General features: G+C 35.3%; 3 protein-coding genes across 3 annotated transcripts; all 3 read right to left on the bottom strand.

The window, feature by feature from the left end:
* Window positions 1–23160: 23160 nt before the first annotated feature.
* On the bottom strand, window positions 23161–29950 carry LOC107188473 (sodium- and chloride-dependent GABA transporter 1-like). Its single transcript, XM_015576767.1, is given in 11 exon segments — window positions 23161–23298; window positions 23787–23957; window positions 24494–24697; window positions 25143–25295; window positions 26126–26342; window positions 27011–27177; window positions 27180–27294; window positions 27895–28030; window positions 28444–28572; window positions 28746–28880; window positions 29650–29950. Coding segments are annotated over 11 exon segments (1866 nt in total).
* A 6307-nt stretch (window positions 29951–36257) lies between these two features.
* Window positions 36258–39828, bottom strand: LOC107188347. The gene is made up of 4 exons (XM_015576623.1): window positions 39586–39828; window positions 38402–38497; window positions 37396–37646; window positions 36258–36624 (listed from the first exon to the last, which is right to left on the bottom strand). The coding sequence occupies exons 1-4, from the start codon at window positions 39826–39828 to the stop codon at window positions 36258–36260; spliced, it is 957 nt and encodes a 318-aa protein (XP_015432109.1).
* An 856-nt stretch (window positions 39829–40684) lies between these two features.
* LOC107188453 (laccase-4-like) lies at window positions 40685–51461 on the bottom strand. Its single transcript, XM_015576748.1, has 9 exons — window positions 51338–51461; window positions 49903–50002; window positions 48504–48624; window positions 46414–46624; window positions 45210–45605; window positions 44293–44658; window positions 43151–43426; window positions 41391–41606; window positions 40685–40836 (listed from the first exon to the last, which is right to left on the bottom strand). Exons 1-9 carry the CDS (start codon window positions 51459–51461, stop codon window positions 40685–40687), a joined length of 1962 nt encoding a protein of 653 aa, XP_015432234.1.
* Between the last annotated feature and the right edge of the window lie 16835 nt (window positions 51462–68296).

Raw genomic sequence — 68296 nt, forward strand, 5'->3', positions numbered from 1 at the left:
TTGTATGCATTGCCTGGAACAATTTAAGAGGTACGTCGCGGTGGGCTGCGTCGATGTCGCGGAGTCGTGGTACAAAAGATTCTTCCTTGAGATCAGAAAAATAATACGTCTGCTGTCGGACTGATGAGGGCAAAAGAAGGTTTTTCTGTATCACGCGGCCGACCATTGTTCCGGTCGTTTTTTGTTCCCGTTGTGCACTGAATTGAACGTCCGAGCGAAACGAATGTTCGGAGGCACAACGTGTATTTTAAGTGAGAACAGGCCTGGTTTACTTCGAGTATCGAGACGATTCGATAAAACGAAACGGATTTCGAAGATCTATATACGCAAAAGATCGTCTCTGGGCGAACTATTGTCTGGAATAATCCGTCACGAGCTGAAATTAATTTACATGATCCCTGCGAAGCTGATGCTTTTAGGCATGATCGCTTCTATTTGGAATTTAGCTCCGTGATTCTTATTTGAAAGAATTTGTAAATTTAACTATTTATCCCTTCATTATATTAATTTTTTACCACTGTGTCAATTTACCAACAAGGGATAAATTAAGTTGGAAAAATGAGGGACGGATGTGGGTTAAAGGCGTACGTTCATGGACCATATTAGGATCGTAATCGTACGTCAGTATCGAGAGATCTTAATGCATCAATATAAAAAGAATTTCAATCCACGTTAAATCTATTTCTCATTCTCTACAAATTTTTGCATTCTCCAGAAGTCGTCTCATGTCCACTATCATGTCAGGCTTACTTATTTCAGGAAAGAAAGGGAAGACTGGTTTAGTATCTATCGTTAATGTAGCCCAAGAGGGTCTTACCCTAAAAGGTATGAATAATCTTTATCGCCTTATCCGTGGCAGTACTTTATCTGCTTACTTCCTGCGAAGATTATGCAAAACTTTTATACATCGAATGATAACTAGACCTTTCGGATTAGCCAGAGCAGCGTGCCTTTCTTAAATCGACGAAATATCACCGTCCGAGTGATCCGTTCAGGACTGTCTCGTTTATTCGCATCGCTATCCTCTAAGGGAACGTTGTTTTCAACGACGATAAGGTTGACAGTTATTTTCTTCCAACGTTCACAAGTTTTTCACGTAATGTAGGAGCTTTCAACGAGATTAACTTAATTTCGCGAGGAAGGGGTTGCTCCTACGATGGCCGCGATAGCAAAGCAGAGATGCAGCCACAAAGATAATATTTAACCTCGTGCTGCTTACGTTGTTGATCGTTGCAGCTTTTCACGGTGGAGCAGCTCAATCTAGAACGATGTATTCTCAGACAGTCCAGACAATTTCATTTCACCGGGTCGCAAATTTAATGAATTCCAAACTCGACTTCCACGATCGAATAATTGGAAGTAACGTCACATCCTATTCTGAACACTGAACACCGAAATAGTCGAACTAGGTGGACAAAAATACGTCATGGTACGAAGCAGTTATTAAGCGATTCATTGTGCAGAGAAGTTGCTATGTCCAAGTACGCTTTTAATCCGTTTAGGTGTAAATATAGCATATTTATAGTACATTTAGTAAATATAGTACATTTGCAAATTAACTTTGGCAAAGATTCATGTTTCACATAATTAAAGTTGAAATTAACAATTGTTTTGCCCTATTTCTGTATTAATACTTAATGTAACCTACATTTCTTTGATTGAAAATGTAAAAACAGATACGATGGAACAATAAAATTGGTGGTATTTTGAAAACATCTATGAAACTGAAGATGACTTTATACAAATGTCGACTAATGTGTTTTCAAAGTATGTACCACCAATTTTATCCCTCCGTCATATCTGTTTTTGTATTTTCATTTTAAAAAATGGAGGTTACACTAAATATAGCATAACGAATTCGACCACAGAAGATCACATGGAAAGCACGGAGTCGTTCATGAAGTCGTAAAATCCTCTCACCTTAGAAGGCTTTGTTGTTAATTACAATCAGAAAATCTGCCAGCGCCCTAAGAGACATGCTTGTCTGGCTTGATAAGGCTCGGATAAAAAACGGACTTGCACGGGACGTTTTTTTTAATGATCGGTACGATACAACGATGCACAAACTAGTGCGGGCTTTCTTGCGTGCGACACGAATGTCTCGAGTGATCTCGGATTTATACGTGGAATATGCATAAAATTCGCGTTCGAAAAGTCCCGTAAAGCCACGTGTAAAACTTTCCTAATTGATCGAGATCCTGGATTTTATTTCCACGTTGCTTCACGTGAATCCCGAGCCGAATGCAGGGTTTTCACGTTATTACTACCTGACGTTTTGTTGCAAATGATAAGTATTAGAAACAAATGAAATAGAAAAAATTTTTGCAGCTTTCTATGGTCAACATAATAACGTTTATCAATTTTTTACGTTTACAATATTTTTAGAGAAACAAAGGCGAGCTTTAATTTTTTAAACGAAATACTGGATATTTTTTATGTCGTACGAAAGTATGCGTCAAGTGAATTCATCAATCTGTTATAGAATGACCTTCAAGGTCTTACAAGTTCAGAAATGAAAGAAACATTTTGAATATTTTGTACCTATGCGTATACGAGTATTCTTTATTGACAAGGCGACATAAATGTTCAATATTACTTCCTTGTGTACGAATGCACATTTCTGCTCTATGAATTACATGTTTGGTAGCTTTTTCTAATGCTCCATCTCGTGTCCCCTCCTTAAACCATGCGACTTTACCTTAATCCATTTTTCTCTACAGACAATAATATTGACATAAATCAAGATGATAATATGCATAAGCTACCCTGTGTATACATATATATAGAGTATAAAAAAATAGGAAAGAATAAACAAGTGTGCATCGTACGGGAGCCACGGTCCAAAATTTTTTTTAATTGCGCGTCCAGGGAATGTAATTACACGTAGAATAATATTTTGCATATTCAGCCGGGCCGCGTGACAAACGATCATCATAAATATTTATACTTATATTTTCCAACTTTCTGTTGGTCGCTCGGTACCTGTCCTGTGCTGGATTTTCTCGCGGAATAATGTATGCGTTTCTTCTGCGACTCCCGTTGATTTACTATGTTTGCGTTGCATCAAAATTTTAATGCGCGTGCCGAAAGCGGCTCCGGCTGTTAAAAAAAACCCGCGGAAAAATGTTTCGGACGAATTTTTAATTCGTTTACGCAGCCGCGGAACTGGAAAATATTTGCTTTATACGAGATAAGTGAATTACTTCGAATAATAGAGTTTCGTAGTTACGAAATAGTTTTAGCACGATCGAGGTGAAAGAACTGACACTAGTTTCTTTCTTAGTTTTCTGCTTTAAATGAACTCTTGGGGTGACAGACCACATTAGCATACGGTAATATGCAGTTTTAAGTACAAATACTACTTTGGAAAGGAAACTTTTCTTTAGTTTTGAAGAAAAGTCTGTGACTATAAGACAACCTTGAGCGGAAAAATATGACACACATAAGTACGTATAATGGTACCAAAGGTATTTAAACTATTCTACCACCTGTGTGCGTTGGGTTGAGTCAAATATAACTTCCGTTGCAAATAGCGACCATTCAATAAATAATAATTAATGAATTGTAATAATAAATTCACTCAATCATAACAACAGTGAATAAATTGAATAATAATGAAAGACACGCGGTACATAGATCAAATTTTCATTGGACACACCCTTATACATATGTGTAAACAAGAAACCTAAATTTTCTAACAAGGATAAATTTAATTGAAATTTGGGCACAAAGTGGAACAATTGATTCCTCGCACTATAATTGTAATCAATTGAAATTTACGGCTCTAGCAGGAAGATTTTAAAATTCCGGCTGAAGTACATAAAACTGAAATTTTCAAATGACATTAGAATAAATTTTCTCACAATTGCATGTGCAGCCTTCACAGAAACTGCTGTGCACTGCTTTTCAATATTCAATATCCAAGGAACGGCCAACAAAGGTGCATAATGCGGTTATGAATCGTAATGTGTACCCTTAAACGAACCCTTAAAGGAAAACGCACTTCTCCGAAACCATGAAAAGTTCATGAAACCCGTAATGGATGCTGCAATGCATTTAATAACAGGCCAATGACGTCAGAACAAGCGTGGAGCTTTTAAGGGGGAATTCTAGTCTACGCCTGTAACAAAAAAAAACGATTTTTTATTGTGCTTTTTTGAATGTATGAATTTTTTGAAAGTATGTTTGCAGAAGGATTTGGCAGAATTTGTAAATTTCACAAAATTATAGATGTTTTAAAGATGACGACAAACAGCCAGCAACATACATAGTTAAAAACGTGTTTCTCTCGAAACCGTACTTTTTTTACACAATATTCCAGTATCAAAAAGTCATGATTTGTTTGTAAAAAAAAATCCCAAACGAAACCTGAAAAATGACACACTAGACTAGAATATCCCCTTAATGCAGAAAAGCTTTGACACAAATTTTTCACACGTGGTGGCTGCGTGAAATGAACTATATGTATGGTAACGAAAGGCATAAAAAATCGCGGGGGAAATGTTTCGAATAAAGAGCGAGTGTTCATACATTCATGGCAGAAACTTTATACATATACACGGACCAAAGGACAAAAATATTCTTATAGGAAAAATATGGAAATAAAAGAACCGTCATGTGTACTTAAGTATACACTGGGTAGTCTTTGGAAGAGACAGTTTTTTAAACCATTTAATGACGGTATTTATAAATATTGTTATTGTCATTATTTTGTCCATATTACGTGTTTCACAAAATATACGTGGGTACATTTAACAGAATAAAATGTATTAATGGAATAAACTGGGATAAATCCGTAAGCCTACGAATAAAATTTCATAACTCTGGAATTACTAGATTGAGAAGGAAACTGAAACAGTGTTTTATTAAAAGAATCTCTGTACCATACAATAGCTTGCATCTAACTACTTAGGAAAAAGAAGAATGCAAAAAAGAATTTAAATCCGCAGTGATAAACATTCGTTACATACTTTCAAAATAACAATTGAGTGAAAATATTTTTTTACAGTTTCTATTTATCTGTTCTCATTACCTTTAATTTTTATCATTCATTTGTGATAGACTTCCATTTTTCTCAAAACAATCAAGGGTCCAGGCACTTATGAACAGCAGTGTGCATTTACATTTTTTTTCTTTAAAAAGAAAAAGAAACAAAATGCGCTACCTTTCTTATCCCAGACTATACTACATTCCCGGGTGAACATGACGACGAAACTCAAGTACATGATCCACGATTTCTTCTCCCTCCTTAACGGACATTACACGACAATATACTCGAGCCACGCGATATCACCGCGTCCCACGTCTTGAAGTTTTAATGCAATAAAAGAAAAGTTTCTCGGTGGCGAAGTTAAGGCCCGGCCCCGTAAAACTCAAGCAAGAGCCCGCGGCGGCACGTTTGCCACCATTTTCCCCGTTAACTTTCCATTTTAATCACACGGGTAATTAGCGCCAACGCCACGGTGTTCCGGTGAACGTTTATATTTTCATCTGAACAAATATTTTCTCGATATTTAATGCGAGTGTTTCGCGAAATCGAAACTCTCGACTTACGAAATTTCTTTCTTCGCTTTCCACTTCTCTGGACATCGTCACTTGCTTCGAAACATTTAAAGAAAAAAGAAGGACCGTGGGCTTAAGGAGGTCCCGTAAGAGAAGTTGGACGAGTTTTCAACCGATTGAAAAACTTACCACGGCTTATACATGTCAAATAGTTTGTCAATTATCGAGCTTTATGAAAAGTCAGGCAAACTCGATAACTGCTGGTGTCATCGAGTAAAGTCCAGTACTTCGTTTATTGGTTAGTCGGTAAAGTTTCGTTAACACTTAAACGTCCGGCAATTTTTGCGTAAAAACTTAGCTCTGTCTTGACGTATAGTGGCGGGAAAGGATTTCTAAATATCCAAATGTGTAATAACATCAGACTGGCACTTTATACATATGCTATAATACATGGAACTCGGAAAAATTACAGAGTGTTATGCATTTAAAAAATTTGTTGGAATATTCTAAATAAGCTTCATCGATTTACAAATGTTATAGAAATTATCAACAACAGATTAATCCTTCAATACTACATTAAACCTTATGTGTTCTCAGTTCTCGGGAAAAATGTTTTAATGTCTCATTGCAATAGCAACTCTACGAAACATTCTAAATTCTACAGATAATCGCCGATTAATTTAAAAAATATAGGGAACTGAATATTTCACAATGCAATTTAAAAGCTAGTAGGACCTTGAAAATTTTCGAAGAATCTCAATGTGAATCGAACTCATAATTTTTCTAGAATTGTTTTACTTTTTCGATAGAGTTCAGAAAAATTTGTAAGTTTCAGTTATTTTACTAATTCATTCAAAATATTATAATGTTGGAAACTTTCCTTGTCCGGTAAATGTAGTCTTAACCGGGCTGTAAGCAAGGCAGCCTTTGATTTTATCGAATTTCCTCTTTCTCTGACTCTTATTGAACACTCAAACAAAGGCGGACATTTTCCAAGGAAATTTTCTTTCCGAGACAAGTTAAGATCCCATTCTTCATTCCACGGTTTTTGCTGCTTTCGTTGCGTACCATATAAAACTCGGCCCGTAATTGCAAAGCCTTCGAGTGTTTTTCTTTGACCTGGCTTAGCATATCCGTTGTAGGCTGCTTTTCTTTCCGGGTGAAACGGGTACGAGTTCAGCACGGTCAGTCGCATTAGCGTCGTTAGCCTGTCTTTCGTTCACTGGGAACTATACTATCGACCTCTGACTTGTGCACTATTAATAACATTCTCGAAGCGTGACCTCAAATGACATTTCAGTCTTCTCACGTTCATCGTATCGTTCTCGACACACAACAGGGCTTTCTTTTTCTTAAAGTGTTCATGAAGCAATAATTTTAATAGTTAATTAATTACGCTAATAATATATTTATTATTACTAATTCATTAATTCAACACATTTTCTCTTTTATAATTATTTTATGTATCACAAGAATAAATAAATTTTTAATGAATACATAAATTTTTCTACCCTGTCATCCTATATCCTTCTTCGTTATAAAGTACATGGTCAAAGTATTAACTGGATTTTTTGTAATTACATAAGATAAGTTTAATTTTATTTGCGCATTTTGAGTGGATAATTGTTAATCAAAATTATAGAGGAGAAAAATCTTGATATTATTTCTACAAAAATAGATCTTGTTAAAGACCCTTCAGTAATACTTTTATTTTATCGTTTTCAAAATTTTGAACTCCTTAAAATAACGTATCAAATAATACAAAATGAATTATTCCTTAATACTCAAACTTTATAAAATGAAACTTTCTAAAACATTTACAAATGTTCTTAATCCTTTTTAACGCAATACAATTCTCACAATAAGAAACAAATTTCTTTTTAACACTTATCTTTGTATATTACTCTACGAAATGTGATTTATATTAATTATTCATTCCAGTTTAAACTTCCCTTTCGAAGAAACAATAAAAGCTTATTTGAAATGTTCGACGAAACAAACCTTTTCGACTTTCTATCATTCTTATAGACTCTTTTTGTTTATTTCTATCGTTTTAACAATACATATTCTGATAGACCATTCATAGAATGAATTTCGATTTTACGTACGGAAAGTCGTGAACGACCGTAAAAGACGATTAATGCATTTCACAAAATATTTAATGTTCTGCTACCACCCTGTTTCCTGCAAGTTTATCTCGTGCAACACTTCGACGATCATTCTCGCCGCCTTCGTCATAGCACCACCGTCTCCTATCGTGATGTGTAAGCTCCTAGAATATTTATCGGCGCAGCTTCATTTACTTCATCGTCGCAGCTTCTGCATAATTCATTAGACTCGCAATTATTTCTGTTCGCCCGACCACGGTTGCTCCACTGACATGTCGGTAGCGGCGTAAACTTGTTAAAATGGCTATGGAACTTAATGGAAAAACTGTGAGTCCAACCAATATAAGTTAACATTCTTGTACTAGATTAATTACAGACTTTATATTCTTATTCGAACTTATAAACAGGGATACCGACTGGAATATCATAATAAATTTCTGTCGTGGAAATAACAAGTAATTAATAATTTACTAAAATAAAAACTGACGCGATTAAATGTGTTCTATCGGTTAGAGTACAATTGAAAATGTGTTCTCGGAAGAAATTTGAAAATGAGGAAGACAGATATACCAAATACCATAAAAAAAACATTTGTGTTCTCTTTAGAGAAATATTACGTCCATCCGACTCTGCGATAAATTCAAATATTATTAATAGACTTTAGTTCTTTTAGAAAGAAAGTCGTTATATAAATTCAATAATAATAATAGTACAACAGTTTGTTACAGAATACAAATTTCTACTGAAATTGTAAAAGAATCGTTATGTGTTTCATTAAGTTATTGTCAAATTATAATTGAAATTATCACATGTCTATTCTTTTCGAGCAGAACCCAACGGAACTTTCGCAGTGAGCTAATACTTTCCAAAAATGACGAGAATTTATCACCCCCTTGATATGTCTCTCGAATATTGTGTCCCAGTACTGTGTTCGGGACAGGCTTCTTATGCGGGCCATCAGCTATGTGTATGTCTAGCCAGCAACAGGCTACCAAGCGACGCCGGAACAATGAAATGTTTTACAATGAATTTCCAGTGAAAGTAGTCCACGCTATCCGCGCCAGACCCATCGCTTTCATTGAATGCACATACACGTACCGTCTAAGATTGTATTGATCACTGTCCCTAGATATATTCGATGGCAGGTTTATTTACCCTGTGACTCAAACTTCAAATCGACTCTAGCAAAATTCTTATTTAAGGAATTAATTTTGTTTCTTTTTGTTTATTATTCTATATTTACCTACACACAGTTCCGAAAATAACTGTTTCAAACTGTTACATAAAGGTTCCGAGTGAAACAGGTGTGAAGAACCTTTATTCTGAACAACTGTTCTGAAAAACCTAAATTTCAAACTAATTCAGTTCCAGTTAAGGTTCTTATATCGGCTCCTATGTCAGTTCTATAACTGTTATTTTAGAGGTTCTATATAACTTCCAAAATGATTATAGAACCTATTTTGGAATTATTGGGACCATCTTGGACCTTATATAGAACCTCCAAAATAACAGTTATAGAACTAGCATAAAAGCTGATATAAGAAGCTTAACTAAAACTGAATTAGTCTGAAATTTAGGTTTTTCAGAACAGTTATTCCGAATAAAGGTTCTTCATAACTGTTTCGGGAACTTAAATCGATATCATAACAGTTTTCAAGCCCTGGTTATAACACGTTGAATGGAATGGAAATTTATCGTGCAATCACAGACGGCGTTGGAACGCTCGAAACAGTAATTGCTGCGCCGAGGTTCTTCAAGATATATCGTCCTCTATCTACGGCAAAAAGGGTTGCTGAATATTTGAAATTCGCCCCCTCGAAGCGGTCCCTTGTGCTGCTGCATTACAGAACAAATGCGGCCCCGGCGGAGGGCAGAGAACGTAAAATATTGGACAAATCTAAAAAGTGCATAACTAAAACCACTTTCGCCGCGTAACTTCCGGCAGCCATAATCTTCGAGATTCATGTCGGTGGCAACGCGGTCGGGAAACTTGAAGCGAGTTGAAATAGAAAAATCTAACGCATGGCCGACACTGATTTATCCGGACACACCTGTCTTCGTGCATCGTTTCCGTGACGACTCGACCGGGAGAAATGGTTCCGTTAAAAAGTGAAAATATTGCTGCCGGAAATCGTCCGTTATACGTTCCGACTGTTTGACTGCTTCAACAAGGGTCTAAACCACCTGCGTGTTGTCGAAGAATAACGCACTTGAGGAAATTTATGTCTAACACGGAAACAGCGCGAACATTGACTCGCTGATTGAAATGAAACTTTGTGGGTTTATAGAGTGATCCAGGATAAGAATAACGGTAGGGTAAAGTAGTTTAATTTAGGTAAGTGGCCTTTCTTAATATGAGACCCTAACTTATCTCTGTTACGAAGAAGTCTTGAACGTCGCAAACAATTTAAAAAAATGCACTACAAGGAAACGAGTAATCAGTTCAACTGATGAGTCTGAAGAAGACATTGTTCTGAATGATGAAAGTGATGGAGAAAATTATAATGCAGAATGCTTGTTTCGTACAGGATTTTATTCTTCAGATGTACAAGTGGGAGTGCTATTTGATTTTGAGGTTTGATTTCACACCTTGAAAGGGCAATTGGGCATGAATGGAACCTACCGTTGTTATTGTCTTGAATCACTCTATAAACCCACAAAAATTCATTCCAATCTGTGAGTGAGCCTTCGCGGTGTTCCCTTATAAGTGACACATACGATTTCTTCGATCAAAATTTTTCATCAAAGGCAAAAACATGTATGAATAATATACAGGGTGTTAATGAAAATGTGAGGCAGTTTCGCATATTGAATTCTACATGCAAAACTATGGGCTTCATTTCCAAGATACTAATTGTTCGAAAATACTGGAAAAAAGTACTCGTAAAATCCTACATCAGGCATGATGGGTTACCTATACTACTTACAACAGTCGATTTCCAGCTGATACACGGGATCGATCGATGACTTTATGAACGACATAAAATTAGATGAATGAAACCAACTCGTGAAACGTTCGAAGACGTATTTTACGCGCATTTCGGTGAAATTGCAATCATTAATATCTCTAAAACGAAACCTGGAACACAATTTCATCATTCTTGATTTTCGTCTCAGTTTGGCATGTAGAATCCACCCTATGAAAGTGTGCCACATTTTTATTAACAACCTGCATAATCTTCTTGACAAAAAACGACTGATTTTAAGTTCTGGGCAATGAAAACTGCAAGAAATAAGATAAAACGCGTAACTTTCATCAACTGTCATTCATTGAGTCTGCATTAGGTATATCCCTGTGTTCTCACGTGAATGCCGAATCAGTTTAATAAAACAATTATCTTACGATTTTTTTTACACTGTTATTTTTTCATTAAATTTCAACACTGACGTAATTCAAATATATCTACGCATGATGGATAACGAGAACGGTAATTTATACCCCGTACAAATAACAATTATTTTACTACGGAAGCTGATACAGAGTATCCAATTCCACGTTGCACATTTTATTTCCCTTGCCTTTGTAAACCTCGAAACTTGTTTTGCGCAAAGAGTCAATCCACACCGGAATATAAACAAGCACAAACAAGGTGATAATAGCGAAACAAGTAAAATTCTATTCATTTCAGAATTCTGTAATACATCCAACGTAAATAATACTTTATTATAATTTATATTCTCTCTTATAAATTTTATAGTCTACTCATAATTTGACTCTGGATTTTTATGTATGTTAATTCACATTTCTGTGGGATAATTTCTGAAAATATAAATGAAACTGGAACATATTTTCTCAATGATTGATTTTATTAGAAGAAGATATAAATAAAGTCTACGTCACCGTAAACTGCCAATTTTATTTTATTGTACTCTGTTGCATCTATTATAAATCGATGATATAGGTAGATTACTGATAACGTTAAAGTTGCATAAATTGTCGAATGGTGTGAATTGAAAGCCGAGAATCGTAATAGAAACCAACAAGACAAATACCGTTTGACAGTCTAACTTCATCTCGGCGCAAAATTCGATGAGAAACTACGTTTGACAAACGTCCGAGGCAATGATAGGAAAGCCATTGCCCCAGTTGTACTTCGATCCATTAATCTATAGTTGGTGGACCACTTAGCCTACTGTCCCGTGCAATTCCATTGTTCCGTTTGCGTTCACGGGGACAAACTGAAAGATGGACCTTCTAATTAAATCGGGTGGCCAACAATTTTTAATAATGATAGTAATGGTGCACTGCTATCGATCTATCGCTGTCGCGAACGTCTAACACGATCGTAGCGTCCATCGAAAAAAAATTGATGCTGAAACTAAATAAATAAATTTTCAACTGACGTTAGGAGCATTTTTTTTTAAATAACAAGTATTATTAATATTAAATATTATTGTATTATATTATGTCAAATTTAGTACTTGAAATATTAAATTTAGATATTTATGAAAGCAAATTTAGGTATTGCCTATAAATAATTAAACATATATATAATATATACACACCATCATAAATAGAATACAAATGTAAAAATCTTTGACATGAAAGATCAGTATAACTTAACAATAGCATTTTGAATATTTAACTTAATCTCGGCGCAAATATCGATGAGAACTTCAATGAAAATAATACAAATATTTGGATTTTTCCGAAATACTATTGTTTAAAGCATAGTAAAATGGAATTTATACTTTAAGATTTCAACCTCTATCGATGTCCAAAACATTATTAAAGCGTTTCACATATGTTCAACAAGCTACCCCTTCTACAAACATGATAGAAATGAGAAGCACGATTATCTTCGGTAGTTCCAGTGTTAAAGATCTAATCGAACATCTTACGTCAACTTCCATGGGGCTACGATTTTCGTTTCAGAGTTTCATGCTCCAGGGACCCGTACCGTCAACTTTTATGATACATTGTCGATAGCATGTTTCACGTTCCTAGGGATAAAACCGTCTCCTCGTTCGCATTCGCGTTGTCGCTTCTAGGGTTTGAAGTGTCAACTTTCGCGACACAAGCATCGATTCTCCTCAATTCAAAGCTCGGGGGATCTTGTCGCCATTTTATGATTCTAGCGACGAAGTATCAACTACTGATGACCAGAAATAATTATTTACACTGTTGGTGTTCGACAGAAGTTGTCAAGGAAACTGGGACAAATCGAAATATTGTTTTTTATATGCTATTCGTAATGCCATGTACCAAGTATTTGGTAAGAGATTCTGATAAGTATGTATATAACAAAAGAAAATCACTATCATTTCTGTGGAATTAGTTTAAAATAATATATTTATTAAACAAGTGACTAAAATTCTTTGACATAGAACTATGATTATACTAAATTAATAGCAATTAAAATAGATACAAGTATGACCATAAGTAACAATAAATTATTACTCTAACAACTCTGTGTTCAGAATCCATGACAACAAACCTGCCCATGACTCAGTTTTTAAACGGGTTAAAAATGCACCACTTTCTTGGGAAGAAAGTATTAAACCAATCTCTTTGAAACTTTGAGAGTACTTTATCGTACAACGAAACTGAATAGAATAATTTGTATTTTCACGACAAATCCATAAATATTATAGTTATAAGGACTTATGTGCAACCCGTGAGCAGAAAATGTGTTTCTCGCCAGGGTATGTAACTAAAAGAATATTCAAGCAACTGACTCAGCCTTGTATATACATATTCATTAACATCTCCTTCGCAGCGTAAACCTGTTTTGAAGCTAAAGAATGCAAAATTGAGATAATGATGAAATTTTTTACAAAATTAATAATTTAAACTACTTCGAACAGGATACTTAAATGGAAAAAAATTTACAAATAAGTGGAAGAAACAAAATTACTTTCCTTATTATAAAAAAATTGAAAATTTCGTGGAACAAATCAAAGGAAAACTCAATCAAGTTTTCTCCGTGACATCATAGCCCTGTAAAAAAATTTTTAGCTATATAATTTTTTATGAAAATGTCATATGTGTAACTAACAAATGTAAGAAGTGATTACCTTCTTACATAGTATCAACTAGTTCCATTAGGCTCGTATTAAAAGGAAATTCGTATAACGTTTCTTTTTCAATAATGTCATCGTTGACGTTGCAATTTTTTGGTAGCAATCGAAAGTTGAAGCTTTTCAGAATGTTCTGTTAAATTTTCAACTCAATTTATAATTATTAAAAATCTGCGGGTGTCACCTTAAATACGGGATACATACATTTTGGTTTACATTCCATTTAGAAAAAAATATGAAATATTACCCAGTTTTCATTTCGTGATAAGAGACCACCCCCGAAATTGGAGCAATGAACGATGAATCATACTGCTCAAGGCGAATGGCAATTCATTGAGGGGGTCGAACACTCTCGCTTTCGTGACAGTACAGAGAAACTGCTTTCTCTGGTTTAATAGTTCGGTGTTATGGATCGTGCTATGCACGCTGGTCGAAATTACACGGATAAATTCATTCGATTAAAGTTTAATAACTTATTTGATGGCCAAAGTGAATCTGGCATGTCACGGAAGTTGCACTTGAATTAACTTGTCAGTTAAGAGTAAGGTAAGGAAAGTTCAGCCGCAGTACATGGCATAAAATGAAAGTAAACAAGAATATTCACAGTACTTTATACGTACATATGTCTTTTATCCAGAGACGTTAACAATGTCAGAGTATTCTTTTACTGACCTGAAAGAGAACAAAAATTGTCAAGTAATATAACTGTACTTAAGTAAGAATAACTGTACTTAACAGCTACACTTGAGAGGTTAAATACAAGAGTAAGTTAATCAAAAGTGGTGTACATCATAGTATACCTACGATCATAGTACATGAAGCAATTTCGCCACGTAGTTATAAATTAATGGAAAATAACTACACACCAAGAGGTGCCAGAATGGCCAAATTTTGTTGCATGGCTACCTCTTGCACTGGACCTTTCAATTGTCCGAATTATACTGACGGGTGAACTTCCAAAGAGCACCCACGCCCCATGACCCTGACCTTGACATATTTTAACAAGCTCACCCTCCCGAGTAACCTGCAAAAGGTTTTAACCACCGATCATTGGTTAGTAAAATGTTATTAACAGAGAAAGATTGAAAAACGTACGGTAGTTTTCTCTGAAATCTAAACTTTTTCGTACCTTGTATGGAAGTATTCAAGAAGAAAAAATTGGAGACTATTGGAGACAGAGTTAATTGGAGACAGTTCAAGAAAAAATGTCATTCAGAGTTGATTGGAGACAGGGGATGCTTTTCGGAAGTTTATCCATACTTAATACCGTAAGGCAAGATTAATATTCGATCACGTTACAATTTTCAACTCTAGAAACGTGTGAATCGCACGAAAATGAGGAGAATTAACAACGACACGGTGGGCATGAAGTGGTTGAAACGCAATTCCCGAACGGAACCGAATAATCGCGAGGGCGAGGTTGAGTCACGCGATGCACGGCGTAATCGATGATTTGTCCGGGCGTGAAAGAGAAATTAGAAATCACCTGTGGATACGTCGTGTGTCAAACTCGCCGCCAATGGTGTAGACAGGCTTCTGGCGTTCGACGCACGACGAGCACCAATCAAGCATACGGTTCCCTGTAGCGTTTACATCGTACTTGAAAATCCGATTCTTATTACCTATAAATTGACTTTATCGTCGGACAGGACAGGAAACATCGTTCACGTGTAAGCAGAGCGGTGAAAATTGAGACGCTAAGCGCGTTTAAATAAAAGTAAACGATCAAAATTGGATATTATCTAGATAATACAGTATTTATATAATAATTCGAATAAAAGATATTTTGCATTTATTCGTTATTCGGACGCACCGAATGTGTAAATCTTTCAATAAAGAAGAGATACAAATGAAAACTTAATTTCATGCTACGAATAAATACGTATTTACAACAATCAAACGTAATTCTGTCATTCTTGATTTGCGTCCTAGTTTTGCATCTAGAATTCACCGTTTAAAATTGTCCCACGTTTTTATTCACACCCTGTATACAGATTGTTTTCGCTTGAAGCTCATACGAATTTATTCCTACCATTTTAAAATGTATTTCTTTTCTTTTTTTCATTAATTTACTATTCCTTTTTAGGGTGGTACATGCTTAGTTCTAAGATTTTTAAAAATTTCGTAATACTGTGATTTTAGTAATAAATAAAAAAAACTCGATTATATACAGTTTCGAAAACACTGTAATTTTTGAAAAATTACAAATCTTACATAAAATAAAGATATTAAACACGCTCTCTTACAGTATTGGACAAATGTTTTCGGACAACCATCTTTTCCTGTAATATTTGAATTAGGGATACCACTGATGTTATATTAAGTAATCAACGTCTGACTTGCCTAATTGCTGTTTTCTTAGGTCGACCTCACTTCGACATATTTTCTAAGTGAGCTCGTTGTACAAATTGTTTTATTATTGAATGTACCGTCTACTTCGGGATGTCCACACATCGAGAAACTATGCATTTTGACACTCCATTTAAACCGTCTATGATTTTTTGTTTGAAAACGTTTATCAAACGTTTGCCTTCTACCATCTTAGAATATAAAAAGTGAAGATGTATGATGTTTTCATGAAATTCATACTTCACATTACAATTGTTCATATAAATGAAACGTCCAAATTCCTTTATCTAGCTAAGTACAGTAAATCATCGATGAGTGTTCAAAACCTCCTCGACACTGAGTGTTCAGACGTTATCCCCACCACAGATCTGGCTTAGGTATAAAGATTCGATAACTGAAACTTTCCGAAGGTCACTCCGGAAAGTGACCTTGACAACGTATGCCAAGGTCAAGCTCAACAGAGCTGCATCCCTTAACTTCTACCGAAAAACGTCTGTGCCCAAATTCATTCGTCCGACATTGTGTATTAATGCAACTTAAAGGCTATAATGTGTGTTATAATTCTTTCAAATTTCTATATTTTAAATCGTACCAAAGTTGAACATTTTCCATCGTTGTAGGATCGTTTTGTCCCATCGGTGGCGACGTACGATAGTCGAGGGCTAATCAGTGAAGTTCGTATGCTTTGTGGTCAGCGTCCAACGAGCCACAGTCATCGAACACGACCTCTGCATTTTCAGGCCACCGTTTCCCGAAGCGGAATCCTCGAAGACCCTTTGGGCAACGTGACGCTAGTTTAGGGCGTGATCCTGTACCTTACGGCGTCGCCATGACAACACCCTTTGCACTCGCTTCTGTTTCAAATAATGTAGTTCGCAGGCCGAAGAATGCAGTTAAGGTGAACCCCTCCGGTTCCCCATCCCCAAAAAACCGGCATCCCTTGTGCGTGCGTGGTTGGGATTCGAGTCGGCGGAATAAAGGGCCCCGGGAATCCCAGAAGAACCCTCTTCAATTAATCGTAGTTAGCGCCGGAGCCTCCGCGAACATAAACGGACCCGGCTATCCCGAAGATTGTACACGCCTTTTGACGGGAAAATCCAGAGCAAACATTTCACTCTGTCGACGAGAATGATGAAGTAATATTTATTGAATTAAAGGATTTCAATTCTGAAGAATGGGGATTAATTAACGCTAGAATTACCAAAGCAGTGAAAATTACTGGTTCGCAAATTCTTACAGGAATTATTAAAATGTTACAATAGTGTGCTGTCTGAGATTCTTTACAATTTTTCCTGCGATATACAGGGTGTAACAAAAATTTTTGAGGACCCTGAAATAGCTTTTCCTTAGCATAAATGTTATACGAGGCTTTGTTAACGAGATATTAACGAAAAACCTCGACCAATCAGGTCAGGGTCATCGAATGTGGCTGCTTTTCGGAAGTTTATTCCGAAACGATAACGAAAAATAACGTTCAGCTGGTTATTAAAAGTGTTACAAAGTTAGTCATTGTCGGATTATTCATCTCTCACACTGCTAATTTTTGAGAGGATCATAGATATGAAACAGAGTGTAGCATTGAATGGTTATGTTTATATTAGGTTTATATTTTATTAAGATTGTAATATTTTTCAGCACTTACGTTGTTCGTTCGTCAACGATCGATTGTCATTTTTGTTAGTGGAATTTTCGTTTAGAATGTCCCCTTGCATCGTGAACTTACAGTTTCGAGCATATTTCAATTTTTTTAGAATAAAACGACAGCCAATTTCATTTGATTTCTACAGGGAGTATCCTTGGGCTGTTTATTATTTCACCTACGTACCACAGACCATCATTCATTTGGGACACACTTCCCTCGATGGGCACTGTTCGAGTTTCGTGATATCGCTACAAAATCTGTCGCACGCACCCTAACAGTGACGCATCGGACAAAATCAAGACGTATTCTTAATCTTTGCCCTCTATGAAAAATGGTTTCGAAATAATCTTCTAAGTTATCGACAATCCTACGATTTTGTAAATGGAATGTTACTGATAGATATACATTCTACAGAGTCCATACTTTCGGAAAATGCACAAAAAATCGTTAGAAGAAAAATGACCTAATGAGTTGCCACAATATACTAGGAAAAGAACAATTAAAAATATCTTCGAAAAATTTTAACTCGGAGTTATGGAATTTATTAAAAAAAAAATTGTAGCTTTTTATGATAAGTTTATAAATACTTTTATGTTTCGTTTGGAAACATCTATAGAAACTATTTACAATTATTTTAATCTAAAGTATCTGTTTAATGTAATATCAAGTAGTATTAGGAAGCGTTCATATCAGTAATAGTTTATAGTATATGTATACTATCGTAGTATATAGCATCACCTTCTCTTCGCTTGCTGAATTCCGCTTTTACTGCATTAACAACATAGAGTTTCGTTAAAAGTTTAAAAACCGAAACATGGTAATGTAGAGAAAACCGTTCCGATAAAAGAAACAATGTAGCCTGGGAAAAGGAAGGGCGAGAACTAAAACCGTAGTTCGAAACGACGAGATAAAAGAATATTTAGAAACTAAATTCAGAGAGAAAGTCAACGTTTAGGTTAGTTTGGTTCACCAGTTGTTTGAGGCATTCACAAATCCAGTCTGCCCTGTATTTTAACCGTATGCAAACTTTAGAAATATTTTAAATACTTTTACAGAATAGTTAAACACATTTGTGACGTTAATTCTACGATACTTTACTTAAACTTATATTTTTGTTGCACTCAACTGTTATCTAAAATTTCGATCAATTTTATAGAAATCGTGAGCTTGGTTAAAACAGTGTATATTACCACGAAAAAGGACGTTAAAGTGTATAACATCTTGTAAAAAATATTGATTTGTCGAAGTCAACGATTCAGGATAATACGAACACTTCTGTGACTCAACTTTTTTCCATTTATTTTATTTACTTTACAAGTACATTCACCTGTTCCTCCGTTGTACTACTAATGTCAGTACACTTTCTAAATTGGTCGATAAAAGACTAATTCAAATAGAGATAAATTTTTTTATTAAAGGTTCTATGTAGGTTCAAAATGAAATAGAAGCTTTATTAGTTTTCGTGAAAGTTTTTGCTGTATTATGTTTCGCACATTCATCTTTGCCATAGATGTATAATTAAAATTTTTTAACCGAACTAAGAAACGTAAAAAAGTTAACGGTCTTATTCTTACCGTTAGTACAAAAATACGATAATTGAAACACTTATTGTGAGTTTAGTTCATCAAAATTACCTTCGATAAATTAAAATTTCATTGTAGAAACTATTATTAACATAAATTACCCTCAATTCTGTATGATAAAATAATTTCAATGAAATTATGTTCAATTGCTTCTAATTCTTTCAAATTTCTGTGTACAGCACAGTACTATAAAGTTTAAGGAATTAAATAATCTTCCATTTAATGTAAATCAAATGGAATTTCATTTCACGTAAAGGTCGACAGTACTTATCTCGTGAATTCACAGCAGGCGCGACTGTTGGAAGTACTTGCGCCATAACAATGGGACAGTAAAATATAAACAAACGTCGTATAAAGCTTTCAGACAATTCTTAATATCGTACAACATCAACAATCGTTTTAAAACTCGGTAAATAGTATACACCAGTCGCTTGTAGCTTATATACGATTAAATTATAAATTAAAACGCTCGAACGTATTTAGGCCCGCTTTAATATTTGCTCCTTGAATCACGAGAAACTTGGTTTTCCTTATTTCATTTTTACGATTAATTTCGTGTGTCATAATTATTGTGCACAGTGCTCCAATGATTTATTTCATTAGTGCCATATGGTACTCTGCTAGGACCGGCAAAGATCATTGAAGCATCTCGTACAACCAAGTGCATTAACTTTAGGCCAGAATAAAAGAAATAAACAATTTCGCGTGTTCTCATGAGCCACGTGTACCTCATCTATATTTACTACAGGCGTGAAAACTAACTGTGCATCCGGGTAATAAATACAAATCAAGAATAAACGGTTTATGCTACGTGTCCACATCAAGACAACCGTCGAATATAACATTTTCAAGTCCACACCTCAGATAGACGCCTTGAAAAATAAACAAATGACCAACCGTATTTAATACATTTTGCGATAATGTTGCTAAAATAAACGTTGAATAGTTGAGTTTTCAATAAATTTCCAAAGAAACACAAGAATGTCTCGTTTCATAGCAATACGACGTTCGCCATTAGTCTCGAATTAAAAAGATTAGAGGGATCGTTAGTTTAAGGAAGTCTAGTTTTCACCACAGTGATCGACACAGCTGAGATGGAACCTTCTCGCGTCACGTGTCCAAATACTCACGATGATCAATCTCTCCAGTGAAAACGATAGAATATAGTATTCCTCTCTAGCGACACAAATCCCTAAATTCGAACTGAATGTTTCGTCTTTTTTTAAATAAATCCCACCAAACGTGGTCGAACTTTCTTTTTCCGATCGGATAAACTTTCCTTTTGTTTGTTGAACAATATTAATTGGTCGTTAGAATTTCACTTGTACGAAATACTGACAGAGAGGTCTCGAATAATGAATACTGAATAGTCCCTTCGTAACACATCGCAACGTTACGCTTACATAACAATTTCCCGACGAGGCTAACTACTGCATCGTCTTATTCCTCTATAAACTTACATCGACATGGGATTTACAAATCTTCGGTGAACGTCTACGCTCGAAACCAGCTTTTTTTTTAGGAACCCTCAGAGGGTCGAGGCTCATGTAACAAAGAGTGAAATTAGTATCTCGACCTGCTAATCTCTAGTAAGTGCTGTGTAATCGTAAGTTTCTGTGAGGCTACAACTGAACATTTTCCTTAACCCCATCGCTATGAAACGTTTAACATCGATTAATTCGAAAAATAAAACATTAGGTGTACCAGGGCATTGTACAGTGATCCACTGTTTTTTCGAAACTGTGTTTTATCCATATTTCGATTTCCATTAGCTGTTTGGCAGGTGGCGAACCTCCTTCTAGCCTTTCAGTTAGACGAACTAATTGTAAGATCGGAATATATGTGCTAATAATTCAATGCATAGAGTTACAATAAAACAGAGACTGCTGTAATTCACGTTACAATTATCTTATCACTGTATCTTACACATTTGCATATATCATGAACGCATAAATTCCACTGTTAATCATAATCCACTATTTTTCTTTCGACAAAAAAACACATTTGAAATTTTTATTATCACGTTTTTTTTTTCGATAATGTGGTGCAAATTGTTGAAGAACCTGACGAATAATTTTCTTCGAAATAAATATTGATCTTGTTAAAAAAAAAGAACAATGGATTATTTATTGGTACACCTAATAGTATAAAATTTGGTAAAAATAATGTGTTGCTATTTTCATTGCTTTCAGTTTTGGTTAGAAATCGAGCGACAGCGATTCCATTGAGACACGATATTTTATTAGCAATTTAACATATTTCTCATCAAATTAGAAAAATCTGTCGAATGAATCGTTAAAAGAATTTTTCTCTGGATATAAAAATTGCTAATTCTGAGCAAAGTGAATTTTGTAAATTGAATTTATCGCAAAATTTTGTTCATTGAGCAGTACATTCAAACAATAAGAAAAGTTGTACGAAATTTTGCTACTTCAGAAAATTCAAAGGAATATTTCTTTTTCGAATTGTTCGTTTTTTCCTTTAATGTTCGAACGATTCATGCAGCGATCGAAGCGTTACACTTCTCAATATATTTCTGAATTATATTCTTTGTCATCAGATACAGTGATAGATGAGAAAGATGACAATTTCTGTAGTGACTATTCTGATGACAGTAATATAGCTCGAATAAGAAAGAAAATTAGACAATTGATTACATCTAGTGACAGTGATACGCAAGATCGTAACGAAAGTAGACGGACATGTCGCTCCGCTTGTTACAATGCGTTACGACCAGCACTTCCACTTCTGCCGAAAAGTCTCCGACCGCTAAGAGTTAATTACAAATCTTTTGAAAAATTTCTAGAAATTTCAGTTTTAGTTTCCTTCAAACAAAAACGCTTTAAAACCGCTAAAGTAGAAAAATCCCTTAATTTTAATCCAAGACCGCAAACAATACGCAGTGAATACGTCCCTTAACTTGTCGGTGCTTTTTTGCTCTAAGAATATGTTCTTTCTCGCATAAAACCAGCCAAGCTGTCAACTAAACTATGTTCCCTTTCAATAACCTGTTGTACGAGCATCGCGAGCCATATCACGATGAAAAAATAGACATCTTCGACTCGTCCTCGTAAAAGGTCATCTGAAAACTAGCGCCTGTAGTTCGCTATCGTGGCACTTAAGTTCGACGTTGTCGACTAACTTCTTTCCGCCATCAGCCTTGTTTCCTGTCTAAGCATGTTTTACATGGTACCAGTATTTAATATAAGAGGAACGAGGTCGGTGTTTTGGTTACAGCGGTCGTTATTGTTTCGTTGCCAACGGACACCTTCGCGTGTCGATATCTCACCATTTCTATTTTTTCTTTTTTACGTGAATCCATTTTAATCCTTAACTATAGACCACTCGTGTCAGAGACGGAATTTTAATATTTCTTTCACTGGCACAATCTAACGGAGAATTGTGGAAGCTCTAGCGTTTGAGTACCTTCAATTTACAGTAAGCAAAGTAATGGAAGAAGAAGTTATGAAAAATAATATTCAGTTGATTGTTAAAAGTATTACGATGTAGTCACCGTCGGAGTATCCATTTATGAGAGTCAAGGGAAGAATAAGATTTGGAGGTAACGCACTACGAACTTCGATTTGAATGAAATTGATTTACAGTGAATTATTGACTGGGGTTTATGTATTGCTGCTAGTCTCTCTTACACCTTGAAACATCAGTTCAGTGCAAAAGTTTTGATGGATTTTTTGCAGATGATATAGTAGGCAGATTTATTATCGAAATTGAAAGAAATTTGTATCCTTAATGTCACTTGTGAAGAAAAACAACGAATAGAGAGAAGGTCGTTTTGAGTCGTTTCGAGAGAAATGTTTGAAATCTGTTTGGTCGACGATAGAACGATCACTCTTCGCTACCAACCGGCCTCGTGTCTTGAATCCCGTTAGAAATACTACAGTTACGGCAATTACAACCTACTTAGGAATAGAAAAAAAAACGTTATTCACGCGAATCATGTTTGACTCAGGAAACTGTTGTTTTTAGTGATTAAACCGGCGCTGCTCTCGGACATCGGTATCACTGCGGACTTCTCGCCTTTCGGTAACTTCGGATGCAGTTTTATGTTTGGCTTCAAGCCTTTCAGGATGTTCTGAAAATGATGAGAAACATTTTTTTGTTTTCGAAGACGCTTTCCGACTGTAGGATTCCTTTTTGGAATCATTAACTTATTTAGAAGACTCAATATGGTATTCTATCGCATTGTTTAATTTTTGCCGTTAGACGGATACATTCTTGAAAATAAAATTTATGAATTGTTTAATGAATATTCCTTTATATTTATGCACTATTTCGTTAATTTATTTTTTTTAATTTTCCTGTTTTTCAAGAAACAACTATGTGCAAAAAATATTTTTTTCTGTGTAAAAGACATAAGTTTAGGTCAGAAGGAGTTAAACTGTATTAGTGTACATAAGAATTGCAAGACTGAGAAAGATTATTCCATTAATTTTCGGCAATTACGACGACGATGAACCATCGAAATTAAAATTAAAGCGACAATGAGAAAATGGATTACAATTTAATTTCTTATAGTAAGTACTGATAAACGTGGTTCATTGTTATATGGATGTGTCTCACCTCTTTTATTGATCCTGGTGTTACAAGAACGTAATAGAGAGCGTAAACTGGTATCCAAATCATGGATGACAAACTCAGACACATTCCCACGATTTCCGCCCATGTTGGGTACTCATAATCGCTTCCGTATTTCAATGGTTTGTATTGTACACATTGGAATACAAAGATAAACTGGAACAAAGAAAAATAATTTAACGAGGTGGGATCAAATCTGAAATTTATGAAATATTTGTGTTTCTTTTTTATAAAATGTAGCAGAATGAATTGTAAAATTCAATGTTCTTCGAACTAAAAGTGAAATTTTATATTGCTGAATATACAGAATGAAAGAAGTGTTTAATTATTTCACAATTGTTTGGATTAACGGTTGTAGAAATATGTTAGTTGTGAGAGAAATAATTACCATATGAAATTTGCAAAACACGAATTAAGGTGGATTTATATTATCCGTATCCGACGCGTGACGGTTCCGTATCATGAAGCTTCATCGTGTTTTTACCAAAAACAAGAGCATTACTGTCTATACCCATATAGGATATTGTACAAGGAGATAATATCTATACTATAGATGTATCTGTATGATTACAAATGCTGAACTACAACTTTATCAGAATAAATCGATTCCAGCACTTTTCGTTCGACTCAATTCAAACTTCAAAACTCAGTCATCTGTTAGTTTCTGTTAGAAATATAAATTCCATACTTACGACCATGATTACTGGCGCGAACACCACCCAGCATATATACCAAAATTTATTCATTCGTATGCCCATCATCTGGTGTATGCAGTCACAGAACTTCTGCGCCCCGAAGATCCACGATATCGCAATCGTTTGGAAGAAACAGACCCAAAGAATCGACATACCGCTAGCAGAGTAGAAATCCATCAGTTGAAATATGTAAACTCCACCCTGGAAGAAGCACCAAACGATGTAGATCAATTTTGGTGATGTGATGAGAAATGAAAAGAGAAACTTCGTTTTAACTCAAAAACGAAAATTTAATGGTCTTCAATGTTTCCTTTAAATGGGAATTGTAAATTGCAATAATATAGCCAAATTTGTCAAATATAATGACTTATAGTTAATATATAGTAAAAGAAAATAATAATTAGTAAATACTGACTAGTTCAGAAATAGTACATTCTAGACTGAAACAGACACTATACACGTAAAGTTATTTAAACTAGCAAAAGTTGTACATTTCGTTGGTTTTGTTACACAATATTATTATGTAAAATTTTAACTATTTTCATGAACAGTTTCATAGAATAAAATTGAAATTCATAAATTTCTTCTTGATTAATTGAAATGCGAATTGAATGTAATCGCGTGATTCAAAGATTGGAATACTAACATTTGTCACCATAGGAATTCCCAAGGCGAACATCATAACGCAGATAGCGATGGTGAACTTGTTTCTATGTGGTCGAAGGAGATCAGGCCAGTTATCAACCATGCCAGTAATAAACGATTCTACGATGCAGAATTCACTGTCGATTCCAAGTATCTGTAATAAACCGAACAACAGTGATTTTTAAAAGTATGTTCAAAGATAAGTTTTCAATAGCTGACAATCTTTTGAAAACGTTGAACAAACATACGGACGAATATACATATGTATATAGTAGAATGGGACTTATGGTATATGAGAAAATGGGTTGATTATTTATGTTTATTTTTATACCTATTAGTTTTAATTAAAAATATAAGAAATTTTTTGTCATATAATACTATGGCAGCAAAAACATTCATTTTAAAAATTCATTGGGAGTACCTCTCCACTCGATTGAATGAGACTAGGAAACATGTCTGATAAATACTGGCTACTTCTACTTGCTGTAACCATTTTCATTGACCCAATCATATTCCCATTTCTTTAACCGTGTTACAATCTTGCAAGTCATTCAAATCTAAGTGCAGAGAAACCTTTCTAGATCTGCAAACAATACAAAGACGTATATAGGCAGAAAGAAATTACTTTGAAGGTGATCCTATGTAATTATTGGTAACATTCTCGTGACAGCACACACTTCCCTCATTGAGTGTAACTTCACACCTATATATTTCGCGTAAATCCCACTCCCATAACATCGGCACGTTTTGCTTAATTTTTCTCGGTATTTTATGAAATAGAAAAAGACTGCACTGAATCCATCTCAAAAATCACGAAATCATGGTCATCCAAGTGTTAAAATGAATAATAAATGATTTACACATAAAGTTCGCAAACTTTATGAACAGACCGTGTATGTAAAATCTGAACAATATTCGTAAACAAACATTGATCACAGAGAAAGCGTTATGTACACTCCGTCGCTCAAGTTAATTATTCCTTACGAGCAGCATGACGAAGAAGATAATGGCCCACATGGAAGCGCCAGGAAGCTTCAGGACGACCTCGGGATACGTAAGAAACACCAAACCCGGCCCGCTTTTGACTACTTCGGACACTTCGGTACCCTGCTCGGAAGCGATGTGACCCAATATGGAGAAGGTCACGCAACCAGCCAGAAGACAAGTCAAGGTGTTCACTATACAAGTGATCAGTGCATCTCTGGAAGACAAAACTCACATTTTCATAGATTTCGGTGTGCACCACCAAGTTGACTTCATATACAGGTTGTCCCGCAAAGTGTACACTTCATCCAACTGGAGGAATAAGTAAAAATGACCAAAACGTTCGCGTGCTAAGCCCAGCTATAAATTCCTTTATATTTTGTGTAACGTCTGCCATTCGTTAACAAAAAAAAACGATTAAACTTTACTTTCCCGAGAAAGTAAAGTTCAGCCAAGATTTTTCGCGGCAAAAGCGGCCATTACTATTATCCCGAGTGATTCACAAAAAAGAGAACACCTAAATATCTCCGTTAGGATTGCACATAGAAGAAAATATGGAAAAGGAAAGTTGTACTGTTCTCGAAAGCAAATATGATGATTTTTTTAGTCCAAGGTCATTCGAAGGTCATAATATACCACATTGTCGAACTCATCTTGACATCAGTTACTACTCTATGAAATTAAAAATATATAGTTCAATTTAAAATACCATCGATGAGCTCCACGAAACCTTGAAGACAACAACGATCAGGAAATTTTTTAACAGTACAACTTTATATTTTCTTCTGTCTTCAATCCTAACGACGATATTCAGGTGTTCTGTTTCTCGTGAATCACCCGGTATACACCTGGTGAGAAATCTAGTAGAGTCTGGGGGATGCTTACTTGTAGCAATTATGATGGAACTTATTGTACGACCCCAAAGCAGGCAGAGCTCCGGTACCAATACTGTACGCGAAGAATATTTGCGTGGCCCCGTCGATCCATGGGCCGGGCGATAGCAACTCCTTCCATCTGGGCGTGACGTAGTATAGCAAACCGTCGCAGGCGCCCAACCACGCCGGATGATAAAGTAAACGAGCAGCCAGCCGACAATCAGACAACCCAACAGCTCCCATTGTATCCCACCGATGCTTTCGATACCGGAGGTGATCCCAAGAACTCGTCGTCTAAAATTTCGAAGTTATATCACGAATTATCGGGAAATGTATGTCTTCCGACAGTGGATACTTCCTCGTCCGGCCACGCAAAAACCGACCACGCGGCGTTCCGCTCGGTCGCGGTCCATTTTTTTTTTTTTTTTCGATTATCGAAGTTTTTTAATCACACCTTCTCGTCACGAGTTTCAGGAATCACACTTCATCGCGTTTTCGAGATACCTCGCGTGAAATTCCATTTGTACGATTGTAGTAATGAGATTATCTTAAATAATTCTTTTTAAAGAAATTAACACAATAAAATAAATTGAAGTTACTGGTAAAAACTTCTTTCAACATGATACTATTAATTCATCATATCGTGTCAGTACCTGTCGAATGGACCTTGAATTTGATTTTTACAAAAAAACAGAAAAAACCGATTCCTGGAATGTACGTTAAATGATGTTCGTCCCAAAAGAATTAATCCTTACATTAAATCGTAAAGTAACAAAATCGATTTCTTAAACTAAATGTGTGTGCTTATCATATAATCGATTTCTTCATTGATGCACAATCAATTTAACCGTCTATAATTTCTTAAATGCTTACATCTACAAAACTGTTACTTACTCCCAATATTCTTCGACGGGTGTGGTGTGATGTAATGTGCTATTACTTATTGAATTCGTACTGTTAGCATTCACATCGTGTAAATGATCAGTAGAGTTGGAAGCATCGTAACATTTATCACTGTTCCACCAATTGCCTACAAAATCATGAAACTTCCCATTAGCAACACAAACTACCGTCTATAAAGAAATTTAAGAAACTGTATTTAGTTACATAGGATGGATGAGAACAGATGATGCAACCGAGCACATAATTATTCTTCAGAATCATTATGTATTTCATAAAATTATTATTAAATTATGATTAACGTTACTAGTAGTCTATTCTTTCATGCCAAAATCCACCAAAACTGTTGCACTGACTTAATATTATGTGTCACTCCATGTGTTAACAAAATGTGGTCTCCATCCCTTATTTGGAAGACTGTTTATACTTAAGGGACAGAGACTAAAAGAAACTATTATAATTCCTATGTGAAATTTTATCGAAATCAAACATTATCACCGTTCGCATCCTCTCTATTTAATTTTATGCAACTATATTACTAACCACAGCCATTCCAAGGTACCCCAGGTATGTTCACAAAGGTACTTATAAGGTAGAAAAGTGTCCAAGCAATTATGATACAATAATACACGTCTAGGAAGAACACAATCGTCATTGTGGCATATCCAACCCCTGGAAAAGATTATAAAATTAAATACTGAGTACGGCAGCACTATTAAAATTAAGGAGACTTAATTACAATAATGTTGGAGCATAAATCACGATAATTAAGATCACAATATGTGATTATCGTTATTACTTTTACCCATAAAAAAGGTAAGCTATTTTAAATTCAAATAACGCACCTTGCAACAAAGGACACAGTTGTCCTACGAGGGTCATCCCTCCAACGCCGAGGTATTGACCAATAGCAACTTCTTGGAAGAAGATGGGAATCCCACAGAACACCATAGCGATGCCATACGTGATAAGAAACGCTCCTGCAATTGACCATTGATTTTGATATGGTTCGACCCACATAGCTCAAATACACCATTGAATGTGTATTCATCACGGATGCATTGTGCACACAATTTAATTACTCGGTACGGGGCACGACGCAACTCGAATACTTGATTATTGACGCACATCCGTATCTTTGTTAACCATAATCAATTATCCTTGTATATTAGGAACATTCTAATGAACACCGTGTGACCCCCGATACGTATAATTATCTGCCGTTCCATTTTCATGGCATTGTGTACGATCGGTACATCCAGTTTAACAATAGCTGAACGAGTCGAATAATTTAAGAAGGATGAATGATAATCACAGTGGCATTGTGTTTCTCGAGGACGAATATGCCTGACATTCTTGCGTGAATGGAGTTAACGAATCCTGACAAAAGTGACGTTAGTTCAATAAAATTTTAGACATTCGCAAGATTTTGTGTCATCATTAGACTTATGTATTTTGTACATACGCAAATATACTGAGCACATAAAAATAATGTCTTTGACAAAAATTCTATAAAATTTGATATATTTTATTACCCTTTCGGTATAAACTTTGTATTCAATAATTCAAAGTCGAGTAAATATAACCAGTTTCACTGCATAATTTTAGAATTTTCCAAATTTTGTTGCACAGTCTTGTTATTAAATTACAATTAAAATTATTATCAGTTAACTCTTTTAGAGCAAGACCAATTAAAACTTCTGCACTGACGCAATGTTTATAATGTTCGTAAACAACCCCTGAACTTACCGCCGCCATTTTTGTAGCACAAGTAGGGGAAGCGCCAGACGTTTCCCAATCCCACGGACACGCTGATGCAAGAGAAGAGGAAGTCGAGCTTATTGTCCCATCCACCCCGTTCTGTGTCCTCCTCTCGGTTCCCGACTTCCGTCACTTTGCCCTGCGGCGACGAGACGGTCATCTTCGGAACAGCCCGCGATGATTCTCTCCTCTTCTCCGACCCGACTGACTTGGCCTTGAACTCTATGAAGGCTTGGTCCGCATCCACCTGGTCTCTATCCTCCCCCCAATAATACATCTTTTCAGCCATGATTCCTACAATCGCGAAAAAATGATTTATCGCTTAGAATCTCTATGATCTAATAAAACAGAGAGTCTCTCCTTGGGCCCCAGGGTACATGGGGAATACGACCACAAAAGGTTGCTTCCGTTGTTCTAGTTCAAAGATAATCGATTATAATCCCGACAGTTACGTAAAAGTGTCCTCTGCAAGCTGAATCATCTTCATGTCGAGTAAACACGCGATACTCGAAGATCATGTAACAATTTCATGTTTGCGTAATGTCTTTATTGCTCGCGTTTCGTGACGATAGGATTATGCGAGCAACTTTTGCTTCGTAAATTAAAAACGTTGGAGGGTATTTTTGTTTTAATAAAATTATGACATTAACTCTGCTGGTCTCCTCGGGTCGACATGGCTCGAGATGATGATCACATTTCGATACGTATTATGTTTTTAAATATTCGGTTTTAGTATCCAAGGTATTTAAATTTGACGTCTACTTTTTTCTTGTATTTTTCATTTCTTAGGAACAAATCATTTTAAGATTTGAAATAATTTCATTCTAAGGAATATAAACGTAAAGAATATCTGAGGAAAATAGCAGGGTTAAAATTAGATATTTCAATTTTCATTCTTATCAGAATCGTACAAAAATTTGCAGTTGAATTTTGAATGATCTAACGAGACATTGTTTCGTAAAAGAAGAACTTCCACGAAATATTAATTGTACTATCAATAATAATTAATAAAGGAGCACGAGTACTTTCGTTATGAGTACCTACGACTTTTAAAGTTTCATTATAATAGTTACTGTGAGATTTTATAAACTTTCAAAATTAGTTTTTAATTGATAATAAATTATTTTTGATAGCTTCATTGCATGATTCGTCGAATTCGATTTGAATGTTCTAACATGCGAACAAGCTGGAACGTTAAATTACCACCTAGTTTCCAGGAAATTCGAGGTAATGGGTACCAGTGTCTCTCGTTGTTGAAAGTAGAATCGATAAATAAATAGACGAGAATCGTGATGCAGATTTTATCGTAAAGTTTACAAAAAACTATGAATCATGCAAAATACAGAGAATATATTGAGTTTCTGTTCTCTGTTAATCTTTTTGCTTCATCTTACAGTGCCTTTTAAACGTAGAACGCAGTACCTGGAGATATTATCTAGGTTTCTACATATGTATATCTTGAATGAATTTGTATTCTTCAAATCCATTAACATAATTTAAAAATATTTAAAAATGATTCGTCAAATGAAAAATATATAAAATATAATTCGTAAACAATTGTATGTCGATTGATTAAGTAAATTATTTATTCCTGAGTGATTTTTTTTATATCCGAATCCAATAAGAAAGAAAGTAACCATTATTAAATTTACCTAGTATTGCTAAATTAAGAAAATACTAACCAAAAATGGTTTCAATGATTAAAACAAATATATTGATTGAAAATTGTCAGGTGACCTTCGTTTACTGGATGAAATGGCATTTTACGCAGTAATAAATTTGATTATCGATAATACGATCACACGCGACATGCAATTGTGTGTTAAACCACGGTATATAACATTCACAGATTACTTTTCCAATAGACTTTTCAATTTACATCCCCATTCCCCTGGCATTTTCACTGTGACCATTATCATCGTTAAAGCCTGATTCATTCGGGCCCCAGATTTCAATTGCTAAGCTTTTGTTCAAAACAGATCAAACAAATCAACAATATACAATTTCAAAACTGAAACAACTTATTACTGCAGCCAATTTCCTAAGGGTATTACTGTATATTAATTTCCAGGATATTACTGTTTATTTGGTGGACGTTCGTTGTGTTTGTAAATTATTTTCTTTCATTTTCATCATGAGAATGCGCGAAAAGTTTCCTATTTTAATGTGAATAATTAAAAAGGCTCGTAGTTGAAGATAGACGTAAGTTCCTATGATTCAAAAATTAACATCTTCCACATTCCATAGATAAATTAAAAAAAATAAAACATATCAGTTCTTTAATTTTTTTACTAAAATTAGTTCTTTTTATGTCCTTCAGTTTACTGTAAATTTTGTCTGCTCCTAAATGCTCTGTCTTTTTAATTCAATCTCCAATCACGCAGGCCCAAAACCAGCTTTGAATGAAAAGTTCCCCAACGTTAAAAAGTGATTCTGTTCTACCTAACACACGCGGCCCGCTACCCTTATTATTGTAGAACCGATTCAACGGGGCCGGGAGAGGGAGCACGTGTCGACGTTACCCGTACACGTGTGAAGTTCCCGCACATAATATGTGTATAAATAATACTCTATAAGTATAGTAGAATTCCATTTACTGAAACGAAATTTTAATTATTGCCCGATTTACTGAACATATTGACTCATTCTGTTCATTAAATACAACCATTAACGCCTTGTCCTATCATATCGAGTCAAACTCGTGTTGACGATTTCAAAATCGAATCAACAATGAAAAATATTGTTGGGTTTTTTTTGAGTCGACGCGAAATACCACGTCGCTGGCATTAATATCTAACTTTTACAGGAAAAATATAATTGTAAGAAGTACCGAATTCCTTTCGTTTCTGGGAAACTGTCGACAACGATGTAATCCTGGAGTCTGCAGACCTCAAGAAAATCGTAGAGCATGGGGTTAAACAATTCGAAGCAAAACCAGAATCAAATTTGCAATGTGTGCAAAATTCGAAGTAACACGGCTTTATGAAATCTACAACCCTCGGTTGTCACACCTGTTTTTTCGAACGTTGTTGTCACATTGAGTTATTCGACCCAAGCCAGCTTTCAATCAGATGCTGTTTAAAAACTGTCTATTAAATTAAGTCGCAAAAATTCGGTAAAATTTAATAAACAAATATCACGTGTAAAAAAATTCTTAAAGAAGTTCCGAAGAAAAATACTTTTAGGATACTTGAAATTACTACTACATGGCGCCAATAGTACCATCTTCAGTGATACCTCAGATATTTTACTTTAAAATCGAATTTTGGGTCATTTCGACCCAGTGTAACAACCGGGGGTTAAACAAACTTCATTACCTTTCTCTATAATTAATCAAAAATACATTTATCTTTCTTACAAATTGAGAATTAATTTACCAAGCATTACGAAATTATTATTCTCTCTATTTCATTGCAATGTTTATAGGATTTGAAACATTATTAATTACTAGACTGAGAATTTTATGAATTTATAGCCTACAAGGGTCTGTCAAATACAATAAAGGACCCAACTTTCATCAGATCCGATGGGTTTTCTACTTTATTACGAATGCAATATAATACTTGAGAAAAAAAAGAAATTCCTATATTTTCTTTTCTCTGTACGAAATGCTTTAGAAAATATAATTTCGCCTAAAAATTCGCAATCTATTAATTACTATAATCAGAGGAACGAGCAAAAGCACGATTGAATCCACATATTCGAACGTAAACTCCGGTTGTTCGCACGAAAACAAAAACACACTGATAATGGGGTAAAATCATTGAACTCCTAATATACGACCTTTTCTATCCCCCAACCGGTTCAAGTAAATGCAGTTCTCACTGTACACACGTTGGTGCGCGCGTGAGCGTCCTTACTTGTATACAAACACTCGCGCGCGCGCTACGGATGCTGAACGCAAAATCAATAACAAGGTTTCTGTCACGTTACGACAATGCACGTGAACGTAAAAAGCCTTTAATCGTAGACTCAAATATCTGTTTCCATCGTCGAGAAACGAGCTCGGTATGTTTACGTTGATCGTAATAGCATCGAAAGGACCAAATATATATTCATCCATTCGCTGGAAGCTGACGTGATCGTCGAAGAAGGGTAAGACTCGAGGATTCATGGGAATGAACATCGACGCGTACCTTATTATGACGTTCCTGGTTGGCCACGAGATCGACGTCGATCTCCCTGAAGAAATTCTCTTCGAAACGATCGTTAAGATTACAGTTTTCTTGGTGTTAATGCAGTTCACAGTTGATATTTACATCCTTCGAATCGATCGGATTCTCGCGGTAGAAAACAATCTGTTCACGCCCGTTTAGCGAGCGTCCAGAGATCATCGACCTTTATCCTCCTCGTTGCGTTTAGACGCGATCGTTGAGCTTTTCGGAGGAATCGATTAGACGAGAGTCGAAGATGCACCAATACGGGACAATAGAACGCACTTTACGACTGTTTAATGAAATTTTATTGCGCGTCGGATCGTTAAGTGTACCTCGTGTCGATCTACACCAGAAGGGATGTCGTGACAGAATAATGCTCCGTTGCAAGATGGGGAGTGTTACCCCCTTTGGAACGCATGCGCACGAAAGAAGTACCCCTCCCCTACCCTCTAGGGAGGTCGACCGAACTGTCAGGGGGGTTGGAGAATCTTCGGAAGTTCTCTTCGTTGGTAAATAATCGGAAGGGATGACGGGAACATTGTTTCTTGAATAATACGGTCTTTGCGCGACGACGTTTAGCGTCCTTGAGATTAAGCGTGTGATGGATAAACTCTGGTAACTTCAAGATAGTTTTTAGAAATTTTCTGGTAATTGCTAGTATTTATAAATTTTAATTTGCAACCACCGTTGTATTTATAGTAACATAAAAGACATCACATAGAATGGCTATTAAAAGAATCACTGTGTGAAAGAATAATATAATCGTGAAACGATATCGTCCCGAAGAGCAATATTCAAAAAATGGAAAATAGAATTTCATTCTTGCTCACGAAATAGTTTTTCTAGAAAATGAAAAACAATTGACTTCATTCCTGTAAAAATTATCTGTATTTATCCTGTACAAAAATTATATTAAGAAAAATCTTATCTAAGTGTGTCTGATCAAATATATATCAGTAATATAATATTTTGCACGTATACACATGAAACTACGAATTTTCGCTTCAAATTATAAAGATTCCAAGATCCTATATTATTTAATAAAACCTAGTAATAAAGTAGAAGATTATCTTCACGCTTGAAGCAAAAAGGCTAAACAAAAAGGTTAGAAATACCTCTGATTTTCGAATTTTTCAGTAAATTATACAGATTCACTCATTACGTTCTCCATTTAAGCTACAAAATGAAACATAAATCTAGTCTCAATTTGACTGACTTTCTACGTAAAATTCTGACCTCGTGTAACGATTGCAAGACACATGCAATCACTGTTTTCAATCCGCCAATCTTTATCAAGTTCTATAGGGTGCTCCAAGCTTTTCTCGACGACTAGAAAAAGATAATTTACCAGTGGAATTTAGACCAAAAATTTCATATAAGATTCGAGTGGAAACGCTTTACTACACAGTCGAAAGCAAATGTAAAACGCAACGTGAAACAAATAATAGCAGTTCTTCATTGTAAAATGTATAAAATCAATCGCATTATTCCGAAATGATACAATTCGACTGATAGTTAACATTGATAATAGGGATGTCACGGTAAACGGTTCATTAAAATACTAAAATTTCAAAATATCGTCCATGTTCACTGAGACAAGTTTGTGTAATTTACAATGAAATACTTACTGTTACTTATGTTACATTTCATTTCACGTTTACCTACAACTACATACATAGACTGTGGAAACTTATGCAAATTTAAATTTTTTCACAGAAAAATTATATGCAAATAAAATTTATTTCCTCCAGTAATAGCTTTATTAGACGAAAGCAGTAAACCCTTGAATATTCTTTCAATTAAAGAAGATTAAAGTCTAATTTTTCTTACTTGTTCTCTTAAATATTTTATGATGTGTTATCACATTGCATCTGCTATAAAACCCACAGTCCACTCTATTACAAAGCGTTTACTTTGGAGCCTCGTATAATAATGTTTTGTTTTCTCCGTTTATCGTGGAAAACTTGGAACACCCTGTACACCTTTTTGTACGTTAAAATGGGTCACCATTTCCATCGGAGGTAATTCATCGGCACGCATTCAACACGCAATACAGCCATAAACATTTCTCGGCATATATACTGGGTGTCTCTTTTAACAGGACCCGCTGGAATATCTCCCAAGGAACTGTAGGTATACAAAGTTACAACTCTTTCGTTACACCCTGTATTTATGTACTACAACTTCCATACATATAGTGTCGTTCCAACAACAATTACCCGACCTTGGTGCTCCCCGTGTAAGTACCCCGCGCCACGATAAAAAATGACGATTTTTTTGTGTTCGTTTCACGACGTGCCAACGATGACCCAGAAAATCGTCGAGCCAAAATTTCCACTCCGTTGTTTAAAACACGGTCGGCCGTTCACCGACGGCCGATTAACGTTTCCGAACACGCGATCCACTCGCGTCCGCAGCCTGCCACAGGGGCCAGCTCTTTCAGCAGCCGCTCGATTTGTCGCTGGAATTACTCGGTATCACCGTGTGACAGCCCCGTCTGTGCCGTAGCTGCTTAGGCGTCAGCTTGTCCGAGTCCTCGACGTTGTCGACCACAGCGACCGTGTGCAACGACTTCATCGAGACCTTCCGTTGCGGTTCCTTGTAACCGGAGAAACACGGTTTCGGCGTCCAATTGGTCCCGTACGACACCGGATGTATCTCCATTCGAGGTGGATTGTGGATGTCGCTGGAGATCTCCGATCGACAGTCGTCGCACATCGAGCTCGCCTCGCTCTCCGCTGGCACGATTGGCTTCATCGACGGCAGTTCTTGCGACCAATAATGTTGCAACAGGCACGTCAGCATTCTAAATTTTACGGGACGAAATACTAAAATCGACGTGTCAATTAATTGTCTTAATATTCGATGTTATTCAGACATGTTTAAGAATGTGCCTGACATATGGATTGCGGACATTGTGTACTTATAGCTTGTTTAACCCTTTCGTTACTAAGGGTGAGTATAGTCACGCAATGTCCAGGGCTTGGTGTGTGCTAACGATGACTATAATTAACCGCTGTTGAACGCCATCTTGTATGGGTCATTCCTTTTAGAGCGGATCTTTTTTGTACGCGATGTTTGGGATTTTGCTCGAATTGAAATATGTTATAGCGATGTGAAAATAGGGGGGGAGATTGAGTCATCATTTACGCTGATATTGAAATTATTTATATTCACCGATTTTTCACGAAAACTACCTTCATGGAATAATTTTTGTCTCCGGGACTGTTAAAGATACAAACTTGATTTGTTCTTCATTGTAATCGTAAAGGATCGCTCTTTTTAACTAAATTTTTGTTTCGTACAGAAAGTTATTTTTGCAATGATAAAATATTAAAAATCTTGACTATTGTTAGCTAGCGGATTGTTCACCATCTCAGATCGTTTCACCATTTCAGAAATCTATTGTTTGCCTGATGCCCGATGCTCGATAATAAAAAACCCTCGATAACATTTTTATTAACACTCTGTAAAAGAAACTTGCTATGACGCATTTCTCTTTGGTATGAAGAAATAATAACTTTCTTCAATGAAACGGAATTTTTTGTTGCACGATTTATGGCAAATTTATAATAACCTTTTCAGATGAGCGATTACGTAATGCTTCACCGTCACTAACGCGACCCGCAATTCAGCAACAGAATCCGTGATAAAATTCCATATTCGATTCGTAGAAAGTGCGCAACTTAGAGTGAGCACTGCGATTGACATAGAGAGGATCCAGCTAATAAAACCCGCTGACATCACTGGCGGTTGCAATGGCGGGGGATAATACGAGGACCAAACGCGTTGCCACCACTGATAGGAAATGTCACGATCCTCGAAGTCCTGTGCGAAATAAAAGTTTTTAACAACATGTGTACTCTTTTAAACTGTAGTGTACAGTTGGTGGTCTAATTATTAGAGTGCGAAAAATGTGTTTTCTTTATGTTTTTGGGGAAATAAAGTCACAATTTGAATTAACAATTATTCAGTAAAAATATACTAAATAATAAAATTTAGCTGATATAATTATAAATAATACAGTCAAAATCGAATAATTGTCAATTTATGCAGGTGGCTCTAATAATTTGATTACCCACTGTATGAAATACGTTTAAACTTATACATACATCGCTCGATCAAAGAAAAACTTGAATTCCTTCTTGCTAACTATGCTATTTAATTTTTTATATGATGAATCCCTTATTAGAAAAAAAAAACTATAACAAAGATAAATTTTGTGGATGCATGTATAAATGCCACATGAACTTTCAAAATTAAATACATATGTGTATGTTAATTTTCATTCAACAACACCCTTAACTGGTGAAATAAACATTTTCTTGTATGGATTATTACGGAATAAATTGTAAAGTAGTTATTACACACAGACTGTTCGTAAAATCTTTCTATAACTACGCCTTGCCCCAGTCAAATTCACTGATACGCTTAAATTCCATTTCATCGCGAAACTCCGTACACAAGGTGAAACGGATTTACTTGGAACACATCTCAGAGTATCCAGTGATTTCCAATCACCGTTGGAAAATCGTATGAAATGACTGAACGAGTTATGAACAGCTCATGAAACTTCTACTCACGTAACTCCAATAGGACCAGACGCAGCAATACAGCAACCTTTGAAGGATCAGCCAGAGCCATAAGCCAGTAATAGCGACTACCCAGCCGACCATGACCTTCAACCAGGAACGTACCAAATGTTATTTTAAAATCGACTTAGCTGACGGGTTGTATTAAAATCATTGTAATGCTTTTTATTCCCAAAACACCGTACGTATTTTTATCGATCAGGGACAGAGTTACCGACCACAGTAAGTGTTCAGGATCACGATAATCCGGACTCAAGTAATTAAAGTATACAATTTATGTGTACAAAAATCCCAACGTTCACCATGAAAATATACTTTTCAGCTCAAGAATGAAATAAAAGAAAGTAAAGTGGGTAAATATTTAGAATAAGGGAGTAGTAGGGTGAAGGTTTTAGTTGCAGGTCGTCTTTTGTAAAAAATTTATTATCAAAAAAAACTGTCTCCAACCAATTCCGATCAATATAATGCTTCAGAGTTGGATAGAGACAGTTCAAGAAAAAAGTCATTTAAAATTGGTTAGGGACCGTTCAAGGAAAGGGTATCATTTTTCTTTTAATAACTTCTTAATAAACAACATTTGATAACTGCAACTTTCTGAAGATGGCTCAGGAGGATGACCTTCAAAACATATGTTAAGGTCAAGGTCATCGGACATTTTACTTATTAATACAGTGATTCCTCGATGAATGCGACACAAACAACGGCGTTATTCCCACCATTGGGTGGCTGGTGCAAAAAAAAAATTGATGAAGGACTGCACACCTTTCCACCTTGCCACGAGTACTCCGAAGCGGACCTGAATTCGTCGCACTTATGTAGACATTGCTGTATTACTAAAATACGATATTAAACTTTTTTTGATAATAAGATTTTTAGAAATGGCAAGCCCCAACTAAAACCTTTACGATACAACTCAGGATGGTGACCTCGACAACATATTAAAAAATCATCGAAATTGGAGGTGGCTTCCTTATTGTAAATATTTACCGTAAAGTTTAAATAAAATTACAAACGACGTATTCCAACTTTCTCATCTTTCCACAAAGAAAGATTACTATTTAACTGTTTAATCGATTTTAAAAGCACTGAAACATCTTCTATTCTATGACGATGGAATTAATGTCGATGAATTTAACGATTCTAATATAACACTTCGGTTACGCAGCTCGTGATACCTGAAGAGCTTTGTAAAGCGGTGGGCCGAAAACGTGGGCCAAACTGTTAGACGAAGGTGGATTTCTCCACAGGACGATCGTGAGCGCAGCCAGGATCATGAAGGACGGTAGAGTGTGTATGAAGTCTGGTCCGACGGTGATTTTCGCATACTCTCGGAAAACTTTGTGCTGGAGAAGAAGTATCTCCTGCGGGACGGAGAGCAAGGTCACTGTTTGCGTGTAGAGGGCGGTCTGGCAGGACATCACTGTGAAGGCTGAACGCCAGCCTGATCCTGGACAGTTTATTCACGCCTGCATCGAATGTTGGCGCAATGATGGTTATAGTTGGAGGGCGGTCGAAACGTGACGTTGCAGACGAAATGAACCGCGGCACCAACGTTCCCTTGTTTTACGAAAATTTTAAAGATAATCTGAGAACACCGTGGACGACATATTAAGAATATTTTCAACAAAATGAGCAGAGAAACTACGGTTTTTTCACGGATATTGCGTACATGTCAAGAATTATTATTGGGTTGAACGGAAAGTTGTTAGGATTTTCTGTTGTTAGATAAGATGGAGTGTTTCGATAATATTATTACTCTACTATTATTTCTTAGGTACAATAATTGCAAAATAGTTCAGATTATGGTAAGAGCGTTAAGGCAGCATTTATTGTAAGAATACATGTACGTAAGATATTTGTAATATGTAATTGTAAAAAAGATATGACAATTTTTAAAGTAGAACAAGCTTAAAAGAAGCTTTACTAATTTTATAGACATGGTTAACAATTTATTCATAGGAAATCTTCTAATGAAGCAATAACATACTATATAATAATACAGTATAATGAGAATATTCATTTAGAAAATGGAAATACAAATTTCCACATAATTTACATACGTTCTTTCATTCGTTTATACTTTTAAAGATTTTCAAAGAAATTCAAAAGGTTCCTTCTTTCCATAAAAATATTAATAAATGATCAGCGAAAGGAATGATACATAACTTGCTTATTAAAAAAAATGAAATGCAATAGTTACCTATGCATATGTACTATCAGTCTCTATATATCTATTTACACCTATATACAGATAATTCTTAAGTAATTAACGGTCTATATAAGGAAGTAGTCAGGCCCAACAAACGATCCACATTTGGGAAAGTCCTCTGGAGCGGGTGGCATATCACTAGATTCCCCAACCTGTAGAATCACGTCTAAACCACGAGTCCAATCAGCGGCGTGTTCGTCTCGCAGCATCCAATAACCTAAATTAAAATCAATAATCAATAAACCTACCGCGGAAATTTATGGAAACTAAAATATTTAGAAAATAATGTATAAAATCATTTCTCGAATAGAAGTTTCTTGTTCATTTTAGAATTTTTTTCCTATTAACAATGCTAAAAGGGCTTTATTAAACTTAATTGGCGTTTTTATTTCATTTGGTTTAAAAAACCGCAATCCACGTATAACTTTGGTCACGTTAGAAATTATATAAATAGAATTATTACTGTAACAGGTATTTTATACGCACGCTATACTTTCAGAGAATAAAAAAGAATTGTCCTAACAGTAATTTTATTATTAGACTGACGGATCTTTATGCAAATATCAGTCTTTAAACATTTATTCCTGGAAACTCGAAAGAAAGAGAAATTTCCTTACTACGCCGAATGTTCTACGTGATCCCACATAAAATAAAAACCATCCTGAAAATTGAACTTCTCAATATACTGAAGTTCAAACAAACGCTCTAAGTGCATAAAATCCGCAGTCTACTCATTATTTATTTGAAACCAAAAATTAACGCATATCTCACCTGGATTATCAGCCCTGAATCTAATAGCCACGGCGCCGAATTTCGGTACAACGACCGTGTCTTTGGCTATCGTGCAATCGAGATTCCGAGTGAATAGTTGTCCCTTATTGTTCAAACTTTTTAATTCCTGCAACGACACACTGCGCCCGAACTTCCTCGCACCAACCACGTAGAAAGTGTATCCGTGTAAGTGATACACCAGATCGTTGAGACCACCTTAGAGAAAAATAAATTTTTAATACAAAATTACAAATCATTTGCTTCACGTTTGAAGTCGTTTGAAACAGTTTGAAGAGTAGTTTCTGAGATAAATGTGGAAATAGAATATTCCCTAAGAATGGTAGGTTCTCCTAATCCTCTTTTGACAAGTAGACGACAACAGGAAATAAGAATTGAATAGGAACTTGTGTCAGTGAATGATTTTTTTTATTAAAACTTATGATATAAACTTTATTAAAGTGACGAATAATCACTGATTATATTACCGATATTTATTGATTTACATCCGTTTCTAATACACATAAAATTCATAGTGCACTCATAATATATGAATTCAGAATTAAGTACAGAGCGTTAAATTTTCATCGGATATCTTTTGGAATACTAGAGTAATATAATGAAAGTTTAAAATGAAATGGTAGAGAAAGTCCTTTAGAAGCGGTGTAACTAGTTTTCTATAATGTGCTAAAGAAGAATATCATATTTTCTCGGAAAAGTAATTCTTATTGACGGAATCAAGTTGGGATCAATATTTCCAGCCTCCGCAAGTAGCTGGAATATAGATCAAGGTCTTTAATTCAGGGCTACCCTCCTGTGAGCTAATCCGATTGTTTCACCAGACTTTTCCAAGTCGTTTCGCTAATTGCAAGTGGTATTCCAAACAGAAGATTCTTCATAAATATTGAGAAGGGCACCTGAATATCTCATAGAACATTTTACTATCAGCAAAAACCGCATAACATTAACAATATATTGTTTTATTTGAAACAGAAGCACCATGGCTTCAATAATGAGTATCCCGTAAATAAAACAGGTTTATAAAGTTGTATTATTACTATTTCTAACCTTGTTTAATTTCTCAAGCAATCTATGATTTTATAATAAGCTCATTCATATAAAATTTTTTTTTAAATTCTACTACCTTTAAACGTTACAGACTTAAAAAGAAAAATTGCTTAGTTTGTCCTTGGTTTCCCCTAGTTATTACCCTGTCCAGCAGAGGAATTATTCGATCGGATAATTAATAAATTTCACCATCCACAATCTGTTTTATACATGGAGCACGCGTAGTCAGAGGCGATTGAATCATCAATTAAGCACCACAGACGTTTTCGTTGCGTTTAACCACCGATAGACCCAGTAACCGTTGCAAATTGCGTGTTTACCGCGGCGGTAATTGGAAATCTAATTTCTCGTTTCGTTTCATCATCACGAATGAAGCCGTAGAACATAACACATATGGGGTATCTTGAAGATGACACGCGAGCTTTCTCGATTCTTTGACGTGATTCTATTCGCTTGCACACTTTCTCCTCACCATTCTTCTAATTACAACTAATTAACTCGTTCATTTTATAAAATATGAGAAATAAGGAGAATTGATAGCAGTTTCATGGCTTCAAAGATAAATATCTCCTAAACCTTATAGACCACCTATCTGTAGCTGAAACTAGGTTTAACTCATTTTTTTTTCGAAATTGGACTTATACCATGTTTAAGAAAAACTGCTCGTAAAATGTATCTAATTAAAGCTTGATTACCTTGATCGAAAAGTATTATTTCCACGGTCGCTCCGAGCGGTATACGTCTCACGTGAACACACTCGCATGTATTGGCTACGTTACCAGCACCGAAACGGCATCTTTGCGATGATAATGTTGCAGTTTCCTTGTTCTCGTTATGAGCGTCATCGTTGTCTTCCGAGGTACACAAATTTTCTCGGGATATGTCAGACCCCTGTGTCAACAGGGGCGACGATGGATACGTGAACGTTGCGTTGTTCACGGTAAGTACCCTTGTTTCCGCTGCGCCATCCACTAAAATGAGAAATATAAATATCTCGATAAACACGGTGCCATTAGGAAATCGAGACACGGTATTGTAAGGCCATTCAAAGACACATAAGATTAACGAATTTATGACAGTGTAATAAAAAATAAACGAGGCAATGGTATATTGAATCAGTGCAAAAGTTTTGATGGATTTTCTGCAGGTAATATAATCTGCATAAAAATAAAAAATTATATATATAAAATTATGCATTCCATTAGATTATTATTAAATTATAATTAACAGTATTATTAGTGAATTATTTTTCAAGTAAAACCTATCGAAACTTTTGCACAAAACCAATTTTTGTCATTGATAATGGTTATTCGTAACCAAAAAAAATATCCCTGATCGATAACTGTTATTGACAACCAAAAGAACATTTTAATTTCACTTTTTGAATTCTGGTTATAACAGTTAGGATCTCTCCTTTAAATCCTTTTGGCAGAAAACAAAAGTTATCCATCATATGGTCTGTATTAGCAATCTTTCTATAATCCATAGACGCCTGTAATCGAATGTTACCTAAACTATTTTCTTTGCTGTTAATAATTACAAAACAAGAAACGCATTGATAGCACTCGTACCGTGTTTTCATTTTTTTTGTAACATACACATTAATGATATTCTAATTAATAGTCTTACAGCTTTCCGCAACGGTGTTGCGTTTATCTTACCAAACGACTAGTTATATCACAAACACTATTTCAATTATAATGATCTGAAAAAGTGATGACCATACTGGTGAAAGTGAAATTAAAACGTACGGAGTAAGACGTTCAATACGTATTACGGGCTTTGAGACAGACATTACTTACCGCATAATTAGACATTTAAATTATCAACTACGTACCAATCATGTCGTTGGTTTGAAGCTTGTAATTTATTGGCAAATGTATCGTAACATCCATCCTTGGTGCAGAGAGAGGTTTCGGTATCTTCCGCAATGCCTTCAAATCCATGGCGCAGAGACTGTCGGGATTTCCGCATTTCTCGGCTGGATTCGTCGTCATGACAAATCGTTTCGTCACCGCTTGCTCCTCCTCGACCTGTTCGATAACTTCCGACGCAGATAACGGATCCCCGCTTGAGCTTCCCTTATACTTCAAAACCGCGACGCCGTTTATGGGACTCCTTCCACATTCCTTTGATGTATGCACGTTCATCCAATAAGGAGCGACACGTTTGTTCGCTTTTACAATAAAGTCTGCCCTTTCACCTATAACGAGAATAATAATGTCGTCGGATAAAACTTTGAAATAGTTTATTCGGGATCAACGGACCGTAACTACAAGGGATAAAAGTATATAGTAACTGTGTTTCACTTCTCTAACGGACCAAGGATTCAAAGATTCACAGATCTATAGATCCAAAGGTCCGAAAGCCCAATGACCTGAAGATCAAAATGATTCAAAGGTTTAAAGGTTGAAAGATTTATAAATTCGATGTTTCAAGGATTCAAAGATACGAAGATCAAAAAACGACCAAAGATTCGAAGAATCAAAGGTTTTCAAGGATCAAAGAGTTATGAATTAAAATTTCAAAGATTTAACATATAGATTAGATAAGATTAAGAATAATAAAATGAAATCATGATGGAACAAAGACGGTAAGACCTTACTAATTATAATTCATCAGATTTAAAGTGTGTTTCTTTTTCATTTTAATCGTTACTACAAATTAATTGAAAAGTGACCCAAACCTACTCATTTTTCCGTGCTATAAGCCCTTAAAGTCGTAGATTTTTTTGTCAGAGGTTTTTAGACGTACCTGTAGCCAAAGTAATCGATGCAACTTGTCGCGGGTCCACCGCTTGCCCATCCAGGGCAATCAGCAAAAGGGGATGCGCGTCGATGGAAATAGTTATTGGACAGGTTCCAGCACCACCGGCGTTCGCCAAACGGAATCTATGACGGCGGCCTGGAATGACGGTGAACGTTGTATAGGGAACACTCGGTCCATTCGGTTGACGTCCTCTCCCGTTGATCAGAAGCGTCGCCGGTTTTGAGTGACCCTGGGTGAACGTGGTCTCGGCCGTGTGCTGCCACTGGGTCACCAGAATCACGTGATTTTTATCATCGATATCGTAGAGAGAACGGTGCGGGTCCTTTATGTCTGCCTGTTTGACGATCAACGCACCAAAAATTCCATTTGTAACGTCCGCACCTGGAAATTAATTATGTACACGATTAGCTCTTCGACGGATTAACCTTCGAATTGGGGTGGCTGGGTCTGTTTTAAACGATATATTTCAATAATAATGAAATAATAGTTTTACAAAAGTGAAAAGAAGTATGAACTCGTGATTGAAGAAATATTAAAAAAAGACTATCAATGCAGCGATAATTTGACATTTATACAGGATGTAAAGAAAATGTTGGAGGGCCTGGAAATGAGAGATCCATTCCATCCATTCCTGGAAAAGGAAAAACTTGCTTCAAATCACCTACGAGTATCCCATTTCCGGGTCCTCCAACATTTTCGTTACACCCTATATTGTATGTCGACTTATGTACAATGGATTTCCATTCGACTAACTTAATATTATAGTATTATTATTTCGTACATCGAAACAGTCTATAATCAATCAGAAATAACTAATGAAACGTTTTCCAAGACATTTATTAAACTTTATAATTTACTTCTTTTGTGCGCCATTTCTTTTCGTGAAAATTTTCAAATTTAATTTCCATTTCATTAGATATAATGTGTATGTGGTTCAATATGACATTAGTAGACTTCGTAGAATGGTTTCCCCCTTACAATCTAAAAGTAGTACCAACCAAGCACAGCAAAATTCTTAATTGGTCGCGTAAACAATTGAAGTAAATTCACGGAAAAATCGGTGTGTATCACTTTGCGAACACCCTTTGTTAGTTTGCCATCTAGAATCCACCATGTGAAAGTGTCTTGCATTTTTATTACCACCCTCTATAAAGGGGATACCAAAGATTCTAATTCGTGTTTTAATTACCTGCGTGAGCATGCCAAAGGTGAGTTCCAGCGGCCGAGGCACGGAATTTGTACTGGAAAGTCGTGTAACTCGGAATCGGACACTGGGTGACCAAAGGCGCGCCGTCCATGTACGGTGTCTCAATCTGCGATTGGCCGCGCCAGTGCACCGCGGCAGCTTTACCCGGAAGCCGATTAATCACGTCGACCACCAAGATATCGTTTTCACAAACCTGAAAAGTGAAAAAGCCTGTCTTTGGATATTGTAATTAACCGAACACGTTTTGCTCGTTACAGCGACCTATTTTCGAATAATTTATAAAGTTTTTCTGTCTAAAACAATAATGTAACCGAGGAATCGAAAACAGGAAGGAGATAAAGTGTCTAGAAACATGTTATTATAAAGAAAACATCTCGAAACCCGCATCTTCGATTGTTTTTATTTTCCCTGGAATTACCCACATCATAAGAAGGAAATCTAAAACCTTCATTAACCCGTAGACGACGGGAAGCCTACTTTTTAAGCTCCAGATGGGTGGTTTATTTTTTGTAGTACAACACTATACAGTAAATCCACGATGAGTGTTAGAAGTGCTGGAAGATATAAACATTATTCGGTGTATCAATACATCACCTATAATTTTTTTAAATAAACTAATAACATAGTTCAAAATTATAATGTTTCCCAGCCACTTCTTTTTTAAAAATAGAGGTTGGTGGAGAATGAAGGCAAGTAATAATGTAGCAACACTTTTGATTTTTCTAAAAAATGAAATATGATATTATTTAGTATGAAGTATGATAGTTATCAGTTATTTTTAATGCAAGCAAACTTAGAAAAAAATCATGTAGTTTCCTTATAATTTCATCCAATATTATGTAGCAGGTCTTCTATTTCATGATGCATAAAGCAAGCAGAAGTCAATGTGCTCAACGTCAGAATATTATATAATGTAATTATTTCTAATTTTCATCCATTACAACATCAGTAATAGATTACTCAGGTACGTGTTCATATTACACAAGCCCACATCAGGTGCAGTAGTTAATTCCATGTGTTTCTACATAGGGTACAGTGCGTTGTAAGACAGGTATTAATGCGAAAACTCATATCACGTTTTCCATCTGACAACTGTATACGCCAGGTGAATCTGCATGTGTGTAGTAGCGTATCTAATATCCAGGTGTTTTTCCGATGAAACGTTACTTTCTAACTCGAAGAAAAGTCGTGATTCTAGCGAAAGTATAAATAAGGAAAACATTAGACAATTTTCCTTCAAGATGAATAAATTCGTGTCTATGTACATTTTCAGTTTCAAAGAATATTATTCTGAATAAATATCTACTAGGAAATTTCCCAAGAAAAGAAAGATATTCTATTATAACAGAGTGAATGGATTCTACATGCAAAACTAAGACAAAAATCAAGAATAACGAAATTTGCGTTCAGGGCTTCGTTTCCCAGTTACTAATTGTTGAAAGTTTGGCGAAATACGCGTAAAGTACGTCTGACACGGCGAGTCATTCCACCAGAGAGGCGCACTCTTCAATTGTTTTTGTTTTCACGTGTTTCTGTAATTCACTTGATTTTATTTCGTTCGTAAATTTCATTAGGTCATCTGTCATGCCCGTGTACTAGGCATAAACCGATACCGTAAAAGTATCGAAAAGTATCGTTCTTTAACGATGCACAATCTACACAATTTACTCTTAACTTTACTCTTACGGCACAAATTGCTCATAACTTGTATCGAAAAAAGTATCGATATCTACTTGTATCGAAGAAAAATGAATACAAAGTTCTTCTTTATCAATATAATATATTTTAACCAGAGTTGAGCAAAATTTTATTCGAATAATACATAGAGAAAATCTGCAGTACCTAAGAGTGTCATCCTAAACTTTAAACAGATACTGAGATTAAACATTTGTTCGCCAAATGTCGACTGATTCAGGAAGAAGTATTATTTTGTTATAAAAATTACCCTGTATTGTGATAGTATTTACGAAAAAACTCGTGAAACCCATTGTTTTAACATTTTAATCACTTTTACTAGAGTTTGTGAATTTCGATTGCTTTGATGGATCTAATGTTGAAAATTCTTGCGTTACCTGAATAGCTGGGCCAGGCAGTTGTCGATTTGCCGTTAGGATACCACGTCTCTGCCCGTCAGCTGACACGCAATGAGTCGACAGGCATGCCGTCTCGTTCTGAGGACAATCGCCGCACGACCTGCGCAAAAAAAGAAATCATTCGGATTAAATTATAGAGGCTGAGACCGACGGGTAAACCGTCGGTTGGATAAAGCTGTAGACGCGGCTCGATCAACACAGCCTTCCGCATTTCAACTCGGTGAGAAATTGCATAACGGTTACCACAACGGTAGCAACTCGATCGATGATTCTGATAAAAATGACCGCGTGTTGGAGTATTAGGCGCTATTATACGCCTGATGTAGGAAAACACGTTTCCACAAGGTGCCAATGTCATTTTAAGAAGACCATTTCCATGCTCGTAAAATAAGTATAGGGAATCGACTTGCCTAAAGTTGAAAATCACGTTTCTGAACAGACTAGGAAATAATAAATTCTGAAAGCCAGTAATAACATTCGATAATCGAAATAAATAAATAAAGTAGTATAAAGTATAAATAGGAGTTTAAAGTATGTATAATAATAAGTAATAAATAAAATAATACAATAATAAATAGAATTCGATAAGATCATCTTTTGTCGAAGATGGACAAATTCATTACCTAAATGGGGAGTTTCGAATACCAAGAACGAGATAAGAAATGAGTTGGTTTATCGTTGATTAAATATAACAATTAGAGAACAGAAAATAAAATAATGTTTCTTTTTGAAGGATTTCATGCATATCGAAATAACTGCTTAATTGGATTCCTTGTTTACGCATTGGGATGGAACTCTTAAGTACTACGCCTTCTCACTGCGCGTGCAATTGAATAGGACTTGGCTAACGTGTCCGTTCATTGCATTCCGTTTCTACTTACGGGCATAACGAATCCGTGCATTTCACATTGATTTTCGATGTAGATTTTCTTGAAAGCAAAGTCCCAAATGAACAAATTTCATTCTATATTTTCGACTTATTTTTTCACATAGAATCACCCCTATCCGATTGTACCACCAGTTACACGATACCTTGTGCATAAGATTTCGCATTCTCGTCTTAAAATTCACTTATTTGGACAGTGTCTTCAATCTAAGAAATACAGTGGAAAACATATACAGGTACACTCTATACGTGATTATAGTGTCACTGGTATAATATTTATTAAATTGAGATACATATTTTAATAATTGATAATTTACTATATGTATAACACAAAAAACACGGAAAAAGTTATCAGGAATTCATTAATTTCAGTGCATCGGCTAATATTTAATATTTGTAAATATGTGTACCATTCGATGTTTAACAACATAAAATAAATTTAATACACCGACATGAAGGATCGTACTATTAAAAAAGAAAATATTGTCATACTTGCTAAGAGACTGGAAGACTTCGAGCGTGAGTTTCAATCGACAAATCATGGGCCAGTCCAAGTGATGACATGGTCTATCGCAGGAAAGAAATCTTTGTTCTATAAAAAGAAAAACAAAACAAAACAAATGAAACTAACACGATTAATTATTTAAACATTAAACATTTATCATAAAGAAAAATTAATTCAGAGTTTGTAAAAATGCTGGTTCTGTTCATATTTCTATTACTATTGTTACCATTTTCGTTCACGTACAATAAATCGTGGTTGCGAGAATTTTATTTCTGATTTGAACGAACAATAGGAGAAACAAAGAAACAGTAAATTATATTTCGAGCAATTTGAAGACCTTAAAGGAATTTCATTTAATACAGACGTGGCTATAACTTTGCTCTTTGTATAGTAAACATTTATATGTGTGATGTTGCAACAATTATTATAAAGAGTAATAAAAGTACAGTAGGATTCCTTTTATCTGAAAAGGTCAAGTATAGGACGATTATAAGGGTTCACCGATTCTTCCTCTATTTATGCGTTCGCATAATGAGGGCTGATATTTAAATACAATAATGACTCGATGAGTGCGACGTACTCGGGTCTGCTTCAGAACATTTATGGTAAGACAAGAAGGTTTTCAGCCCCTCATAAATTACTTTCTTGCCCGAAGCCGAGCCTCTGCTCAGCTAGCACTTTCAACCCATGTTTATTAGAACTTTTTTTCGTCATTTAGCAATTACTATCTACCCTAGAAGTTATGGACCTCTTTTTTTTGCTTCACCCTGTATGCACATTCTGAAAGCTGACACTTCAACACGCCATTTGTAAAGAAACAATCATTATTACTGCATTAAATTTTCTGGAATTCATCTTGTTTTGAAAACGTGTAACGACAAGATGTACTGTCGCGCAATTATGCTTTTTAATATTCGAAAAAGAAGAACACGGTACAAATAACAAAAATACGTACCTTAAACGAATATATTTAAATGAAGGTCAAAGCAAACAAATTTAACCTAATCGTAATGATTTTTTTCAAATGACGTGTTGAAGTGCCAGCTTTCAGAATATATACATAATTTATTAATTAAGAGCAGTAGTTTCTATTGAAAAACAAAAGAGGCATCATCTACTGCAAAAATCCGACATTACCATTTGGCCAACCCAATAACTGATTGTTTTATTATTTATAAAGATTCAATATTACTAGTGGCCGTCAACGGTCTTTATGAACATTTTTCAATAACTATAAAAATTGTCATTTGAAAAAGTTTCCCTCATTTTCTACAACTTTTTGTTATTTTTTCAGCAAACGGGGAACAAAGTCAAGTCTTATTTTTGCACAAATAATTCCCGCGTCCAGTCCGAATCAAAAATAAAATTCTTAAAACCGTAATCGGTAAATTGACAGTTGTATCGTGAGAGTCTCGAACTTACTGGGCCTGTAATTATTAACATGCAAAAATGTCGCCGCAGCCGCGATCATAAAAATGACCACGAGAAATCGGAGACCGTAGGTGGCGGACATCATCGCGAAATTCGAACCCTTAGCAGATTGCATCGTCTAACCGGTTTGTTATGCAACGATAACAAAAGGTGACTGCATTCTCGGGTGGCACCGACTCGTTTCCCAGAAAATCTCAAAAGCAGCGCGCCAGCTGCTTAGACCTCCGAGAATTCGATTCGAGTTCTCCCTAATCCGTGAAGAAGACAAAAATAAACGTTTAAAAAAAAAAAAACATTATGTATATAGGACAGGGCGAGAAGAAACGACGACGGTGATAACGAGAAAGTGCGTGACAGATCGAATAAATTGTTTTTAAACGGCGTGCTTCGAAGATTACAACGAATCGATACCGAAACGCCGGCAAAAGTGATGTCAGCGGGGAGAAAGTTAGTACCGAAAAAAGCGAAAGGAATCGCTCCGGTGAAGATGAAAGTCGTAACTGTTTCACTTCGATCGTCGGCGTTTCCACGGAAGGATCAAAATGTGTGTATCGGTTTATAGTCATTATCCACGGTCTACTCGATCCACGAGGAAATAGTGGTTTAGAATAGTCCACGAGCTTTCAAGTATCATATCCTTCACAGCCGAGTAAGTGGGTAACACTTATGACGCAACTTTCAGACTAACGTAACTACGATGTTACGACGAGGTCACTGACATTGATTGTTCATTTTTTCAAAATAGACTGTGAGATTCGGTTGTTCCAGTGAGTACACTTTAATACAGGATTTCTGGGCTAACTTGATCACCTCGAATAATGACTTAACGGTACACTTAATGAAAATGTTGAGACGTGGAACTTAAATAGCATCAAAGAGCACATCTTATGAGGAACGTGCTTTTTTTGTGAGTGGAGGCATTTCAGAGATTTCAAGGTCACCTTGATTTTTTTTTAACGGAACGACCTGTTTTTTGTACCGTAGATCGATAGAGTATCAGATTCTGAGCAAAAATGTGTTGACCGCCATACGTCCTAAACCTAATAGTTAACGAGATATGTACAAAATAATCACTGTATGGAAATCGCTGTATTGAAGTTGAAAGGCATCAGTTCGAGCACCTATAGCTACCAGATAGTAAGTACGTATTAAAAATTATTTTGTAAAAATCTCGTTAATTATTAGGTTTAGGATGTGTGAAGGTCAACACATTTTTACTCGGAATTCGATACTCGATTTATGAGTACACAAAATCGATTTGCAAACGTGAATTTGTAAATGTTCTCCTTATGGTGGATTACATTCGTGATAATACTAAATACCCCCATACTGATTAAAAATAAATGCTGGTTAGTGGGTGCGTTATAAATATGAAGCAGAGTGTATTTCCTTGATTCGTTTTTAATTCAGGCACAAATTAATTCAAGGAATAGTAAGAGAATAGTTTATCCAATAGTGTACGAGAGTCAATATATCAGATGATTTGTGTCTGCACTAATGCAAAGTCATTATCACCAATACAGTTTACAAAACGATATACGATGGTTTAAATAAATACAGATTTTAAAGTTAATCTTTTCCGAGGTATTCGGTTTGGAATCTGGAACTCTTCAGCTCCCTACGCATTTCTCCTGGCAATGCCATAAACAATTAAACGGGAATATTCATTATCGAAAACACGAAAAAAAGTACATTCTTTGTTTCATGTTTTTTTATAAACCCTATTTATAATCCCTTTTTATAAACCATTAAATAGAACTATCGATATTTTACACATGTTTATAATAACTGACATATGTATGTCGCAAAATTATTTGAATTTAACGAAACAACAAACACCAGATTCGTGATAATAAAATCCTGTTTCTTAGAGATATACAAATCTGTTTAAATCGAATTATCATAACACATGCTGAAGTAGTATTTATGAAGTACTTACAAGTTTTCCCAGTACAGAAATGAGACAAATTTTACATCATGAAATGATAATAACTATTAAGTTATTCCATTTGAAACGACCATACGTGCATATAGTAAAATAGACATTTATATTCTGCAACCAGTGTGATGAAATTATTCGAAAAGTTCGAATTGTGAATGATAATTCACTAATTCGACTATCAACGCGTTAATGAGTCCTATATCTGTACCCCAGAGCCAGAGTGTATTAAGTCCACTTTTGTTAAAAAATGACATTTTATATGTTTCCCGTATCAATCCCTTAATACACTCTGGCTGATATGAAAAATAGTCTTTTCCTGATTCAAGAATCGAGATTTCACAGAAACTGGTATCTTCTCTGGACCATGGATGTCGTAATGCCAATAATTTTTTCACGATTGACGTTAATTAATGTCTCCCGTAGATGCATGAAGGCCATTCGAACACGTTTTTGTTCACGATTAAACAGTGTCATTATCGTTACGTAAAATCTTGTATAATCCTCGCGTAATGCACCCCCGTAACATGATTCTGTCGCATGATTGACGTGGAATCACGGCTAGTGTCGAAGTCCCGGAATCTAGCAGCGATCTTAATTGGTCTAAGAGTGCGATTTCAATTAGCACCGTGGAGATTATTGCTCCGTTTACGACTTCGTGGCGTCATTAAATCGGGAACTGTGACACTTTAATGCATGGGGAAACGAATCTCGCGAACGAATTGCACGCGAAATCGTTTGACGTGAATTTTCGCGACGAGACCACGGAAACGGGACGAATGATTAATTTAATGGTAGCCTCCTTGCCTTACGAATTTTTTAAAGACTGACTTTTTAAGACTTAATAATTTTCTAGATACAAACGTGTAGTAAATGATTCTTATGCAAGAACAAAATAAAAAGTGCAGAACAAAGTTTTTTGACCGAGGTTGAATTTTGAGAAAATTTATACAAGTACATTTATTAAAATTTATATGATAATTAAACAACAGACCATTCAGCCAAATCGTAAAACAATTTTACGTGTCCAAGTGATTTTCAAAATCATTACATTCTGCACTTTTGACTTATTCATTTGTAAGGAATCACCTACTTTCCACTTGCATCGCCATTTCAGCCACACCCTATACATTACAACTTGCTTCTCTCGAGAGGTGTCTCTAAAGAAGTATAATAGATTTATTTATCGATAAAATTTCGACAGTATGAAAATACCAAGAAAGATATGTTTCCAGTAGGAGTTCAAAAATATTGTTTTCTCATTGGTACATTATTGTGGATAAAAGAAATAACGGAAATCGAAGTTAAAAATTTCGAGAATTCACTGAAAGAGACGCAAATTGCAAAGGAAGATATTGAGATGTAATTTATTCCTAGAAAGCAGAAACGATTAATAATGAAATTCTCGTTAACAATTGTTTTTCTAACAATACGAAACCCAGAATAAAGAGCAATTTGTCTCAGAGAAAAAAGTGGAACGGCACAAAGGCTAACAAAGGATCCACTTCTCAAAAGATCAAAGATAATTTAATGTAGATAAACGCGGCAAGTTATCACAATAATTGGACTAGTTAGTTACAGGTAATCCAACTATACTTAAAAATATAACCAAAATACGTGACTGAGAAATACAGTATTCCTGTTATTAATCTTCAAAATTCACCAGAATAGCCACTAAAAATACCATAAAAATCTATCATGAAGAAATGATTAACTACCCCAAAAAATAAAAAAAAATACACGGACGGTAGAATATGTAATATGAATGATTGAAATATCGTTTCGATTACTTTCGAAAATTTACCGAAAGGGACACTACTAAAGGTAAAAGTACTTTTCCAGGAAAGCTCAATTATTTCGAGAATGAGAAAGAATTATCGGATGATAGAATATATACTAAATGTAAAAATATTTTCTTTAGTTAATTTTGAAACATCGCTAAATGGAAAAACGCTAATAAAGAATTAAGAATAAAAAGAAAGTTCATAATGGAAAGTGTGCTATTTCAACGAATAAGTGCAGTAGAAATGGTAAAAGTCGTAAGAAATGATCCACATAGCGACAGGTGTCCTATTTCGGCGAAAAAGTGGCGTAGAATGGTAGAAATCGTCAGAAATAATCCACAGAGTGAAGGATAAGTGGGACACGCCATATTGTAACGTATCCACGGTTGATACAACCTGCACCCAACACACGAAACTCGGTAAACACCGTTGCGCTATCCCGTGAACAACTGAGCCGGGGAACACGAGTCCGAAATTCGTTGCCAGAACCGAAGGTGTCCTCTCTACCTTTCCCTTTCTCCTGCTCGTTCTTTTCCCGCGTCATATGCGCGACCTAGTAATGCTACTAGATCGGTCATCTACAGTCACAGCGGTATATCTTACAAACTCAGTCTCCGGTCGACCGAAGGAAATCAGTTATCTGTGTGTCATTTCTTGTATTCGAGCAAATACTCGCGATTTTCCGATGTTACGTCGATTAAACAGATTCGTTGTGTCTGTGTACCAGAGTTGGTTAATGATAATTTGTTACATGCATACTGATAACATATGTAAGTTACTTTTTATATATAAGTTATTTGTTATATAATTCTTATGAGGTAATTAGTAAGTAAAGTAAACGGAGAATAACCAATAGAACATTAAATACTTTAAAGGTGCACAGTGTTACCTAAAAAGAAATTTAAACAAATTTAAAGTGAGTATTATATGTCCTCAGTCCTGAGATCACGTTGATTACAATTTAAATGGAAATTCGGTAAATTGAGAAAAAATTCTGATTATAAATTTTCTGCCGAGAATATGTCAGAGTATGGATGTCGATCTGTTAAACAATTGAATTAAAAAATTTGGTAACCGTATCTAATACAAAATCACAAATTGTTCATTAATGAACCTAGTTCACTGGACTACTGCAAGTTTTTAAATTCTTCAACCAACGATTCCCCATTTTTTAAATGCAGAAAGTTGTTACAGTCTAGTTAGGCGATAAGGTTTCGCAACTGAACAGGACTTGGTACACGCGTCTGTTCATTACATTCCATTTTTACTTATTGTTCATAGGATTATATACGTGTCAAATGGATTTCAAAAATTATCTTGGAAACGAAGCATCATAGGAGAAACTTTTATTCTATATTTTCTACGTATTTTTACATATAGAATTACATCCTTTCTGTAACACCAGTTCGGAACCACTCTCTACATAGGCTACAACTTGAACATAAAATATCTCATAAACTAATAGCCATATGTAGCTGTAGCGAATACCATTATCTTCAAAATTCCAATCCCTACCACTATGCAAAACCTCATTACAAATATAGCGTTACACTCAGGGCATCTCTTTGTATGAAATTGTATGTAATTACACACAATCCGTAAAAATATCCTCTGCCCTATCGCCGTCAGGCATGCCACAAAAAACCTCATGAGGTGAACGTGAAGTATCCCTGAACGAGTGTACGTATACGAAGATTGACTTCTGTGTCGCATCAAGTTCGCTCGATGAACAATCCAATAACCATCACCAAATGAGCGAGCCGCTCGAAGAAAGCAAGCATCTCGAAAGCAATAATAAAAATGAAACCGGCGTGACCAGCTAAGAATGAAACGAAAGATGATTATAAAGTGGCGCGAAAAAAAGAAAAAGCAAAAGAACGAAACAAGGGTGTGATTTCACTGCACCGGTGTCAATTGCACACGTGTACACGAAACGATCCGAGCCAAGGCACTGGTCGCGGTTTCCGTCAACGACTGACGATTTTGGCCTAAATTTCGTTGCCAAAACTAGAAGCGACCTTCCCCTCCTCTTTCCGATACTCCCCTTCATCATTCAGCTTCGTTATATGTCGACTAACTTCCGTATCCCAACGTCTTTCCTCCGGAACAAAATCCACCCCCCCCCCCTTAACCGGTTCCGACGACAATCGACACGATCGCCCTCCCTGGTTCCAAGTAAAACGCCGTTCGAAATATGTGTCAGAGGCGACGAAACGGCCAGTGAAAGTTGCCTAGAGGGCTCTTAAACGGCCCCACACCCGTGTGTGCCTTAACTCCAGGTACGTTACGTCTTGCACGAAACTGCACGCATACTTTCATCTCTGAACGTGTCTGCTCTCTCTGTCCCTCTTTCTCTTTCTCGGCCTCTTTCTCCATCAGACTACATCTGTCTGTCTCCGTTTTATCTCTGTCGCACGTTACACCTAACCTTTACCGATGGTCCACGCTCACGGTCCAGAGGATTTCACTTTCGCTGAGGTGCTCAAGTCTCGGCTCTATTGAACGTCCCCCGACTGTGGAACGAGTGCCATTCTTCCCTGATCAAACGAAGACGCTTTCTACACTGGGATTCGTCTTGCTGGTTTACGAGGCACTAATCAACAGGCGCAGCTTTGTCGGGACGATCGACGAGTTTTTTTTAGTGACTGTCACCGAGTAGATCCTCCGCTTTCTAGCGATGGGGCGGTGATGGGAGTAATTACACGTGTTTCTTAAGCCTGCCGTTTATGTACATTGGCACCTGGTTTACGTATCGAATGTTTATGTTGTGGGATGTACTCGAACGAGTAGAGACTTGAAATACCACTGGATATTTTTCGTGGACGTTGTGTCGTGTGACGATTTTTCGACTGATAACAAATTGATGGTTAGTCGAACTTTTAATTCTTACGGTATGAACTTTCCTTTGTGTAGGTTCGTTTATGTACATTGGCGCCTGGTTTATGTATCGAATGTTTATCTTGCGTGATGTTCTCGAACGAGTAGAGGCTTGAAAGCACTGAACGTTTCTTGTGGAAATTCATGGACTGATCACAAATTAATGGTCAGTCGAACTTTTTATTCTTAGCTTATTAACTCTCCTATGTGTACCTCGTTTATAAACATTGGCGCCTGGTTTATGTACCGAATGTTTATCTCGCGGGATGTCCTCCAACGAGTAGAGGCTTGAAATGAATAGCCATTTTACGAAAACGTTATTTCATGTGACGAATTGTTGACTGATCACGAACTAATGGTTAGACAAACTTTTAATACATAATTTTCTTTCAAGACTGCCGTTTATAAACATGAGCTTCAGTTTATGTACTGGGCGTTCATCTGGAATTTGTTAAATTCACTAGGTGATTATATAAAAATGGTTTAAATCATAACATACAACAAATCTTCAAAAAATGTGTAGACAAAGCAACTATGCAGTTAAAGCAAAAAATAACAAAAATTCAAAAGTTACATACAAAAATATAAAAACTTTATTTTGAACCGATTAAATAATTAAACAATTTCTTGATAAATTAACTCGTTATATTACTTTGTACACTAATACGAAGTTCAAAAAAAGCTTTTTTAATTGAACTCTTCGATAAATGTAACAGTAACTAATTTAATTATATGAAACTATTAAAAAGTATTTATACCATCGGTATAAACCTAGTTATTTCATTCCGTGTTGAAATGAAAGTTGGGAAAGGGAATCAACCTAGATAGAATTTAATACGATCGCTACTTTCCTATAATGAAATATTACAATTCGACTCTTTGATCTATTTTCGCAGCTAGATACGTGAAGCATGTTCAATTATCCGAAACATTCTAGGACAGCAGGAAAATAAAAAGATTTAATTAATACATGAACCGCCTTTACTAACCTATTTTACGCTCTATTTCAATCGGTGTAATGTAAAAAAGGCATTTTTAAACCTATTTTTTCTTTTATTAATACAAAACTTTCTCCTCGCAATTCTCCAAAAATTCACGAGTAATCAGGAATACTCATCCTGCAAATCCTCAGTTTCTATCGGTCTGGAAATCCTCACGGATTTACCCGATTGATATTGATCGATGAAACCGAAAATCAGAGGTATGCGTGGTATTTTATCATGTAAATGCAATTACCTATTTGTATCTGTTTAATTCACTCCCGCATTATGAAAAGCGTTTTGTTTTATAAAGAAGGAAGAAAGAGAAGCATTCAAGCGTGCATTGAAGTTTTCGAACGTGTTTGCATCAAATATGCGGCCGCTTTCACTTTCGTAGGGAGAGGTTGCTATAATTTTTCATTTTTCATACACCTTTTGTTTGTCTAACTTTCAACTTCAATGGAAATCCATTGTATCTTCGATAATATATCTGATCATGTTTTTTAATGGATATAAACTAAGGAGAAAATACTGCCGCATTTGAATCCGTGTCTGCACGCCACTTCAGTGCTGATGTGCCCCCGTTTATAAATATCACGACACTATCAATTGTGTCTGATGAAAATATAGCGTTTCATAAAAATGACATACATTATACTAGTTTTATTAAATCGTATAAATATATATATATATATATATATATATATATATATTGTATTTATGAACGAGACTGTTCTCGTTAATATCAATCAATTGAATATTTAACCCTTTCTGGCCTGAATTATTTATTGTGCCATATAATTAATTAATTAATTATACCACATGGAATTTGCAGGTTGATAGTATGAGTTATAAAGGCTAAGGAAATAAATGATTCCAAACGGACTCACACGAGCAGAATGGGTTAATATCCATTTCGTTTAGTGTTCGTAAAAACAAATGGTCCGTTTCATGTTACTTGTGAAGTAATTTAGTATCATTCAGTTTTCTTGAAGCAGCAAAAGAGTCAAGTTACTCCTGAGTACTTAATTACTTCTAAAGTAGTTATATTAGATCTTCATTAAGTATTTAATTCCCTTTTAGTAATTTACGACCCTTCTCGACTCTACACAGCAAGTAATAAAATGCATTGTAATTATACACTATACATATAGGTGAATACATTGAAGAGTTAGAATTCAATTAATCTTTATTTACTTATTTATGAAATGCACCTATTTACAGTAAAAATACTGTCAGGGTAGAAACATAATATATAATACAAATAGAAAAACAAAATAAATGTTTTAGTGATTATAATTAATTTCTAGTTAAATTAGCTAAAACTAGAATCGAAAACGTTTCTACAAACTTGTACTGATTTACTAGTGAGATCAACAGAATGATCAGCATTATCAACATTAATGAACATTCGATTGAAGCAATTGTAATAAACAAACAGAGCTCGATACGTTTCAGTAAACAATAAGAAACGATAATGAAAATGTTTCATTGATACAGAAACGATAAATTTCACAACACTTTTCGGACATAGTCCCATCGCTGCACCGTAGGCGAATTTAATAGTTGGCAAACTATCCAATTCCGAAAAAAACCGCTGTCCATGAAAAACAGTTACTTTCTTTTTCATCCAATTACGTAATTCCTGACAAACTACTTTCTCCGGGATCCCCAAATTGCCACCACCAAAAACAACCTGCTCGTTGAATTGTTTCCTCCATCAGAAAAGAATAATTCATAGTTCGGTTTAGTAAATCGTAAAATGTATTGCGTAAATATCTGTGTGGATGTTAAATGAAACGAGTAAAAAAAGTTTCAAACCACACGGTTGCACGAGCCTCGCTCTCTCTGATTTTTAGAGATGTATTCGATATTGTTATACTTGGGAGAAAGTGAAACATTATAGAATCGTCATTCCACACGGTCGTGAAAAAAAAAAGGCGACGTGGAAGGCAGACAGCGTAAATATTAATTAATAAACCTGAAATTCGAAACTGAAGCTGAACACGGAACAAGACGATGTCAAAGAAAGTGTGGATCTCTTCCTCCTGCGGGTAAAACATAGTACACCACGCTTTCACGCTGAACTTTCGTTCGGAATTAACTGTCTTAACACGTTTAAATGATACACGTAATCCAAAACATCAGACACAATTATTCCAATTATTCTAATTTTAAAAAGACATCAAACGTATATCTATTATTAGATTGTGACTGCTCATGTATTTATGTCATAATATATAAAATGAAATCTTTACTACAGATTAATAATACTTATATGTTATTTATAATTAAATGAACCTATTAGTAATGAAATTTAATTACTGTGTAATCTTCAATTTTGTAAATTAGTACTGCATGAACATCTACGATCTATTTAGTATACTTCACCTTTAAGAATGAGTGTGTCAAAGAATGTATTACACAAAAATTGAAATGATTATCCAGTGGTTTAAGTTAAATAATTTTTCAATTGAACTTACCTTAAAACTAGTACTATCAGTTGATAATAACAATCAATTGTATGTGAGTATTTTCTTAATATTTTGTAGAGGGCATTATTGAAAAGTGGTTCAAAATTTTTTGCCATAAAATCTATCAAGAATTAATTTTCTAAAAACGTAAAACGAAAGCTTGTACTTTGTCTGTATACACATGACCAAACAGACTATTTGATATAAAATAACCAATTTTGTATATCAAATTAGATTGGAAACGCAGAATAATATGTTCTCGTACGAGGTGTACTATATATGTATATAACCCAAAAGGTCAATCTTATTTGTGTTTAAAACGTGTACCTCTTTTATTTAAATTTCGTGTCACGAATTTAGCAGCTTTGCTTGCAATATGTTCCCAGATGTAATCCTTTACAGTCAAATATACAAGAAGAAGATGTAATTCAAGAACTTTAGATTTTTACCCAAAATAATCGAAAACAGCAAAATTTATGTTATGTAGATTTCATATATTATACCAAATACGAATATTCAGAAAAAATTGAAATATAAACTTTAATAAAACTTAATAAAGTTTTGATTTTATTCTTCACTTAATAACTACCTTAATAGACGAACTCCATTTTTCTTTGAGTATCGTTTGTATAAAGTAGTTTATCAAAACGAAAATTAGCGTGAACATTCAGAGTTTATTAATAACAGTACTATTTTGCCATGTTTAATGATTGCAATATAAGAAATATACAAAACGAGTTGAACATAGTAAAAATAAAGGAAAGTAATACAAACAAACAAATAAAAACTGAAAATGATGAACATTCATTTAAAGAGTTATGTGCAACTGAAATATAACAACTAAATCATGACCATGTATTTAATTAATTTAATATCTACTCTTAATATGCTGTTATTATTAGAAATGTTTAATAAATTACAAAATATTTTAAAAACTACTGCTCGACAACCAAATTTCATTTTACATTTTCAATTAATTTATGTATAATACATATATTTATCTACGCTTTAATACCCGTATTCATTGTGAAACGTCCTGTATCATAAAATTCCTTTTGATATATGTACATACAGTGCAGTCTGGTGAATTGCATCTCGTACTCATAACGGTTGTTGCATCTGTGTTACTGATATTGGTGCTTGTGGATGAGTATCTTCAGACAGAGATAATCAGAACATTCGCAATCTTAAGTAGAGGCCATTAACCCCAAACTCAACATGGAATCTTTACGAGATGGTCTTTATTTTCTTAATATATTAGAGGTGCCAGTAAGTAAGCCACTATGTTCTGTCAGATTTTATATTCAATTTTATAAGAAACTAGAAGCTTATGATGTGTCTAGTCTTATATTCTTCAGAAATCGCCGCCATTTTTAAAAAGAAAAAAAAGGATGTTTTGAATATAAACTACATTATTAGCTTACTAAAAGTAAATGGTGGATTATTTCTAAAAAATATTACGTGAGCTTAAATTGTTGTTCCAATATGAAACGTTAAATAGTAGGAAACATAATTGTTTGATTGCTCTCCACTCGCATTATTTGACTTTATTATAGTATAGTAAGTAAATATTAAAAGATTAAATAAATCTTTCGAATATAAGATACGTATATTACCGAAACATAATTGTTAAAAGGTATTGTGATGAAACTAAATTTGTAATTTCATACATTTCTGTATCTCGTTTGGATTACGCTTACCAGAAGTGAAAAGAAGAACAATTACGAATAGTAAGAATAAAATGTCATATAAGGAATATCCACCCAATAACTACGTTGATACAGACTTACATAAAGTATAAATTTCTATTATTTGTAAATGGTAAGTATACGAAGAAACACGCAACAGACAAATGTTTGACTGTTGTTCGTAAGCAGTACGATGGATTACATTCTTTTTTAAAATTACCAGTAACTTTCAAATAACGAAGGTGACCTTTACGTTTTTTTAATAGACCGTTATATTATTTAATGTCACATGGAAACGATTGTCAAGACGAATTCAACAATATGAGACACAATGATCTTCAAAGTTACATAAAATGAGACAAAATAAATAGCTTGAACACTTTGTACCACTCTAGTCACTTTTATTTCTTACATCTTAAGCTAAATAGCGCGTACAATTTTATTTCCGTTAGCGCGAATACATTTTTTAGCTCTGTTAATTGCATGTTTACGTGTTTCTGTCAATGGTGCCTGAAATATTGTCCCATACCGTTCAAACCACTTGGACAATCAGTTCTATATGATATAAAATAAAAACACTGAAAATTTAGAAAGATTAAAGAAACTTCTAACCTTTGGTCTTTGAAAACTATATGTAATCCATCGCGAGGCTTATTAAAAAAGAAACAATCGAACATTCTGTTTGAGTGAATCCCCACAAAAGTGGATGACATTATGGAACAGCACTGACCTGGTATAGGTGTCAGATAGATGATGGTCGCGACGACGGAACATAGACCGACGAAAATCGCGAATCTGAAGAACATTGTTGCAAAAAAACGAAAAAGAATCACGATCAAGCGAGTTCGGTGGCTCGACGTGTGCAGCTGGAACGAAACGATCAGGAGTCCGAACTGGCCGGTTTCGTGGTCGCGAACACACTAGCACGATTGCAGCAAGTTCATTGCCAGGGAGAGAGTTGTTTCCCGATTAAAAAGAAAGATCTTCCAACTGCGGAAATGCTCGCGCACCTTCTACCCGAGGCTCGTACCGTTTTTGCTTGAACACGCATTTTGAACCCCGCGAAAACTGTCTACGGCTGCTGTAGCAAAGCTGACTCATTGCAAATTACAATAATTTAGTGACCTGTTTACTACATTTGAAATCTCGGCACTTGGATTGTAAGTAAAGTTGTTATTGGTTATATGTGCACGATTTTGCCGCCTCAGTATATGCTAACATGCAGAATACAGTAAAATGAAAACATTAATCTTCGATAGCGACATAAATAATTTTTTATATCCACTTTTGTTAATTGGTCCTCATAAGAAAAATTTGGATGAATACACATATATACCTATACATGTATAAATTTGTAGAAGCATCATAATAACGATGTGCCTACAATTTATTTAGAAAGATGTCGCTAAAATTTATATATTTCCAGAAAAAATAAGTTTGTAATTGCATATATACAACTGTTTGCCGTTGATGATAAAAGTTGCAAAAACTTCTGGAAAGTCTTTTAAACTTTCTGAATTGGTATATATTTGTAAATATGCGTATTGTAAAGAAATTCCTTCAGTACATCAAGACTTTGTTTTTTTTTTTAAAATTCCGTTTAAAATAATATTAAAATAATTCATCCGTAAATTACATTAATTAAATAAAATGAAACAATTAATTGTCTTTCTTGTGGCGGTTGAACTTTTGCTGTCCTAAAGAAATAAAATATGGAGATCCTTAAGGAATGACACGTTAAGATAGTATTTACAATTTTAACTATTATTTCATCAGATTTCCCATTATATTGATTATAACTGTAAAAATAATAACAAAGATTCATAATAAGGATTAAAACATTGTAAAATTTGTTTCATATTTTTTATAGAAAATTCTAAAGTATCTCTTACAAGTAGTACAAAATATTTGTACATTGTTGAATTATTATTGGTTATTTTACGTTTACAAGTATTTCTTCCGTATTAGTAGAGAACGTTATTGTATTGCTCATAATAATACTTCGACGAATACATTGTTTAATACATATTCGTATTCCTGAATACCAGAAATTATTATTCAAAAAATTCTGTATTGATGTTACAGAAATAAATTAACAAAACCAACTTTAGGTCGTATTGAAATACCATAAATTATCTGTATACAGTCTTTTATTTTACAAACAATTAAGAAATATTATTTGTTAAAACATAGAATAGACAAATTTGAAAATAACGTGAAGGTGCTACAAGCATTCATCATAACACAACGTTATACAATTATATCAGAGAGGAAATAAGAGTGCTCACGTCCGAGAATTCGTTCTTCCCGGGCAAGTGCTGCACCAAGCGACCAATTCTGGAATAATAGTAGAAATCTACCAGTTTTGGTTCCACGCTAGCATATACAAGAATACATTCGGATTCACGGTAGCACATACGAGGTATAGGCACCGATTAGGTATAAGATAGACCTATCATCTTATGGGACTTTGTGTCTCATGTTCTGAAATACCGATAGTGTAAAAGTCAGGGATTTTCTGCTGCCCTCTACGTTATGAGAACGGTGAATTTGTGAACTACGTTAAATCCATTCGAGCTCAACTAGTCAAATTTCTACAGTGTTGTCGAGTCTAAAGTACGCAATGTTGTCAGATCATGAGTGTCCGGTATGTCGGAAAATCATCGAAGGGACCATGGCGTGAACGGATTCTCTTTCGTCCGTTTGCTGTAAAGTAGACGTATTAGAAAGGAGTCTTGGGTTCAAATCCCGACGGACCTATTGGTTTTTTTTTCCCGTAAAAAAAAATTATTGCGTTTAATATTGTTTTTATGAATATGTATATGTATTATTACGTACATTTGAGTAAATTATTTTATTATTCCGTTGTTATTACAAAAGTTTAACAATGACAACGAACGCATGTATATTTTCAAATATCGGACTAATAGTATATTTTTATTCTATATTATTACATATAAGTGAGTAATACGTAATCGAAACACCGATTTCTATTACACAAGATATTTCTTTATATTGACATTTGTAATAATTATGGATCTTGCGGGGAAATCAATATTATTGACATTATGGAACATCACGAAATATTACTGTAACACTTAAAAAAGTTTTAAAGTTCCATTTATATCATTGTCCTGTGAAAATGTTCATACTTCCAGCAGCATTCATATTCCAATCAAAGAATTTACAGAATAAGGAAAAGGAATCTAAAGTAATTTTCAGTAGTTCCATACATCTTTATCTCGAATAATTTTCTAAAACATTCAAAGTACTAGACATTTTTACACTTTGAATCTCATATCGATTTCTAAAATAATCCTAGTTCGATGTAATATAGAACGTGGTTTTATGAAATAGATTAGAAGTTCGCAGCCATTAGCTCGATATTGTCTTCAGTTTACAGTACTTTACCGATGACAATACCGATTGCCCAGGCCTCACCACGAGGAGGTTGCTGCGAGTGGAGGCCCAAGGCAAGTAGATGGAATCACAAGTTCTACATCTACCCACCTTTCACAATAAACCTTATAAATTACTTAAATCTTAACTATATAATACTACCGATACTAAAATCCCTCGGCGGATGACTTCTTTCTTGAGCCTAAACCTATAAAAAACTAAGTTCCCTCGTCGGTTGTCTTCGTTCTTCAGCTTAGAACTAATATTATCTTAATATTCTAATTAATACGAATTAATGCTAGTAATACGAAATAACAAATTTAACGCAATGTAGTCGCTAATACTCAAACGAAAGAGATAGACGGAATGGAAAAAGTTCCATCGATCATTTCGTTTACGCACCTAATATACCAAGCCAAAAATTAATTCTACGATGAACCACGTTAAACTACAGTATGAACAAGTATCGCGATCAAAGTGTTGCCAGAACCTGGTTTAAGAAAATAGGAAAGACGGGCGCAACCTCGCAAACCCGAATCCATCTCTCACTTTCCAGGCCCTTTGGGCTGGTCACGTACGTACCAGACCCGAGCACAGGTCATGACCAAGTATGGTAGTGCAAGCGAGATCCCCTGTAAAACAGAGTCCTTTTACGGAGCAGACTCCCGACTACCCCGTAGGCGGGCACATTGTACCCAGGCGCGCACGAGCCTTTACTCCAAATCCTACTGCCAGGCAAAGACTAAACACGTCCGATATCTGGCTTCTCAATAGAAACCAGAGGGATCGGCAAACAGTCTTAGTGCACAGGCCCACTGCCCGTACCATAATAGGTACAGACCCACTGCCCATACCCCAAGTCTGTGTAGAGAAATCAACGAGCAAAATGAATTAATAATAACTTGGTATGCACAATGGCTGATCACAATTTAAGTCTATTAATAGATAGACTAAAATTAATAATAAACGATGTGATGATGAATATGAATATAACAATGAATATCGAATTATGATTTAAGTTTAACTTACAGTAACTTAACGCAGTGGTAGACGCACGCTTTGAAGATGTAGACGTTGATCGATGTCTTCTTTCGATGGAATAACTGTTTGGAAAAATATTTTTCATTATACAATACACATAGAATACATAATATGCACAGTAAATAAATCACAGTATATAAGAAGATAAATATCGAAGCCAATGGTTCTCGAACATCTGTAACATACAAGGGATTAGTAACAAGAGAGAGAGGACACAACAGACAGATAGATTAATAATATGCACAGTAAATAAATCACAAGTATAGAAATCACAGATAGAAATTACAGTAAATAAATCACAGTAAATGAATCACAGTATATGTATAAGAAGATAAATATCGAAGCCAATGGTTCTCGAAGATCTGTAACATACAAGGGATTAGTAACAAGAGAGGGGACACAACAATATGCACAGTAAATAAATTGATGGTTGTCGAATGCCTGCAACAAACAAATGGGTTAGTAACAAGAGAAAGGACGAGTACGAGACGCGCGACCACCCTCCGCGACGGCTCACGCGAAAGTGAGGAAGCTAACGCCGTTATGTATTGGGCGTACGCAGGTTTGTTCGTGTTGAATTGTTTTTGCTGACTTGAACGACCTTCCTCCTTGAACGACCCAAACACCAGATGGTACGGCCAGGTACGGCCATAGTACACGGCGTACACGGCTAGGTCAATAAACTGTGTGACGCAACGTCACTAGCGCGTTGGACCGACGGAGAGCACCGATACCGCGGCACGCTATACCGTACTCTTTCGCTCGCAC

The sequence above is a fragment of the Dufourea novaeangliae genome, unplaced genomic scaffold (genome assembly GCF_001272555.1).
Source record: "Dufourea novaeangliae isolate 0120121106 unplaced genomic scaffold, ASM127255v1 scaffold124, whole genome shotgun sequence".
Taxonomy (NCBI): domain Eukaryota; kingdom Metazoa; phylum Arthropoda; class Insecta; order Hymenoptera; family Halictidae; genus Dufourea; species Dufourea novaeangliae.

Coding starts and splice junctions, on each gene's coding strand:
- LOC107188453 (XM_015576748.1), bottom strand. CDS start 51,461: ATGCAATCTGCTAAGGGTTCGAATTTCGCGATGATGTCCGCCACCTAC. Junction 50,003..51,337: donor TGTTAATAATTACAGGCCCA/GTAAGTTCGAGA, acceptor TTCTTTTTATAG/AACAAAGATTTCTTTCCTGC. Junction 45,606..46,413: donor CCTTTGGCATGCTCACGCAG/GTAATTAAAACA, acceptor ATTAATTTCCAG/GTGCGGACGTTACAAATGGA.
- LOC107188347 (XM_015576623.1), bottom strand. CDS start 39,828: ATGTCCTGCCAGACCGCCCTCTACACGCAAACAGTGACCTTGCTCTCC. Junction 37,647..38,401: donor TCTGGTCCTATTGGAGTTAC/GTGAGTAGAAGT, acceptor TATTTCGCACAG/GACTTCGAGGATCGTGACAT. Junction 36,625..37,395: donor GTAATCGCTCATCTGAAAAG/GTTATTATAAAT, acceptor CGTAAAATTTAG/AATGCTGACGTGCCTGTTGC.